At 44.1% G+C, this 72089-nt stretch overlaps 2 protein-coding genes across 3 annotated transcripts in view; both read right to left on the bottom strand.

Moving 5' to 3' along the window:
- Positions 1-34861: 34861 nt before the first annotated feature.
- On the bottom strand, positions 34862-58687 carry MELK (maternal embryonic leucine zipper kinase). Of its 2 annotated transcripts, XM_080371714.1 has the most exons (17): positions 58105-58687; positions 57528-57629; positions 57143-57228; positions 56561-56677; positions 55882-56025; positions 53892-53960; positions 52658-52750; positions 51415-51519; positions 48285-48353; positions 47637-47735; positions 46566-46652; positions 45156-45284; positions 41639-41846; positions 39629-39713; positions 39037-39202; positions 36876-36979; positions 34862-35792 (listed from the first exon to the last, which is right to left on the bottom strand). In XM_080371714.1, exons 1-17 carry the CDS (start codon positions 58460-58462, stop codon positions 35633-35635), a joined length of 2181 nt encoding a protein of 726 aa, XP_080227840.1. In that variant the 5' UTR covers positions 58463-58687; the 3' UTR covers positions 34862-35632. The 2 variants fall into 2 exon arrangements, with proteins under 2 accessions (XP_080227840.1, XP_080227841.1); XM_080371715.1 differs by lacking the exon at positions 48285-48353.
- Positions 58688-68904: 10217 nt separating this feature from the next.
- LOC308056157 (calpastatin-like) overlaps positions 68905-72089 on the bottom strand; it is a gene marked incomplete at its 5' end in the record, with an annotated part of 18051 nt that continues 14866 nt past the window's right edge. Inside the window, one exon of the mRNA XM_080371075.1 lies at positions 68905-70982. The remainder of the gene's footprint in view (positions 70983-72089) is intronic.

Raw genomic sequence — 72089 nt, 5'->3', positions numbered from 1 at the left:
ATGGGCAGCAGAGAAGTGCCAACTATTATGTATGACTGAGGTGTTCAGGTTTTAATTATGAAAGCCCAAACCAGTTAAAGCAGGTCTTCCAGCAATTGCTCTGATTTTTGCATCAGGTCCTGCTGAAGATCTCCCTGCATTCCCGTGAGACTGATGAGCTGCGGTGCTGGCACCACTCCCCTCCATCCAGGGGGATCTCTGGCCAGTCCTTGGAGGAGCCCGCTGCAGCAGGACAGGCTGGGGGAAGGCAATATGGCTTGCTGAAGGCATGTGGTGTGGACAGAGTAGTGTCATGCTAGCAAACACAGTCAGAATAATGAAGATGCGCTTCTGTGTACAAAATCCCTGTGGAGGTTAGCTACAGAGGTTAGCAGCAAGTGCTCCCACACAGCTGTTCCAGCGCAAAGTGCTGTGGAGCCCTGTACATCAGCACTGCCACAGCGTTCTGTTTCAGGTAGCTCAGCATCTCTGCATCACAGTGGCCGTAAGTCCTATTTGCACCATCCACCCAGACAACCTGGAGAGCATGCCACCACACCAGGGTGCAGCAGCATCGTTCTTGGTTCATACAACAAGGCTCATACAAGTCCAAGCTGCACCTACCATACACTCCACCCCACCCCCACCCCCCTCCACTGCCCATGCCCTTCTAAAATCTCAGCAAAATGCATGAAACTGTAAAGTATTCAAATGTGAGAAGAGTGAAGTCTTGTGAAGTCTGTTAGACACCGTAGGATCGCTTACCAAAGCCCTCTGTGCAAGGGGTGTGCACACAAAGGTAAAAATGAGATATCTCAAGGAGCAGAGGCAGAAGCAGTACTGGCTGACTTCCACTTAGCAGGTTCATATGCTCTAAAACTTGGAATTACGTAAAGAACACCCCTGGGCTTCTACTGTAAATTACAGAGTATCTAGGTATCTCTAGTATCCTTCAGAATTAAGTTTTTACTTGACTTCTGCTGAACTTCCCATAAAGTCAATTTGCCTGTACAATGGATTTTGCCACTTGCAGTGTTGGAGAGTTTGTTGTTGTCACTTTATTTAGTTGGAAACACCATTAATTGATGCATATTACTGTTTACCCAGATTAATATTGCTACATCGGTCAGTTGTATTACTTGAACATGTACTTGAACAACTACCTAGTGCTAGCACAAGGTTCACCCTTGGGTGTGAATACAGGGGAACAGAACAGGAACAGACCTCCAAGAAGTTGCTTTCTGTTCTTGCAGAGACCATGACAAGGTTCTTTAAAACTGTGGAAAGTAAATTGCAGGTGAGCCATGTTCCTGGAGTCAGCATGCTGCATTGCATCACGAGCCTTTGAAAAAGGCCAGTGATGTTGCTTTCAAGAACAGTTCAAGCAAGAATTTTTATGGTGTAAGTGGAAATATTAGCCTAGCCATGTTAAAAATTGTCCCCTTGGTCAAAAAATGTTAGTGGCCACTAGAAAGAAAAAAAGCAATACTGCTGCATGTTCTGGGCAAGTTCTCTAGCAGATAGGGAGAAGAGAGTCATTAATCCTGTTTAAATTTGCAGAAGTCATGTACACTTGCACACATAAAATATAACGACTTGTGGTTTTCTTTAATGAACCAGGAAGCAAAACATTGGAAATGATCATTCACTAGTAAAAGAGTAACTAACTGCTGTTGGCATACATTGGGCTTCTGATCTTCTCAGAAAAATAACAGATTCACATGTTCAATTGTTAATTATTGAACAGAAATTGTGTAAAATTATGCAGGTTTTGGATTTATTTTAAGGAAAACTTTAATTTTATTCTAAGAAAATTCTATTTTTTTCTGAGCTGTGTAATATTTTCTAGGCAGAGGTTTATATTCTACATAATTTGTACCCCAAAGTTATCTATTGGACCCAGTAAAATAGTATATGTAATGTCCTGTCTACCCAGTCATAGCTAATTTAAGAGTCCTTATTTAGATACTCAGCAGATGCAGAGGGTGAGAGAGCAAGACAGTTCCTGATTTTCAGGGTCTAACAGAAGAACTGCCTTGCCCAGGGTCACCCAAGCTTGCAGCAGGGCTAGAAACCATGACGTCTGCAACCCCAGGTCACAGTCTCTGTCCAGCCTCTTCGTTTTGCACTTGCAGCCGTGGCATGTTTCGCCATGGATGGATGCTGTGAAAACATCAAAGCGTAAAACAACTTCGCCACAGAGACATTTGGCAAAGAATGAAAAGTAAGAAATCAGGTGATGGCGGGGAGCACCAGAATGGCAGGGCAGCGGATAGGTAGTTTCAAGGTGCAGAGCAAGTGCAGAGCAGCAGTGGCGGTTGGTGGTGGAGGAACACGAGGAGTTCCTGTGCCCCAGGATAGCCCAGGGCTGAGTGTCCCTGTGAGGGGAGCTCTGCCACCTGGGTGCTCACGTGTACCTGGTGTGCTCCAGCCTTTCACACCAGTGCATCCTTGCAGGGGGCTCAAGGCCTGCCAAGCTCCAGAGCATCCGTGCTGCAGTCAGGGTGTTCCCGGCAGCAGGCCAGGCAGGTGTGCCCAACTTCTGCCTGCCTGGGCACTGGCACTCAAAACGCAGGGATCAGAATTCCTGAAAACCCCACTGCAACTGCGACCTAACCTCTGCCAAATTGTCTCACTACCAACTTCAAAACTTGCTAAGCAAGGAGGACCCTCCAGACCCTCCACCCAGCATGTTGTCCTGGAGTTATTCCAGCACAAAAGACCAACTTTTTGCACTCACAGTGCTCCTTGTCAGCTGTGAGTGTTTTGAGCATGCCAGACCTCACCAGCAACAGCAGGGCTGAGGCTGTCTGACATCGCACCTGTGCAGCGCAGAGAGGTTGGACAGCCTGGAGAGCTGACAGTGCAGCTGTCCCTGCTTCAGGAGTTTGGTGAAGGTGACGGCAACCCTCCTGTACTGATGGAAGGAGAAGCCCATGGAGAGACTATCACAAAAACTGGGGACTGGAGCAACAGAGGTAGAGCACACAGTAATGGGAAACATTCCCAGAGCTCAAACTGATGTGCCCTGCCTCCATAGACCACTTCAGAATGACGTGGTAGGATGGGGAGGCAAAAGGGGAGCAGATTTGCTGCTGAGGCTGTCTGATGCTTCTCTCCTGGCAGAAGAGCCACTGTGGGGTAGAGCCACTCTGTGCCTAAGCAGTGGTCACAGATTGGCAGGGACCTGTCACCTGCCTACTCTGCGACAAAGACTGTGTCCCTGTGTTCCCAGGTAGTTTTCTTATTTCCCAGAGTGAGGTGGATTTAGCCACACAGCTAGTAAAACCCTGAAATGCACATGCCAAGCTTGGGCACAAGCCACCCTCGTTGGTGCTGCTGCCACCATTCCCCTTCATCTCAGCGTCTCCTGCGAAGCTGCTGGTGTGGCAGCACCTTGCTCCTGGCTGGACCCCACAGTGCTCCCACTGCTGTCCCTGCCATCCCTCCCAGCTCTGAGGAAATACAGGTTCTCACCTGCATGTGGCTAGCCATGCTTGTTTGTGCAGATTTTCAAAAGAGGCTTTGTTTCTGCACAAAACATTTCCACAGGTATATGGAAGAAACCCGGCACTTTCCATTACCAACTGTTACTGTGGCTGCTTTAGTGTTTTGGGGTTGTTTTTTGGTTTATGGCACAGATAGCTCTGTACCTTGCATCTTTCAACTTTTCAGTGTTTAGATCTGCAGTTTAAGTGCCTTTCTCTTAATATCTTTTCCCATTTGATTATTGTCCTTACCATCACACCTGGAAGAAGGTAAAAGGGGACCATGCAGACCAAGAAGGAAAGCATCTGAGGTGGCAGCCCTTGCAGCTACAAACACTTCAATATTTCATGTTTCAGCATCTGTTTTGAAAGCCTCATAGTAATAAGGGACTGGAAATATACATATAGATGTGTGCGTACGTACGCATTTTTACCCTCTAATGACTGTAATTAAGGTTATTCCTAGCACTTGCAAACCAAAGAGTTCCTTTTTCAATTCAGATTTGTTTGCCACTGGCGTCTTCCCAGTCTTCTGTGGGAAAACCATCCCAATGCTTGCACAGTGCAACATCTGAACTGTGCAGACAGGCCTACTTTGTCCCAGAAAACCTGAGCAAACCTGTGGGTTGTGAGAACATTCTTTGTCCTCCTCAAGCGAAAACCATAAATCTTCAGCCTTTTCTGTGAAGCAGAGCCATCTCTTTCTGGTCATCTTCATTAGTAAGAGCCTGAAATGGCCACCACTGAAATTAAAACAATTTTCTACTAAGTTTAAGGAGTTCTGGATACTTGAGCAGCTCTTCTTGGCTGCGTTGTGTAAAAACATCAGCAAAACAAAACATGCATGTAGTATCAATTTCTTTACAAAAAGCTTCAACAGACCCCAGGGGAGGCAATCCAAGTCATCAGCTCTGAACACACTAATACTGTTTTGGACATGTTTTTGAGCCCCACCAGGTCATTGCCTTGGTGGAAAAGCCTAAGAAAAATCACCAAAATGCCTCAGGGAGGTTTAGTTGCGCCTATACGAGGTTTTCACAGTGAGCCTGAGTGGGGTCTGACCTGTACATGGAAGTAGTGGCTCTCAGGGGAGCAAAGGTCTGAGTGTGGCTTTAGCTGTGACCCCTCCTCTGCAGGATGGGGACCCCCAAGACCCCGGCCAGGGCGGCACTTGGGGGTGACTGGCAAGGGGGTCCACAGCAGGGCACTCCCCAGAGGTGCGGTGGCCGGGAGATGCAGAGCAGTCCCCTCTGACAGGTAGCTGATTGGATTAAGAGTCCTGCCTGACAGCGTGTCTGCTCATCAGCCTCCCCGTCCTGCCTGCTAATAAATCTGGCATCAGGGACCATTCTGCTTGATGATCTCTCCTTGGGGAGTTTTTAAGGCTTCGGTCTGCGAAAACTACTTGGAGTCTATTAAAATTGCAAGTCTGCTGTTGTCATGTCGTCCTGGAGAATCATGGGAGGTGCCTGTCACCCAGGTGGAGGTAGCTATTACATATTCAAGTGAAAAAATAGCCCCTGCTTTGGGAAGACAGGCATGCCCACCAGCAAAGGGAATGCAAGGACCCTTGCTCATCTCCCAACCTGTAACGTTAAGGGATGAGCCTGAGGAAAGGATAAATGATGCCATATAGCAGGTGCTGTGCCATAGCTCTGCCGCTGAACACACACGCATTGCCTTCGCTGAAAGGATTAAGCAAAAGGGTAACTATCATCCCTGGGCTTTCCACCCTCAGCCTGGCCCTGCTGCTTCTGCTTCTCAGACATGCACACTGCCAGCTGGTTTTCTGGGCTGCAAGGATGCAGCGGTGGCCTGCCCCAGCCCGTGATGGGCACTGCCTCGGCTACAGCTTCATAATTCAACCATGCCAGAGTTTGCATTGCTCTGCTTGTAGGACAGGCTTCTGCTCCGATACATCTGCTTACAATAGCATCAGCATAATACATCTACAGCAGATCAGTAAAAGACACTGCCTGAGTAAGTTAGAAGACAGCAGCTGTGGAATCTTTAATGTCTGTACAGAAGATGTATAAATAAATTACACTTTTCATTCTTTTTGTGGATTCACTTTTGGACAGCTAAGGGGAAGCAGCCTGACAAGGGCTGAATGCAGCAAGACAATGAAAAATCTTCCAGGTTGTTAAGCTGTGGCTTTTGACATCACCGCCACACAAAAGGACCATAAGAACCAATATTCTTTGTTGTTTAAGATGAAAGTCAACATGCCAAGTTGCTGCAAAATATTACTGTGAGATTTTAGCTTTTGTTTTCACTGGGCAGCTTGCAGAGACAAAGTCTGAATCTGTTTCAGGCTCACGAGAACCTTCCACCATCCTGGTATTGATGACACACCAGAAACACTCAGTCTGTTTGAATTCTGGTGCGTTCATAATGCACTTGTAAATGGCTCAGAAGGAATGAAATGCATGTCTGATTAACTAGATTAGATCATATAAACACCAAATAATTTATAATGATGGACAAACAGTCTCAGCAGCTAGAGAGACCTATTCTTCTCAAAGTAAAGATCCCTCTGTTACTTCCCCATACCAAGCCACCCTAACAGAAAGTGCCTCAAAAACACAATGAGAGATCTGGAGTTGTGCCTGGGTGCTGACCCTGCATGTGTGCTTTCACGCACAGACCTTGCAGTCTGTAGTCCCCTTGAAGGCAAGTTTGTAAGCTGGGACTCTGGAGGTGCTAATCATTGGGTGGTGACCCAGGAGGAAGGGAAGTTTGAGTTTCTGTACTCTTTGGCGCACCTGAGTCGTGCCTGTGGCTAAGAGGATAAGGAAAAAAGGAAGCAGTAGAGACATTTTCTGTATCTCTGGTGGATCTCTCCATGCTGTAGGCTTGGGACAACTGGGTTTCTTCTACTGGTAGGCCTGCTGCTGCTCTGCTGTAGGTTTTTTCTTAACAGTTTCATTTTTGGCAGGTAGAAAGTGCAAGCCCCTCCCTCGCTGCCCCCCCGCAAGATGTCAATAACAGCCCTGCACACTGCAGTTTAAAATGTTGTGGATGCCCATGACAACCAATTGCTCCACATCAGAGACATCTGCACTCTGGAGTCCTTGGTGTGCTAAGCAAAATCTCTCTTTCTCTTAGTTTACTACAATGGCAGAGAGAGAAGTGCCAGAAAGTCTCGTTGTTGATGAGTTTTAGCAGTTCTGGAATAGCAACAGAGAACAACAAATACATGTAAGCTTTCTGTGTACCATTTTGCAGTGTTCCTCCTCAAATGCATCAGATGCTTAGGCTAAAAATCAAAAGGCCAAGGGCTGTCTGTCATTGCATTATTACAAATTTTCAGCGGTTCAAGTTTCATCAGTTTTCATCAGGAGCATGCTGAGCTCAGCTCCCTTGCAGTGCACGTGCAAGGCTTCTGTGCACATTGTGCATAGCTCAGCCTGAACTTAGAATTCAGGTCCCTTTGCATGTTGGACCCTGTAGTTGCCTTGTGATTGTGACAACTGTGACCACTAAGAGGAAGTGTTCACCACCAATGTTATTTCAACCTTAAAATTAACACCTATTCATAACCATTGTAGGATTTTGTAGGCATCCTTACACACAGCAGTACTAAAGTAAATGCCAAGTGGGAAAAAAGCACAAATTCTGTCATGAAGTCATTTTTTTCACTGATTGGCAGAAGTGGAAAACATAATCATGGAAGATATCACATTTTGATTCAAAACCTTGACTGAGACGTGGACAAGCTGGCCACAACTTGCGTACTCCCTGTTTTCCCCATTTACTTTAAATATATATATATATATATTTCTGTGTCCTGGGATATGGAAAATGGTGGGATCCTAGAAGCCCACAGTACTGTAGCGGTGGTGGAGGCTGCAAGCTGCAGTGATTTGGGAACTCAAGTAGTGACCTCTGCTTGTAAAGCATGCCTTGACTGAGGTGGTGAGTGAACACCGGTCAGTGGAGTCAGGGTGGCCAGAGACACATCAGCAGCACATACAGGAGCTAACTGCAGCTTGCTCATGAGATTGCATCTCACCAAGTGTAAGCACAACAGCTTCATCTGGTCAGCAACAGTGGCCTTTAAAATGGTGGAATGTACAAATTAATCACAATATTTAGAAGACAGCATTCAGCTAATCCATCACAGCCTTTTGATTTCACGTACTACAATTGGCTTTCTGAGAAGAGTTAGAGCTAGTACAAAATCAAATCGCTGCATGACTGCAGAGCTGGTTGTAGCCGTACTGTGTGGTACTTTGGTAACTCTTTCAAAGGAATTGCCTTTCAGGGATATTTGTTCTGCTCTTTGGTGTCATGATATTATATACCACCCCTATTATTTGGCGTAAGAACAGCGCAGTTAGTATTCCACACCCAGATCACCTCTGAATTTTAGTAAAAAAAACAAAGCAAATTCCCAACATCTTTTGTTATTTTCCAGTAAGAGCTTGGCATTTGGGAAGGGTAACCTGGTGGCAACTAAACCTGCCCCAAAGACTGAGGTTTTTACTCATGGCCCAAGCTCTTTTTGGGGATGAAAATACACGTTACCGTTACTGCCGTGCTGGCATTGGCAGTGCAAACATATAATGTCTAAAGGGTCATTACATAGATAGCTGTCTGCTAAGCAACCACTTTTAAGGACACTAATTCCTCTAACAAATTAGCATGGAGACAGTAATAACTTTCAGGGACTAGTGCCATAGACTGGGCTTGAGCACGTTGCCCAGGGGTTAAGTGGTTTATTTCTTTTTACTGCTCCCCGGAACTATTCAGCCCCACATTCTTGGGAATAATTAAATGTAGAGTCAAAACAAAGTGTTCCCTGTGAACATAATCTCCAGGTCTATGACTTCCCTCCCGTTACACATGCGAGCCTCTGCCACCAAGCTGTGAGGGCTTCACCCACCTGGGGCATTTGTTCTCCCTCTCCTTCCATTGCAGCAGATAGTATCTTGGTGCGGCAACCAGAAGCCGTCTATCAAATGCCCACCCCTGCATGGAAGGCATGCGGGCTTTCAGGGGGGTTTCCAGCATACCCTGGTGCCTTCAGACTAAAGCAGCTTTTCTGTTACTCTGCTTTGGCCATGCAAGGACGCTTCTTCTCACAGGTATGTCATAGCTTAGCCCCAGCAAACTATGTGGACTGGAGGAGAGGAAGAGTAATTGGACTGACTGCTGCCAGTCCTGTCCCTGCAGGTGTTCTGTCCTGCCAAATCAGCTGTAGGAATCATGTGCCATGCTCTGGGTAAGGGTGAGGTCTGCAGATTCTCAGGGCTCACCACCAATTACATGAGGCTGCGAGTTTGCTGCTGTGGTCCATTATACAGTTAAAAGAAATCTCAGCCCTATCGATCATTAGTTCTATAAGAACATGCCATTCTCACCGCGGTCTCCTCAACGATCAAACGGGTATCCTCAAGGTCTCTACAGTTCTCTGCATGCCAACAGCTAACAGAGGCAGCAGATGGTGCAGCAGACCCTGAGCTCTGCTCTGAGAGCTCCTGGACCTTCTGGGAACAAGGTTGAGGATATTTGAGGGATGCCTGGGGACCACCTGAGAAACTCAAGGGTGCCTGCTGCTGTCAGGCAGGGACGAGATAAGGGGGGGCCACAGGGCTGTGGGCCTAAGGGAGCTCTATTAGTTTCTGAAGAGCTGGCCTTGAGCCAGGGTGCTGGGAGCCTGTGTGCAGCTGCCCCTGATTAGGGATGTTCCATCACCCTTCTGCTGGTGGTTGGGAGAGGCTTGTGTAAGAGCCAGACCCAGAGCACAGCTCTGACAGGCAGCAGCTTGTGCAAAGGAGTGTAAAGAAGGGGTCTTCAGCAGAATTCATACTAGCATAACCTGTTTCAGATATGGTAGCAATGCACCACAGGGCAGTTTCCCCATCAGATGCTGGCCAAGTTGCCCCAGTCAGGGCAGAGGCTTTGATGCAGGTGGAGATTCAGATGCTGGATGCAGCCCTCCTGGTCCCAGGCTGCAGGGAGAGCCTGGAGCTTGCTCTGGGGCCAGGAGCAATGTCCTTCTGTCCTGCAGGAGGTATGCCATCTTGGCAGACCTGTGCTGCCAAATGGTGGAGTTATGGGAGCTATGAGCGGGCTGCCCTGCATCACAAGGAGATAAACAGCGTCTGCTCTAAGACAAAACACCTTGAAGATCCTCAGTTCCCACCTGCAATAGAAGATCAGGCAGTGTCTACCCCCACTCAAAGATCAGTGAAACCTCTGAACAAGGGGAAGGATGGAGGTTTCTGGCACCAAGAGGAAAGTTCGTGCCCCACCTAACAGTATACAACTGCAAAACACGTTTACCACTCTCCAGGCTGAAGAGGAGCCAGATGTGCTTTCAAACAAAGGATCTGGACCACCTAACCCTAAACTGTGCAACACCACCGGGAAGAAGCAGTGAGTGACAGTGGTGGGTGACTCCCTGCTTTTTGGGACAGAAGCAGTCTTGATCTATCATTTAAAGAGCTTTGCTGCCTGCCATGGGGCCTGGATCTAAGGTGTTGTGAAGGGATTGCCAAAACTCGTTTGACCCTCTGGCTATTACCCCACAATATTCTTCCATGTGGCCACCAAAGACTGCCAGGAGCAACCTAGACAGTATCAAAAATGACTACACAGCTCTAGGGGAGGTAGTCAAGGACATAGGGGCCCAGGTGATGATATACCATCTGGTGGTGAGGTACCAGGGAGGGGAAGGGCTGTCTGAGGGGCATTAATAGGACAAATCAGTAATCGGCTGTGGAACTGGTGCTGGTGACAACGTTTTGGGTTCTGTGATCCTGGGACGTTATTTACAAGCCAATATCTATTGGGGAGAGATGGGATCCACCCCAAAAATGCCTTTGCCAGTAGGAAGCCTGACCTGGTAAGGAAGGCTTGTAACTAGAGTTGATGGGGGAGTGAGAGAATAACCAGCAGCTCTGTGAGGGAGTGATAGACTTGGCTGATGAGAAAAGATCATGGGTTGATGTGACAGGAACAGAACACAAACCAAATGGAGCTCACGCTGGGTCACCTCCATCACTTGCATGTAAACAATGAAGTGCCTACAAGGCACTGCTATGGAGAAACACCTCAACCCCCTTCTGGGAAATTAGCATGCTGGGGTGCCTCTCTAAATTGCAGGTGCTGTAATGCTTGTGGTATGGGTAATAAACCTAGTAACAAACTGCCCAGTGCTTTACATTGCGGCAAGGAGATGCCAGATAACCCTCGAAGGAAACACCCTGTTCCCTCTGGCTTCAGCTTATTTCATTACAGAAGCCCCACACAAGTGGACAACAGCCTGTACTGGCAAACCCCCACCAGTTCTGAAATTCCGTTCCCGTTTCCTATCAAATGCAGTCACATGAAGAGCAAGACAAACAGGGCAGCATTTATTTATGCAGAAATCTTGTAAGCTCTTGATCTGTAATGTAACTTTCTACACCAGATGTCTTAATTGTATGTTCAAGATATGTGTGAAGCTGCAGGGTTCTGATCTTGCTGGGGTCACAGAGGCATGGTGGGATAGGTCCCATGACCTGAATGTTGCAATGGAGGAACACAGGGTCTTCAGGAAGGACAAACTGTGAAGATGAGCAGAGGTTGCCAATTATGTGAGAGACCAGCTGGAGCTCTGCCTGAGGAGCTGTGGGAAAATCACCTTGAGGGGGGGAATTAGAGAAAATTGGGTCCTAACAGATGCTTAGTATTATAGAAAGCTTTTTTAGGGTAAAATACAGCTATCACCTTCACGATGGTTGGCATGCACGGAATCTACATCACCACAGTTCCCTAAGCAGCACATCCTGCCAGCTCAGCCGATGCTGTTAGCCGTGGCAGAGGATGGAGCAGAGTGGAGACACTGCGGCCACGCTCTGTTGTGCTCCCTGCAGGAATGGGAACTCGATGGCACCATACAGCTGATCAGCTGCACAGCAGTTGTAGCACAAAGAATCCATGAGATATCTGTGGCTGAGCCTACCACTGTGGAGAAATTACTTTCCTGAGATGAAATAATCTCATACTAAGGCACACCTCCATCTCAAAGTTACCTGCCTCCAAGGTACTAGTAGACCTCATTGGGCGCACTGTAACAGCTAGTAACAATATGTATGACTAGAATCACTCAAGCTCCACCTAAATGTGATGGAAATGGACTAGTTCTGGGCTGAAATAAGTCCAAAGGGGGGAAATCATCTGAATTCCCAGATTACCCAACTCTGATTCAGTGTTCGCAATGTTAGGTCAAGCTGACTCACTCTCTAAAGTTGTTACGAAGGGACTTCTAACCAAGGTAGTCAGCCTTGGGGAGCATGAGAATAGATAGTGAAAAAGAACACCATTATCTAAGTTACGCAGAAAGAAGCCTTCAAGTGAGGAAAGTTCTGTCTACAAGAGGAGACAGGCTGATAAGGTGTTGCAATCCACAGACATCAACAGAAAATTAGTTAAAAATAGGACAAAGATAATAGTGGTAGTGGGACATCACGACCTCCAACTCAAATAGCCCCCCAAAAGAGGGTAAAACCCAGCTTGAGGAGCATACATAGTTAGTAGAGAACTTCAGTAGTGCTGAGATGTGTTCTAATTTGCATTAGAAACGAGAAACTTGTAACCAATCCTGTGTATGATAAATGAATATGCAAGGTACTTTGAAGTATAAAAAGTGGACAGATGAGAGAAGTTAGAGAAGACTCCATCATAACTTCTGGGGTCAGTCGATGGGCTGAACCTGTCTTCTACCCCGTAGGGACGACTGCTGGGTAAAAATTTTGACTTACACATGCTAAATAACTCACACTAGCTGTTATTAGTGATTATAATTTACTTTATGTAGTTTGGCTGTATATCATTTCAAGCAGACAGCCTCTATCACTGGCAATCATTAATCTTAATTTGCCATGATTTTATATTAATAAAGAGTGTTATTCCATAAACTGTTAGTGTGAGTCCTTTTTGGGCACTAGCAGTGCCAGCAGTGGGTAACACATTTGAACAAAGTGGGCAGACCCACCGGGGGGTCCCCTAATGTTGCTGGCATGTTTCCCCGAACGAGTCAGTCGAATCGCCCTCCGATCCAGCGGGACCGTTCAGTGAAGGGTCCCTATAACGGGACACTGACGGACTGGTCGGGCACAAGGGTCTCAGCTTTCCTGGGGTGCTAACAGACAGATCAAACACCTGGGGTTGAGAGGATTTACATACACACATACACCCCGACATCCCCCCGCCCCCACCTTCATGTGACAGAGGCTTACTGAGAGTTTATAGGTTAGGATTAAAGAGAAGACAGGTACAGAGGACATTATAGTGGGTGTCCACAACAAGCCATGTGGCCAGGAAGGACAAGCTGATGAGACCCTCTACAGACAGATGAGAGCAACCTTGCATTTGCAGGCCCTGGCCCTCAACACAGAAGGATATAAGCCATTCAGAAGCTTCCCGGACAGAAGGAAGAACAATTATTTCTTCCTCCAGGTGACAGAGGAACCAACAAGGACCTCTGCTGGACCACTTGCCCAGAGAGGTTGTAAAGCCTCCACCTTTGGATCTTTTCAAGACCAAACTGGATCCTGAGTAACCTGCTCCATTCTCATCGCTGACCCTGCCTTGAACAGAATGTTGGATGTCTGGTGGGTTGACCTTGGCTGGCTGCCAGGTGCCCACCAAGCTGCTCTGTCACTTCCCCTCCTCAAATGGACAGGGGAGAGAAAACAAGGTGAAAGGTCGAGGTAGGGACGAGGGGAGATCACTCAACAATTACAGTCATGGGCAAAACAGACTCCTCTTGGGAAAAATTAATTGAATTTATTGCCAATATGAATCACAACAGAATAGTGATTAATAAGAGCAACCTCAAAACACGTTACCCCAACCCCTTCCATCTTCCCAGCCTCAGCTTCACTCCTGACTTCACTGCCTCCTCCCACTGAGCAGTGCTGGGGACAGGAAATAGGGATTGCAGTCAGTTCATCACATGTTGTCTTTGCTGCTCCTTGCTCCTCACACTCTTCTCTTGCTCCAGCGTGAGGTCCCATCCCTGGAAGACAGTCCTCCATGAACTTGTCCAACATGGATCCTTTCCATGGGTACAGTCCTTCAGGAACAGACTGGCCAGTGTGGATCCCCCACAGGGACACATGTCCTGCCAGGAGCCTGCTCCAGCACAGGCTTCCCATGGGTCACAGCCTCCTTTGGGTATCCCTCTGCTCTCACTTGGGGGCCTCCACGGGCTGCAGGTGGATATTTGCTCTACTGTGGACCTCCATAGACTAAGGAGGACAGCCTGCTTCACTAGGGGCTTCCCCACAGTCTGCCAGGGAATGTCTGCTCTGGTACCTGGAGCACCTCCTGCACCGGCCTTGGGATCTGCAGAGTTGTTTCTCCCACACAGTCTCACTCCTTTCTCCAACTGCAGTTGCTGTTGCATAGTTTTTCACCCTTTCTTGAATATGCTATTCCAGAGGCACTACCACCATTTCTGAGGGGCTTGGCATTGGCCAGTGGGGGTTCCATCTTGGAGCTGGCAGGTGTTGGCTCTGTCAGACATGGGGGAAGCTTCTGGCATCTTCCAGAAGCCGCATATGTAGCCCCCGCAGTACCAAAACTTTGCAATGTAAACCCAATAAAACTAGAAAACTTCTGAGGTCCCTTCTGACCTGAACCATCCTGGGAAATAGATCGGTTCTGAAGAACCTTCCACAGGAACATGGGCATATCGATAGCTGTCATGCTACTTGGCTGAACACACAGGGCAACACTGACACGTGAGACTGAAGGACGCTACTTACCAGACTAAGGTTTGTTGCAGTGAAGGACTATTTCCCTACAAGAATGGAAGCATGCTGGAGGTCCATTTGGTTTCATTCCTGGATTAATTTCCTACCATTATAGGCAGAGATAGCATCCACATGGTGAAAAGAGCACCACACTTGCTTCTACAGTCAGAGGTACTAGACTCTGGGCTTCTTAGAGGTTCTGTGTCACTGTGAAGATCTATAATACCTGCATACCCTCTCCTGACCTTGCTTCTAGAGAAACATCTAAAGATGTAGCTTAGGAACAACCACAAACACTCCTGTCCAAGCAGCTGTTGGTGGGAGCTGCAAGAGACTGTTCCTGACCACAGTTCCCAAATACACCTCCCATGCCTCTCACACATCTGTCAGAGAGACACAATGGAGCCAAGAGGACACATCTTTCCTTACATCTGCATCCTATAGCATATCTGCTGGTGCACAGACTGGGGTAGGAGCAGCAGGCAAGGCCGTTATGCCCATGAGCATTCCCTGGCTGTCCTGGCTCTGGTGTAGCGGGGTGTAGCTGCCAAAAGGCAGCTCTGCTGGCCCATTACACCCAAGCTGGTCTGGACATGTGCAAATGTGCCACTAACATTTTGTGTCATCAGCACAAGTCACTTTGCTAGTTTCTAATGGGTGTCAGATGCAAGTCTAGTTACTGTTTTTAATTACTAAATACATAACACCTTCAGATGGAAACAGGCATTCTTGAAAGACTGAAAATGAACTGTTTCACAGCTAAGCACACAACAGCTGCATGACAGCAATCTGAGCAGAAGATGTAGGTAAAACTTCTGCATTTTTTTTCTCTGTGAAGACCTTCATGATACCATGTGGTGGCTTATTACCACAGGAGCACTTTCTGAAAAGCCTGGCCAGGATGGACACAGTGATGTCTGTAACCTGCTCTCCTCTTGCTGGGAATGGCACAGGCTGAGCAGCCAGCAGTGGGTGGCTGATTGGGATCTGCTGCCTTTGTCATGTGCTGTCACAGTAGGTTGTGCAGACCATGTGTCCTGTGGCATGTCCTGGTGAGTGATAACAGTGTATGCCTTTGACAGCAGCACTGTGCATAGGGCTTGTGTGCACCTTTCCCTTTTTTTGTGGCTACACCGAGCTGCAGGTCCAGTGCAGTGCACAGCAAGCTGCAAACAATCCATGCATCTGCCAGCAGCGCCAGAGACTTGGTGTCTTGCTGTCATTCCATAATGCTAAGACGCTGCTGGCCTGGGACAGGGATCCATGTTTGCTAATCTGACCTTGCATAGCCTATATCCTGAAAGGAACAGAGCCCTACACAGCAGGCAGGTTTGCAAAATTTATTTCCAAAGCCAGTGTTTTGGGGGAGAAGGAAAGGTGTTTTCATCTTTTGGTGCTACTGTGTGCAAGTTTGAGGGAAGAAACTTGTCATTGTGTTGGGTTGCTGGTTTTGCTGCATATGGACATTGATTTTTGCAAAAGTTTCAACTTCCTTCAAACCCACTGGCATCTCTGGCATTTTAATGGAAGAGTGTGTAGTGACCAAAGTCAGGACATGAATGGTAGATGCCACAGCTGAGCGCAGGGTGCCCTGCTAGACCGAAGCTTCAGACAAGAAAAATGCCCCTTCATGCTTGACCTGCCCAAGCCAGCTGAGGAGGTTGTTGTGTTAAAGGGGATGGAGTAATTCATCAGGAAATATCCCCCGCCCCTGCCTTCCCACTTTCCTCACCGAGGTGGGAGGTTAGGTGTGGCTAGGTTTAAATTCTAAGTGATGTCCAATTTACCACTATCAGTCCAGTCGCATTTAATATGTGTATTAAACTACTACAGGCCTGGATACACTGATAGCGGCCTGCACTGCCAGTCCAGCCGCACTTGTGAACTAGCACGGCCATACTCCAGGGTTTGGTCGCGTTCCATGAGAAACTGTGACAATCAGCTACTTAACAGGGCAGTTTTATTTGTGCAACAGATACACAGGTTCTTGGATTGCTGGTGATAGTGACTGTTTGCAAAAAGGCACATGCAAATGAGATGTTATAAAGTATGAAACGTGTGGAAAAGTTACAACGATACAGCCTCACTACAAATGTTAAAAAGTGATTCTCTAGAGACATTTCTAAGTGTTCCGAAGAAGTGCTTAATTTCAGTCTCACCCAAGGCGTCCCAAGGAGGGGAGAAGCAAGGCTCAGCCCCTCGGCCAGTCCCAGGAGTCCGTCTCAGTGGCGTCTTCCCTTAACTTGTACTCGGTGGTGTTTTCCCCACTTGTCCCCTCATTCATCGACTTTTTATGTTTCTCTTTACTCTCAGGTGGAGCCTGAGTGACTCCAGTCATACATTCCTTCATTATGATGGGTGTAAAGTTCCCTTGCTTTCATTTAAAGGCACAGTTCATTCTAAATTTACTGCACATGCTCCCTGAGTGGGGATTCACTCTCTTCAGGGGGGCCATTTGAGTAGGAGGTTGTGATCTCCCACTGCCACAATTATTTCACCTTAGCATCCTTGAGTCTTATCACTTCAGTAGTTTGTTTTCTTTTAGTGGTTAACGCGTCCTGGTCAGAAGGCTCTGAAGTGCTGAGGGGGCCTAGTTCAGGACCTTCTCTCACAGATCATGAGGTTTTGCTTGGTCTTTGCCACAGCTGTTGGCCCAGCAACAGACACCTTCTCATATATTTTGCAGCCACTATGCAGCTTATGGGCTGTGTGGTACCATCGTGTGCCCAGCCCTGCAGGGACCACAGCAGAACCTGGCCGTGGCGGCTCCGCTCCGCTCCACCTTCCACTGCCCCTCCAGGACAGCAGGCTGTGTGCCTTGGGGAACCGTGGTGATGGAGATCCTGTGCATGCCAACCATCCTGAAGGCGATAGCTGTATTTTACTCTAAAAAGCTTTCTGTAATACTATGCTTCTATTAGGACCCAATTTTTCTCTGATTTCCCCCTCAATGTGATTTTCCCACAGAGGTGATGCTGATGTTTGCTGTTGATGGCTGTGCTCAGTTACCATAGCTGCTGTCAGGGGACGTGATGGGGGTGGCACAGCACAAGGCGATCACACAGAGAATGCACAGACGGAGCTCATGAGCCACAGTGCAGTCCAGCCCCTGTAACTCATGGGAGCAGGAAGCAAAAGGTGTCCGATTCCATACCGTTCCCCTCCCTGGAGTAATGAATTCCAGCATTAAAAGGAATCCTGAATAGTATCAAGCGAACCTGAGACCTGGAGCGAGGAAGGCCCTGCCTCTGTCCGTTGCTTCTCTGAGCTTGGGACTAGAAGCAGGGAAGAGCTACAACCAGCCTAAGACACACAGAGAAAGGGGAGACGTGTGTCCCAAATACATCAGTGCACACTCGTGCTGGCCTGCTTGCTGCCAAGGGTCCCTCTCCTGGAGAACCAAGCATGTCCAGCCGCCGCAGAGGCAGAACAAAGTGGAAAATTGCTGCTCTCAGCTCATATGGTAAAGCCTTTTTTGTCTCTGCAGGGGGTAAGCCTGGGCTGGGGCAGGGGAGAGGCGAGGGAAAGGCTTAGAGGGAAAGGGGGTCTCCTGGATATGTCAGATGCACTGTTGTGCACTGGAAACAACTTGGGGTGCTTAGTGTTGGACTGCAATTTCCAGTCTTTAGCACTGAGGTTACACAGGTGACTCAGGGCTTAGCTCACAGTACTAGGCAAATAGTTTCTGAGATTTATGTCTGAAAAGGAATAAGCACAAGTGTTCCTTCACTTGCTATAATGCTGATTGGGAACAGATCTCCCCTTTTGTTTCCTCACCTATGCTGAAATTCAAATTGTAGCTGGAATAGAAAGATGATAGATTTTCTTTACAAATTCCCTTGGGAATGGAGAAGAACTCTCCCATGACTTTTTCAGTGCATGTATTGGCAGGTTTTTCCCAAGGAGAAAGCATTGAAAGTCTGTCCCATCAATGCTGCCAGAGACCTCGTGGCTGTCAGCTTGTCCTCACCCTGTTTCCCTCCATCCTCAGCTTTTCTCGTAGGATGCTCAGGGCTCTCCTCCTGCCCAGGAGGCTGGTCAGACACAGGAGACTGCTGGCTCTCCTGCCATGGGCTGTGCCATGCCACAATGTCAGCCTTGTTGTGTCCTGTACAACCTTTCAGCTCCCCTCCCAAATAAACAATTTATCCCCATTTACTCTTTCCACACTGGTCCCTGTTTTGCTGATTTTACACCCTATTATGGTAATTTTGGTCCAAATGCCACCACAACTCCATTTTGATCTCTTTTCCTGGAGGGGTGATCCCGCTGCCTCCCCTGGACCTTCCATCACACCTGCTGTTTTTTGCCTTGCTAGTTTAGCCCCTGGAGCAGGGAGCCCCTGGAGCAGGCCAACCTTTCCCCCTTTCATCGCCCGCAAATTCCAGTGGTTTCTTGCCTAGTTTAGTCCCAGGCAGAGGCTGGCAATTTGTGCATGTGCCTTCATATTTCAACCCTCCTCTCAACGAAGTCAGTGCTGTTTTAGATTTTAGCTGGGATGGGGGTGGTGACAGTGGGCTGTGTTCAAAACCAAGTTCCCTAAGTGCAGTGCAGGGTGCTCATGCATTTGCGCATCCGGACCGTAGTCCTCAGCAGGGAATTCAAAACCAGACCCAAAACTCGCAGAGGCAGGCATATGGCAGCTCAGGCTGCATGGGAGAAGGGGCGTATGGGAGAAAGTTACAAGACCCATAACCAGATGTTTGTCATTTAACATAAATATTTATGTTTTACAAATATAGAATCTGGTAATTATTTAGGTAGAAAAAGACCTTTAATATCATTATATGATATTATAATATCAGATATATGTATTTATATGAATATTTGTATGTTAATATCTGTGTGTGTGTTTTCCAGCACACAGACAATACACATTCTCCTGTTGTTAACATTATTTTGCTAATCAACGGTCTATGCTGTCCTTGTTTATACAACAATATTTTCTAATGCACTCCTTGCTGGCTAAAAATCCCTGGGGCCAGCACTGCATGCTGTCCCTCCCACCCCCCACCCCACCCCTCAGTCTGCCTTGGGCAGAGGTAAGTCACCCACAGAGCAGCTCTTAGAAGGGCACCTCAGCATCCACCGGACAGCTGTGGAGAGAGCCCAGACCCAGGTGACAACTGGGAAAAAGGCTTCTCAGTGCTTAGATCTGTCTGGGAAAGATTTCACCATTCATGAGAGATGCTGAGGTTGTTCTTCTGGGATGCTGATGGGAGAAGAGGGCTCACAGCAAACAGGGATGCTGTGCAAATATCTTCTGGGAGACTAAACTGCAGACAGCCTCCATCCTCCCAGAACCTCTCTCTGTTCCTGTTCCTGAGCCACCTCTGTTCCCTGCCTCCCTCCTGATCTGACTCCAGGCTGGAGGCAGCACCAGTGACCCGCTCTCCTTCCGCCACCGCCTGCCTGAGGAGCAGGACACATCTTCCGCACTGGCAGGGGTCCCGAGCACCAGAGGCACATGCTGAGGCTCCTGGGGTCTAGCTGCCCCATGCAGCTCCTCCCCCGTGGTCCAGTGCAAACCCTCCGTGCCAGGAAGCTGCTGGCCTCTGGGGTGCTACCTACCGCCTGCAGGTCTGGCACTTTTATCATGCACACTAAGAGGAGACATAATCAATTCCCCAGTTGGCACTTTGCACTGAATACCCACTTTTTCAGTCTGATAGCAGGACTAAATTAGTTATTTAGCAATGAGACCCTAATTTAAAGTGAGCAACTGCCCTGACAAGGATCATTGTTCAAGGCTGTCCCCCCTTTGCTTTCAGATGAGAGGCCCACCAATCCCTGGAAGGTGATAAATAGACAATTAGAAAATAGATATATTTTGTTAGTTCTACAAAGCTCCCTGGTGCTGTCAGGCTCACAATAAAGGGGGCTCCGGTAAATTGGTGGGCAATGAAAGCCAGCTGTACGGTCATCACTCCTACAGACACAAAGCCATATGTGGCCATTTACAGGACATCCCTGAGAATAGATGGAGCCAATAAGACCAGAGGGAACTAAAAATACTTGACAAAGTTGGCTGCTCTTCATTTAACAAGAATAAAATATCTAATGGAGTGTAATGGAAGCCATCAATCACCCCTGCATAAAGCACTGCTTTAATACTCTACTTTTAACTATTAATGCAAGTTTTTATTCATCTGTAATAAGTCAGAAATGAGTATCTCCCATGTGCAGCACGGCAATGTTGTGCAAGGGCTAACAAATGGTGTGGGCCCAGCAGCACCATCACAAAGCAAATCCAGACCTAAAAACTGTGTGTGTGTGTGCGTGCACATGTGTGCGTGTGCGCACGCATGTGTGCATGTAGGGGGGCTGTGTGGGTGTGGGTGGGTGGGTGCGTGTGTGTAGAACACAAACAAAGAGGACTGAAGGCGAGAGCAACCACCTCTTCAAAGATAATGAGAGATCTGTGAGCCCTGCCTAGGAAATATTCCATTTAGGCTTTGAGCAAGGTCCTGTTTCTTCTTTCCACTTACCAGGCTCTTTCTGGGCAAGGAGACAGGAGTAGGTGTCAGGGGAAGTCCTTCAGTTACTTGCTTATTAGGGGAAAGTGTTTGAAGTGCTTCTCCTGGAGGCAAGAATCAAAAAGTCGGAAGTTCCTAGCGATTCTGCGAGCAGGACCACGGCACAGAGCTGAGCACTGGACCTGTGCAACATCATGCAAATGTCAAGTGTGAGATGGGGCCAGGTCACACCACAGCACTTGCCTTCAAGGCATTCATGGCACATGTATACCACTATGTAGTGCATACCACTATGTGTAGTAAACACAACCATTTTAAGAATCTACTTCTTAATGTAAGCCACCTGCCAACCAAACGCCCAATTTCATCTAAACAAACCCAAAAGATTTTGCCTGGTGTTAACACTGCTATAAAATCGGAATGATCTCTCCATCTCTCGTTTGTGTGCCAGAGGCAGGCAAACAAAGCTGCTACAATGTGTGGAAACTGGTATTTATTAACCATGGAGCCATGGCCCCCTCACGAGATAAAACCATGCATCAGCAAGTCAGAAAGCGCTGGCCGTAAACATGAATGTTCAGACTCACCCCCCCATCAAGTCGGGGTCTTTGCCTGCATTTAAAGATGGCATATGCTGCAAGGTAACTGTCTGCTCTCTCTTCCTATTTTTAGCTGCTTTCACAGGACAAGAATTGTAATTTATTTTGCAGAACACCAAATGTCACATCCTATGAGTACTTTGTTGTACAAAATGCAATATAGTAGCGGCAGAAAAGTGACCTTCCATAATGGAAGTGTCCTATAGAACTAATAGAAAATGATAACCAATAGGTTTTACCAGATAATTATATCCCTCTTCTAGAACAGTTTTAAAAGCAAGGACATCTCTCTCCATAACACTGTGCAGTGCAGGCTTGTTTGATGCGGGCATTTTTTTCCCCAATCTCTATTTTGTTAGAACCAAATTTGTTTAATCTCTGGCCATGTCTAAGAAAGTTCACATTGGTGTTGTCAGGGGTTCAGCTGCAAGGCTTAAGCATTTGACTCTGATCAACTAGACCATCCTTTCTGTGCGTACCACAGTCTTACAAGATCTATGCAGTCTTCCAAATCTAGTGTAACTGATTTAGAATCTAGCATGTTTTATTTTCATGGGAATTCCTGACTGGGTAACAAGTACGGACTTCTTTGTATATAGCTACAGCCACATGCAAACACAGACTTTTTACCTCTCCTGCCTCTGCAGGATGCCATCCTGAACCATAACCTCTTTTGTGATGTCTTTTTAGTCTTTTTTTGAAAGATTTTAGCAGCTGCATCTGGTAACAACATTGACTGAAGTATGCTCCTCCTGATGCATGATTATGTCAGAGCAGACTAATAATTTATTCTGCAGGAATGTACAAAACAGCTTTAGGGGGGGAAAAACCCCACTGTTTAATACACATCCACTGTGCAGTCCCACTACATCTTACTTAAACAGCAAACATGCCCTCATGTTGCAACAGAATGAGGACAGAAACACGAACATGCTCATGGCATCGTGACTGAAATAGGCACTCTTGTTTCAACAAGCTTAGCCAGGAGATAGAAACAAATTCCCATCCAGACCTCACTGAAAATGTTTGAACAGCTTCCAAATAAAGGCCATAATAAAAAACACCACACGTGCCAACAGTTTTTTTCCTGCATAAAAGATGTGTGTGTCCGCGAGCACAAGACATGGAACACCTCGAGTTTTCTGCTCCAGATTTTGAGGTTTTTCATGATACCTGTTAGTACTTTGTTTTGGAGGAAAAAGCATTGTTTTCATAAAGCTACAAAGTATAGTGCAAATATACTTTCTGTCAGCAGTCTCAGTTACCCACAAGCTGCCCCATTCCTGTCTGAATCAAAGTTTTTACATTGCCCTGTAATATACCTTGTGTATACCAGTCATGTTATTGCCTCTGTTGTATAAAAAGGTAAAAGTTTCCCTAAATTGCACTTTCTGTGAAAATCCAGGGCAGGATCCCAGAATGCTGGAGGCTGGAAGGGACTCCTGGAGATGGCCCGGTCCAACTGCTTGCTCAAGCGGAGTCACCTAGAGCTGGTGAGCAGAACTATGGCCAGTTTTGGTCATCCTCAAGGATGGAGACTTCACAGCCTCCCTGGCCCAGTGCTAGGTCACCCTCACAGTGAAAAAGTGTTTGCTGATGATGTTCAGGAGGAACCTCCTGCGTGTGTGCCTGCTGCCTCTGGTTCTGTCACTGGGCACCACTGGGAAGAGGCTGGCTCCCTCACCTTCATTCCTCCCATTATGTATCTATACATATGGATAAGATCCCCTGTGAGCCTTCTTTTCTCCAGGCTGAACAGTCCTAGCTGCCTCAGCCTGTTCTTGTAGGAGAGATGTCCCTGTCCCTTCATCACCTCTGTGGTTCTGGGAGGCACAGCACTAGGCACAACACTCCAGATGTGTCTCACCAGCACTGCAGAGAGACGAAGGCTCACCTCCCCCAACCTTCTGGACAATGTCCAGGATGTCACTGGCCTTCTTTTCTGGCTTATGGTCACCTTTGTGTTCACCAGGAACCCCAGGGCTATTTCTGTCATCTGCTTTCCAGCTGGGTCATCCTTTTTGGGGGCAGCACTTGACATTTCCCTGTGTTGAGCTTCATGAGGTTCCTCCCTGCCTATTTGTCCAGCTTGTTGATATCTAGACAGAGTAAAAAAAAAAAAATATATCTCTGGAGAAGGAGTTCATAATTGGAACTTGTGTTTGTAGCAGCCAGCTACACAGAGATGGTCTTACCTGAGGTGCAGCGCTTGTAAGGATAGGATGAGAAGCATCAATTTGTCAGAGACACCCACCGGGCATGTACCAGCATGTGCCCATATGGACAGTATATGGCCAGTGCCTTGTCACAGTCTCTCACTGTGCCTACTTGATATATGCTTTATGTATACGCGCTCTGCCCTCCGTCAGTGCTGGATGGCAACCGAGCCGGCCCAGTTCCATGGGAAAGAGTTATGCAGGGATGGGAGGTGCTGGTGCCATCATCTGTGTGGGGAGCCAAGGCTGCGGGGTTGAGCAGAGTCTCTCTCGCCACCAAGGAAGAGCATGAACCTCTTCTGGCACGTGTGTACTATCAGCAGGGCGCGAAGCAGGCAGCTTCAGCATTTTGCTATGCTTTACACCCAGAGAGATGCCAGGTCTTTGTGTTTCCCAACAACTAACGTGTCTGGAGACGTGGTCTACCCCAAACGGACCTTGAGTGGGGTCACCATCCACAGACCTGGCTCAAACCATCTCTGCTTTGCTTGCTTCAGGGCTGAAACCTGGGACAGTTCCTGGTGCCAAGAAATGCTAAGAGGGCTGGTCTTTCAGGAGTGGTCCGATAGAAGCCCATACCACCCCCAGCTAACATCAAAGGAACAGAGAAATATTTCTAAAAATAAATAGAAGTTATGCTGCAGGAGAAGAGTTTGCAAAGGACGTAGGAGCTGCATTATTTGTGGGGTCCTGGCAGAGATACAACTTCTGGAAGCAAGAGACCATTGCAGACCATTTGCACAGGGGACAGACTTTTTAGCAGAGCCTGTAGAGATAGGACAAAGGGGAATGGCTTTAGAATGAAAGATTTAGATTAGATATTAGGAAGAAACTCTTCACTGTGAGGGTGGCAAGGCACTGGAAGAGGTTGCCCAGAGAAGCTGTGGGTGCCCCCTCCCTGGAATTGTTCAAGGCCAGGTTGGATGGGGCTTTGAGCAACCTGGTCTAGTGGATGGTGTCCCTGCCCATGGACTAGATGATCTTTAAAGTCCCTTCCACCCCAAACCATTCTGTGATTCTGTGATCTGCATGGAGAAAACCTGCAACTTCTGCTCTTCTGGAAACCATGGGGTTTTGCAGTCCTGTCCCAGCAACCTCCAGTCAACGCATAGGAGGGAAATAGACTCAGGGAAGATGCCCAACTCCATGCAAAGGGCAAGATGGGTGGCGAGTGTGAGAATTTCGCACAACAGTCAGTGCTGCAGAAGGCTTCCTGCAGCACTGGGAGAGAGACACCTCTGAATGGAAAGGGAATGGAAGGTGAAAGGAGGGAAAAAAGATACAATGTAGACAGAAGAAAAAGTCTGAAAGGGAATCTCGGGCATGTGTCATCCTGCTCACAGGAGAGCTCAGTGTCAGGGTCCTGAGGGCACTTGCAGCTCTGAACAGCCCCTTTGAAGCCCACCCCAAACCCTGCCTGTGGTGCAGGACCCAATCCCAGACCCCCAGGCCATGAGCCCCTGTCCCAGTGAGTGCTATTGCCTGGTCCTGCACCCTCAGTCTTGGGAGAAATCACAAGCCATGGGCTGGTGGGAGGTGTTAGAAAAGAGCCAGGTGTGCTTCTAGGAGAACCACAGCTAGCAGAGCGGTGGAGAAAGGGAAGTCATCCGTCATCCCCCTGCACACCATGGTGGTCCCCAGGTGACCAGGAGCATTTCCAGCCTTGACCTTCCCCAGGTGCTGCTCAATGGGGAGAAGGCCACAAAGGAGGACAGGCATGTCTCACACCTCCAAGGCATGGTCTGCTTGGCCAGGAAGAGGCAGAGCACACAGAGATGTTGGTTTGCTGTTACTGAAAGTGTAAAAACCTACAGAAAATTTAAATCCATTGTAACTCCAAATGTGACATCCTGGTTTGCTCTTTTCAGCAGAGGGCTCAACACTGAGGCTAGAGAAGCTGCATCCAAAGCAATATTCAGATTGCTTGTTGCAGAAAATACAACATACTGCTCAGCGTCCTTTGGGGGAAAGGTCTGGCACACTGCTGTTAAATGGAGTTCTACTAATTATTTACAAGGCATATCCTCAAAGATTCATTCTATGATTAAATTAACATAAAATGTATTAATACATGAAAATCACCGAACAGGATGTATTTGCAAGGGATTCTTTTTATTTATTTATTTTGTTTACATTTGATAGGACATAATGAGGCCATCTTGGTGCTAATTGTGTCTCTGCTAGAGACATGATTCAAGAGCACAGCCTACCACTGTTGAATGAAATTGCCCAGAAAAGTAATTGCTTTTCAGGATGAGCTTGTGCTCATTTATATGATTATGATTTGTTGATTAACATTCTTTTCTTTCTTTCTGTTCTGTGCATAGTAAGCAGGATCTTCTCCTTTTGTAACTTTATCATTTTAATAAACCTTGGTGTGCCAGCAGCAACCCAGAGATCATCGTGACCTGCCCATGACCACCTGAGCCCTACTTAATCAATTTAATTAATTTACCTTACACAATCCTTGATATCAAGTTTAATAAATTCCATTTGATATACCAGAAACTTACTAGCCATTCTTGTTACATTTGGGGGGGGGGGGGGGGGGTTGGGGGTGGTTGTTGGGGTGGGCAGTAAAATCTCTTGAGTTTGTCTTTTTGAGAAGAAATTAGCTTTTTCTCTAAGGCCATTGCTAAGTGAAACCATATACATGATAAGCAGTTAGAATAACTTCTCTAAGCAAAGGAAAAAAAATAAGAGCAGCCACACAGGTCTGTTCAGCCCATCTGGCTGTGACCAGCATGGCATGTCCAAGGAAGAGTATAGCAAGATGGCTTTAAGATTTTATTTGAATATTCTCCACTAAGTAATGATTTACAGCTCATCAGCCTCGGTCACCTCATTTTTATCAAGGCATCCAACTCAGGAACATGAGAAGGGGATAGGGGTACCCCACCAATCCTAGAGTTTATAAACTGTTTGCAGAAAAATCATAGGGAAAAAAAAAAAAAAGAAAAAAAAAGGAAGAGAAGTTGATTATACAGCTTAAAATATGGTCAAAATTGCAAAGTTGCAGCACACTGGGAAAAAAACACACACAGAGGGACACGAGACTTGAAAGCAACCCAAATGACGGAGGTACTGCCCCTGGCAGCCCATGACACATTGGCGTCCGAGGTGTCACAGCAGCACCTCCAAGGTGGAGACCTGCCATGGAGGTCACAGCCATCGCTGGAGCCAGCGCAGGTCTGCAAGGCGCTCTGTTGCAGAAAGGATTTCTTCAAAATGTTAGGGTGGTTTGACTTGTTTTTTGGTGTTTGGGTTCTTTTCAAATCATCTGCTGTAGGTACATTTAAATTATTTCTCTCCCCTGCTACTGTGTCAGCTCCTTTCTGAGGGAGATCTGTCTGGAAGTCAAGATATGCATTTTGCTTCAGGTTGAACAAAACGTCTCCCCTGACCCTGAAAACAAAGTCAAGAAGAACGATGTTCTGCTTCCACCCAGAATGATCTGTGGTGGCTCCCGGCTAGCTTTTCATGGGGAAGGGAGACCAGCAGACAAAGCACTCATCAGCTGCGTGGAGCTGCTCCTGCCCCAGGGAGGACGTGCTCAGTCTGCAGTAGGACACAGGGAAAAACCCTGCCAAGGAGCAAGTGCAGGAACTGGAGGAGCCTAGTAACCTGCAGACTTGCTCACCTCTGCTTGCCATGTTGCTTTCTCACACCCCCCACCCCACCAGAGCCGGAGTGACCAGCATGTAGGCAACACCCCTGGCTGCTGCATCCCCAGGCTCAGCAGGGACAGGAGCAAGCTCCGTGTTAATAACCATGCATCTGAGCCCCATCCTCACGCTAGCTCTTGGCAGCTCTGCCCATTGCAGCCCATGCACTGGCATGGCTGGGTGGCCGTGGGCTGACAGCATTCGGGTACCAGGATTCCGGGGCTGGCGATACTGCAATCACTCGGCACCTTGAGCGCGTTTGCAGCTCCTTTCCCCCGCCTCCCAATTCACGGCCCAGAGACCCCTCATGGTGTGAACAGGCAGGTGCTGAGCCCACACCAGACCATGCATGCAGCATTAGCCCGAAGTGCAGCTGCTGCCGGAGGGGCTGCCAGCCCCTTCTTCAGTGCTCTGCCCAGCAGCAGCGCCTTTTCTCCCCAGCCCCAGGGACCCTCACCAGCCTGGGGGCTCCAGCAGCAGCACAAGCACTTTCCATCCAAGCAATGAGGGAGAGCATGGCATCGTGCATGGCACTGGTGAGCAGAAAAACAGCAACCTGCTCCCAGCTGCAGGGCATCCCCTTCCCCAGTTGCCCTCCCTGAAACACCTGTCATCCCCCAAGAAAGAAGGAAACCCACAAAACACCCTCTCCAGCACAAGTTCCCATGAAGAGGCTTTTGTCTCTAAAACTGATTATGTCTGTGTAGTGGCGCTCTTTTGCTTTTTGCTTTAAGGTTTCATTACGTAGGTCTGTACTGAAGAGGATTTTATCTAAGCAGCCCAGATCCTAACGCTAAACTTCTGTTTTATCCCACAAGTTAAACAAAACTGAAAATCTATTACTACACAATTAATTAAAAATGAATGAGTTTCTAACTGCTGAGCTTTTAATTAAAAAAGAACCTGTATCACCCTGAACATTTGTATTAGGAAGATGTAAAGTATCACTGCACAGTGATACTGAAAGACTTTGGAAGATGTGACTGCAGATCCCCAAGTTTCAAAATGAAGATGCTGCTACCAGCAGCAGCAAGTGACTTTACTGTTCCCCATTTGGGAGCTTTGCTTTATCTTAGCTAAATTTCCCCTTGCTAGCACTCAAGGCCAGCACATTCCGCAGCTCAGTTTTACATTTTCACAGCTGGCCTGTGAAGCTGAAACCCTGCAAATGACTGCTGGAGCATGGCTGGATATATTTTCCACTACTTCCTCCTTTCCCAGATAGCTACAGGTTTTCAGGAAAGTCAGTTTTGATGGGGAATTTCAAATTCGAAATGAAAACTTGATTGTCACAATGGCTAGCACCATTTTGCAAGGCAAATCCTTATCATCTTTCACCCTGAGAAAAAGTATATTGCTTTTTCTTCTGTTGCAGGGGCATATTTACCCAATTGTGGCAGTTTCTGTGCTTGCTGCTGTACTCCTCCTCAAGTTCATGAAACTCCTCAGAACTTTACTGCTGTTTTCTGAGCCCTGGGAACTCCCTGCCCTGCACTGAGAGGCAACTTCTCTGAGACCCAACATGGGACTTCCTCCCTCTGGCCAGACCTTCACAGGGACACCTGGTTCCTGCACTCCAGGCAAAGGCCTGATGTAGGCCAAGAGAGGTCCCAGTATTGGAGATCCCAAACCTGCTGCTGTACCTCAGCTTGTCAGTTCCACTAGCGCTCCCCTCCCACTCATGTGAGCAAGCTGCATCCTGTCCTGGGATAGACAGTACTGTTCACACATGGTTTATGAGTATGGTGGCACATGGTACCACAAAATAAAGCTTTAATACTGGCTGGCATCAGCTGTGTGACATGGAAATTGTCTCCTCTAGCAAATCTTGGGGTATTTGGTTTTCTGTTTACAGCTTCTTATGACATAATTCTTCTGTGGGATTGTAATGTCTTCTGATGATCTGAATGTTCAACCTCATCTTGCTATTAAAGACAACAGTCTGTCTCAGACAGAAATTTGTCTTCCTACCAGAAGATAAAACTGAGATTTTTGCCCAAGAAATGGAGGTCATTCTCTCACTTTGTTTGTATTGTCTTCAGGAAAGGTGGCAAGAACTTCAGAAGACTCGAGCCTGGACCAAGGATATGGACAAGGGAGAAGCAGCAGAAGACCCAGAGGGCATATAGGATGTAAAGAGTACCTGAGGAAGGGATGCCAAGAGCATACCCTCCGTGGGGAGGCTTTGGGTACAAGGCAAAGGTGCTCAGAGCTGCCATGGACTGGGAAGGTCAAAGACTTCTGGAGGAAAGAGAACTGGTGGCGTAGGTGGGGAGGAGGAAGAAGGTCATATAAGTAAGAAAGGTCTTAAGGTTGCAGGGCAGGATGCGTGCAGATAGGGTAGGATGTGTAGGAAATAGTGCTGGGGATAGAGAGAGGCAGACTGTATACTTTCCAGGGCTGTGATGAATGAAGATACCCCAAACCGCAAGAGCTAATGCTGAGGACAAGGCTTTGCAGGTGTGTGTCTCAGACATTGAAAACCAAGGTAACCCTGTGTGAAGCAGGGGCAGACATCTTCCCTTGGAGGTGTCAGGCTGGGATGAGGCAGGAGTTGCCCCTTGGTCCTTCCTCTCTGTCTCTTGGGGAAGCCCAAGTTGAATAAGAACATGGGTGATGCAAAAGGCAAACTACTTGATTGCTTTTTGAGTGGTTGTTGTGTAAAGATTTATTTTATGTCATGATGACCCAAGGCAGTCAGCAGGAAGGGCTAAAGAAGAGCTGCTTGCTCAAGCACGATTATTGCTCCTCTGCTATGGAAACACAACAAAATCTGCCCATTATGCTCAGTAAGGCAGTTTTTTCCTTCCCTTTCCTTCTGCAGAAAGAAGTTCCTTGAATTAACATCATCTCGAAATACAAACACACTTTATTTTCCCAACACTTGAATAGGCTTATTGTTTCCACCATTTATATTTAACATTAAAGTTTAATCATGAAGTTGTTAACCATAAAAAACTATTAAATGAGTACAGAACATTAAAAAAATTAGTAAGTGTTTCAGAATGAGCACTTGACAAGAAAATTTATGCATAGAAACAATAGAGAGTTACAATTAAGACCTCTAGGGAACTGAGAATGATTTGTCCAGCCATTACACAGTCATTTCAATTTAAATTAAAATTGTAACTATTTTCTAGTCTACTAAAAATATGTGGTGTCACATTAAGAGTTTTAATGGAGCTTTCTCTAGGGAATGCAGAAAAGCTAGTTAGGAGCACATAAATAACTATATATTGGAAACTGTATAAATTCCCTGCCAAAAACCTAATATGATAAAACCAAAAATGACAGTGGATTATTCTATTTTCTCTAAAGAAGTGCAGCCCTTATATTAAACCAAAGAATGCTCACAGCATGTCTGAGTCTACATGGTTTTGCCAGAGCTGACTGACAAAAATAAATAAATGTCTGCCCGATATATTTTTTTAACTTGACAAAACCCTGTGTGAATTATGCTGTGTACAGTGTTCACAAACTATGACAGTGTTATCTAACAGTAAAATCCTTCTTATACTAGAAACGTAGAATCATTTAGGTTGGAAAAGACCTTTAAGGTCATCAAGTCAAACTATTAACCCAGCACCGCCAAGCCCATCACTAAACCACATCACTAAGCACCACATCTACACATCTTTTAAATACTTCCAGGGACGGTGACTCCCCAACCTGCTATCTATCCAGTCTCCCTGACTCTGGGGAAACTGGCTTAGTCTAAGTTTTAACCACTGCAAAAACATTTTCAGAAATAGGGTTTTTTCGTTGCTTGATGGAAGTCTACTTAAACACAAAGATCTGACCAAACAAAATGTGCCCATGCACCAAGTCCAAAGGAGCTTTCGTGTGGACCTGGGTGGCTTTTGCAGTTCAGAAGGTACTTGAGATCTGGGAGCGCCATGCCGCTGTGCTGGAAGTGAAAGCCAAGTTGGATTAAGAATAGGACAATATCTTTTGTCTGCTTTGGTCACTGGCACCATACTTGGATTTGAGAGAAACACAACGAATCTGGAGCTTGTCTCATCTGACCCCAGTGCTCCAGGTGGCACTCAGGGACAGAACAAGTCCCGTCCCTTGAGCTGCTCCTCTGAGTAGGCCCAGAGAGAGGTGCTGCCTGCCTTTGCTCCCCAAAAGAAGGATCTCCCTCCCACTCCTGTGCCCAAAACCTGAAGGAATCCATCCAGTTCTCTGTATAAGTGCCTCTACACCTATCAGTCCAAGCTTATATACTGAGCATGACATTTTGTAGACTGTCCCTCTGGCCAGTTGTGGTCAGATGTCCTGGCCATGTCCCCTCCAGATTTTTTGTGCCCCCCCCCCCCCCCCCAGCAACTGCTCATTGGCAGGGCCCCAGAAACTGAAAAGTCCTTGGCTTTGTATAAACATTACCTAGCAACAGCTAAACATCGGTATGTTATCAACATTATTGTCATCCTAAATCCAAAACACAGCACTGCACCAGCTACCAGGAAGAAAACTAACTCTATCCCAGCCAAAAGCAGGACAATAATGAATATAAATTTAGACTCTCAAAGAGGTTCATAGCAAACGGAATGAAGTTGTACCACTGTGCAACTGGTGTAGCATACCGGTTGATTTCAAGACTTACTGATACACATAACTTTACACAGCCTGACTGCCTGTAAGAGGAGTAGTCTGAACACAGAGAAGCAAGACAAACCTTCTGGTCCTGTGTTTCTCTGTGCAGAGGCTTCCACCAGCTCCTCGTTATTCAACAGCTCCTTTATTTGTTAACCCTTGTTCTTGCCCCGCTTTGCATTCCACCTAAGATCAGCTGAAACAGACTTCCAGCAATCTCAGTTAAAAAAATTAATAAAAAAAATTACTGACACAATTTTTATGTCATATATGTCAATTTTTAAGCATAGCAGCAGTTTGGTTTCAAAAAAAGCACAAATGAATCTTGCTTCTTGCCCATTCTCCAATTCCTATCACCAGATGTCATTCATTCACAGCAAGAATATTACAAAAATAAGTCAGGATGGTGGCCTATGAAGAAGAACCTTACTTCACACATCAGAGCTTGTAAGAGAACTCGAATTATCTCCCAGTTGTTTTTAGCTTAAAAAGAAGGAAGGAACAAAACTTCTTAATTACTGTTTGTCCTTTCATGAATTCAGTCTTGCCACTACAGCGAGGAAATAGTTACTCACACAGAATGTGCTTCTGAACTGTGGCCAGTTCAGGTAACTCAGGATAATTCTGTAGACATTCCTGAAATTAAAACTCAGGGAATGCAAAAGAAAGTGAATGTTTCAATTCTTCAGCCCTTGGGCTTTGCAGTTGTGACTGGGGATATAAAACATACATCATGCTATACATCAGCTAGATTGTTATCAATATGCCTCCTTCAGTCGGCCCTTCCACCTTCTACCCTTATTTCAATTCAGACTAAGTTCCAGGCAGAAGCCAAATTCTGGGGGAAAAGTTTGTATTCAAACAACAAGCAAGCAAGCAAAAACCAGCTTGCATGATACTGCAGCCCCCCAGATACATATCAGCTACAGCCCTTGGCTGCACTGTCCGCATTTTTAGATGTTTTCCAGCTGATATTTAGCAAACTTAAATTTCAACATCCAAAAAGCGAACAGGAATCTAATATTGTAGCTAGAGGAGTCTGGTACAGGAAGTATTTAGGTGCCGTTATGAAGCTTTAAGCCCTAATTTGTTAGAACAATAGGGTTATCAATGCAAACCCTTAATTCAAGTGGGGGTCACATACTGTTTTAAGATCCTGTGTTATGTGTGCATCACCATCTACATTTCTGTATTAGTTGTTAAGGGATGTCAAGAGTGTGGCTGCTGCCTCCAGCAGGGACACAGCTCTGTGCCCTGCAGCACGCCTGCCCAGCCCCTGGGCCTCTGAGCCCTCATGGGTCCCTTGCTTACGGGCTGGTCGAGCTCTGTGCTCGCTACAACCACACAGCACTTGTACCCTCGTCTCACAGGCACCCCACACTTGTGGGTTACCCCAAAACCAGCACGGACCCTCCACCCACCTGACACCCCTGCCCAGACCTGGGACCTCCTTTTCACACACTGGTCCAGCTTCACATCTGCAGGTGCATATACCCCCCACCCGCTCCCAGTGTGGGGAGGACACAGGCACTCACCCTGCCAGCAGCCAGCACTGGGCTGGGACACACACACACACATCACCCCACCAGTGGGCACCATCCCACTGAACCCACACACACCATGGGCCCCTGGGCTGCCAGCTTCGCCAGCTGCAAAAGCCTGGGTGTGCTGCATCTTCTTGAAAGCCTGTCTGCTGCTGTGACTCGCCAGGCTTGTTTGCTGTCTTTCTGTCTGTCAGGCTTTGTTTTTCATTTCTGACTTCCCCCTTTACCTTTAGTATCCAATTTGACAAGGTCCTCAACCAGATAACCCTTCCAAAACAAGAATTACCATGTTCCACTCACCCTTATCAATTAAGTGACTGACCAGGGGTCTGGTTGTCGTTAGCACCTCTCATACCATCTGTCAGTCACATTTTTGTTATTGTGTGTTCTTGCTCACATCGTCCCTCTTTTCTTATTATCCCCTTCCACATCTGGAAGGTTTTTGACCAGAACTGTTTCACGGAGCAGGAGCTTTCCCCTTCCACCTACCTTTGCAAACTTTCCTACTTTGTCTTGAAATTCACTAAAAACGTCCCTATCGCTTTACATGTCTAAAAAGAAGAGACAACTTGGCATTAGAAAAAAAACACAAAACAATAGACACTTCTACTTCGGTCAGTAACCACTTCAACAAAAAAATCCCTCTAGTTACTGCATTCAGGGTCATGGATAGTAAGCAGACAGTTTTAATTAGTAGCCATATCTTATGTCTGTTACTGGAAGCTTCTAACAACACTCAACTATATCCAACTACCCAACCCTTTGATAAGTGAGCCTCAGGCTTTAGTTAAGGGGCAATAACATGAGGTTTACTTACAGCACATGCCACACTGTAGCACACTGCCAACTTGTTTCAATATTACCAGGTATCTTTGCATAGAGAGAGGCTTCAATGTATGTCTTCCCACTGCTTCTCCTTGGCTTTATCCTGGTGTGGTTGTGTGCTACAGGGCAGACAACACAAGTGCTTGGGAGACACATACCTTGTTCTAAGCTGATACCTGTCCTGGTTTCAGCTGGGATGGAGTTAATTTTCTTCTTAGTAGTTGGTACGCTGCTGTGTTTTGGCTCTGATGTGAGAACAGCGTTGACAGGACAGTGACGGTTTTAGTTGTTGCTGGGTGATGTTTCTACTAAATCAAGGACTTCTCGGTTCCTTGGGTCCTGCCAGCCAGAGGGCTGGGGGGGCACGGGACATGGGGAGGGGACACAGCCAGGACAGGTGACCCAAGCCAGCCGGAGAGGGATTCCATACCGTGGGACGTCATGCCGAGTATATACACCGGGGGAAGGAGAAGGAAGGGGGGACATTTGGCATTATGGCGTTTGTCTCCCCGAGTACCCGTTACGTGATGGAGCCCGGCTGCCCTGGGATGGCTGAGCCTGCCTGCCCGTGGGGCGTGGGGAAGGAATTCCCTGCTTGCTTTTGCTTTACCTATTAAATTGTTCTTATCTCATCTCAGCCCTTGAGTTTTACATTCCTTTCCAATCCTCCTTCCACTCCTCTACGGGGGGGGGGGGGGGGGGGGGGGGGGGGGGTGCGGGGCAGGCGCGGGGAAGGGAGTGAGCAAGCAGCTGCATGGTGCTGGATTGCTGGCCCCAACTCATGTGTGTACTTATTAGTTCCATATATTTCTCATGCCCAAGTTCTGCACTGTTAAAGGTGTGCTCTGAACTGCATGTAGACAGTCAGGTAAACAAATGCCTTCTCCCTTCACAACAGTTCAAAGGTGCTATTGTTCTTGACACAGTGATCTCATGAGCACTTAACACAAGAGCATCAGAAAGTACATACACTTTTTAAGTGTCACCAAGGCTTAGTAATGAGATGCAGTTATGTTTTATATGGGATCATAGTTTAAATCCTAACAATCTTGACTTCAGAGTTATTAAAGACAGTCCCATTTTGTACAACGTGGAGTATGTAGTGTAACTCTTGGTAACACAGCTGTGACTAAGTTAATAATCTCAATAAATCCTACTTAAGCAGAGACAAGAAGAGAATTATGCAAATGACTTTCTGTACCACATGTACTTGATAACTGTACAAAATAAACTTCAGCACACAAACACCAATACTTTAATCCATGTACATGTAAAATATGCAGAAGACAGGTAAAAACTTACATAACATCTCCATTGATGTAAAACTTTTATTTACAGAACGTTTATTACAAGTTAAAACCAAGGAAGATTAGTTTTGCAGCATTCATAGCTGTATTTGGAAAATCTTTTACTCTTCTGATCAGACCTTTCTAAAATATTTGACTAAAACCTCGGTGCAAACCTGCTACTTTCTCAGTACATACATCAGCCCATCACAGTTGGCAGCTAGATAAGATGTCTTCCAATAGTCTCTTGTAGACACAGGCATCACCTTTAAGCCGTTGTTGCCGGAGACCTGTTACTCCAAGTTTACTCAGTATGCATACTTCTAACTCAAACTTGACAGACAGTGTTTCACATTTCAGGCAATAACTGTACAAAACAAAGAGAACAATTATTGAACTGTTTAATGGTCAGTAATTGATTTATATATATAAAATAGAAGTAATTTAATGTTTTGTAATTCAGTTTTGAGTTAAAGGCACTTGACAGAAATTACCCCATTGCTATTCAGAATATTGGGAAACAACCCAGAATTTAGTGGACTAAAAGCTGTGAATATTTTAGCCCTAGAACACTCTTACACTCAAGTACCCATGTGTAGCACCAACAGCCTACCCAGCCACAGGCACCACCCCCAGCCACAGTTCCCCATTCTCAGAGCTGGAAGGATGGAGATGTTCTCACATTCATTACAGCTCAGCTGGTGTGAAAAGTGGAAAAACTGAATGCAAAGTTTAAATCATTAAAATTGGAGAAGGTTCTTCTGTACAATTCAGTATCCTTCCAGACTTTGAGCTTGGAAATGTACCACAGGTTGAAGTATACTCTGACAATCTACAATGCCTCCCATTTAATTGGTCAAGAACTTTAGATAAATGTGCTCAAGAATATGCATTTTCTTTCATGCACTGGGAAATTAGAAAACTGACATAAAGCTTTGATCAGAACTAGGAACCAATCCTACTCTCAGTAACTTAGTCCAGTTAGTAAATTCTACAAATTAAAGTAATCCACATAATGCATGTGGATTCCGTGCAGTTTTGAAAATATATGAATCTTTTTGCTAAATGCTTATGTCTTAACTGCCAAAAAGAAGGATTAAAAGGTGTCCAACATGTCACAAAATTGTCCAGTTCGGTCATGTGACTGCACCCTAACCAACCTTTTGTATTTACAGTTTCACAAGAGAGACAAAACTCAGCTCAGCCTAAGGGTTACCTAACTATTATCAATTCATCTCTATCAACGAGCTCTCTTAGAGCTCATTTAACACTGTTCTGCATTGTGTGTACAAGTTTTATTGCATACATTCATTTAGTGGCCTGTACACTTTACAGAAAGTTACTGCAATTTACAATGCAGGGCTCAGAAAGTAAGTTTACATACTCTGCTTTATCAAGGATTGGAATACTGACTAGACAAATACAAGCTGAAGTCATATTTTACACTTACCCCTTTTGAACATATTCCACATGATTCTTTGTAAGTGCAATGATTATTTCACTCAACAGTTGGTCTGGATTCAGTAGCTGAGTGGTGGTAACATTACTGTATGCCTAAAAGTAGTCAGCTCATTAAAAAAAATAATTGTTCTTCTAAAACTGAAGACATCATGAAAAATTTTCATCAAGAACAGCTAAAATGCTTCAGTTTCCCAATATTATCATAATCAACACATTGTCATAACAGGAACACTAAACAACAACTGCTGGACAATTAATATTAAAGCATGCCCAATCATAAAATCCAAAGTAGCAGTGATGGGCCAGGACAGCACAGAGGCAAGAGAAATCTTGCATGTAGCCAGAGGCGATTCCTGGAAAGGACTGCAGAAGGCAGCCTCACAGCTGTGCTTGGAGCACCCTACAGCATGCTCCACCTCTAGAAAATTGCCTACAGTGTGTTGCCCGGCTGTGAGTCAGCACTTTGATGCCACAGAACACACGTGACACCATGTGTCTTGTGCTAGATGCTAGCTAGGTGCTAAAGCATCACTCTGCTTAAAGAAAAAAGGTAACTATTTCTAAGTTTACTGTTATAGAGGTTTTGTATGACACCTAATATTGGGTGAGTCTGTTCCATCTAGTAAAAGTCTTCTTGAACAGCTTTCAGACATCCCTGTGTAATGGGAGAAAGTGTATGCCAACTGTATAATATGCCACAAATGCTCTATGTGGCTTCTGAAGTCACAGAAGCAGGTGAGAAGACAAGACCATAAAATAGCTTAAATGAATGTGGGTTGAGGATCCAAAGTCAAAGATTGGTTCTTACAGATCTTTTTCAGCCTAAAGCATATGCAGCTCCTTGCAACAACTGCTGTAACACTGAGATAAAGTTCTGTCTTCCCCTATCGTGCTCCAGTGTACCTAGACATGCATCAGTAATTTTGCATACACTGTGGACAAGGGAGACTGATGCAGAAGGATAAAAGCTTTTTGAGACAGAAGATCTAGCTTTTGTTTCCAATTGCTTAGGTTCCTGGATTACTTGCAGTCTGGACTCCTGTCTGATGAGTTGGTCAGGTTTGGAGCTCAACATACGTCCTGAACTTGTAAGACTGTGAAAACCTTTCCCCTGACAAAAGCCCCTGAGAAAAGCTTCCAACTGGAATACAGGAGCTGAATTCCATTTACACTGGCTGCAAAACACAGAGTGGTCCTTTTACTGACAGACAGCTCTTACTGTACAGTAGGTGTCCTAACAGCCACAGCTCCAGCAGCCCGTCAGCTGAAGGTATACATCACTTATTTCTATGGAACCACTTATGCTTTATAACAGCCTTGTCTCTTTCATGTTGATCGTGTCTTTCCAACGTGTTACCTACAGATTCAAGTATAAATTCCTTCTTGTGTAACTGTTAAAGTATTATTTAGTTGCTTCTGAGCCATGCATACAATTCTGTTCACTACACTGGTATTATATTATGCCAATGCCATTTTATGAGTATTCCACAAAGCTAATACCAATCTCACTCTACTCTGGCAAGTTAAAAATTATTAATGTAATTTTTAAGTGCTGTGCCACGCATTGAGGAACTGCTACTTAGACAAAAATAAGTAGCCAACTGGCTCAGATGCAGTGACATCAAAACAATGCTGACAGTGTTCAGAATTTTCATAAGGTGTAGTTATTTAGGCTTTAAGTTTAATCTCAGGTTCTCTTGACAACTAAAGACTATCATGGAACAGACATATCACTCCTGGACCACAGAAACCTAAGCCAGGAATGTTATCAAAGTAATATATATATTTAATTTTTTTTAGTGTGAGAGCTAGCAGTATCTCCATACAAATAACAAGATCAAAAATTTTCATCTAGGGTTTCTTAAACCAATCTGCTTCCCTCACATTTGGTTTAGATGGGATATGAAAAGCAATAACCAAACTCCTCCCTTGATCTGCTGGTGACTTGTCTGAGCCCAGATTAACATGACATCTCTTGGTGATAACTGGGACATTATCATGTTAACAGAGATGCAGTAAGAGCAACTGCCCCTCACTATAGAATGCAGGCAAGTCAGATCACAGAAGTTTTCACAGAGCATTTCTAAGCGTGTTTGACATTTTCAATAATTATACTTCTTTCCATGTTAGACTTTTTCCAGAAACCATACCTTCACTTTCCTCGGGCAATCTCTAGTGAATAGTTTCTTTTTGTTTGGTGTAAGCATATTGGTCATTCTATCTAGGCCTCTTTCAAGATTTTCAAGTAGTTTGGCTTTCCTCTTCTTTTGTCTGGTAACCATCTGAGTTAAGTCAGGATCCAACTCCCCTGAACACCTGTTACATGAACAAATTAACCTGTTATTTTTCCTCAGTGAGAAATTAGTCATTTCAGGTACATCACTAAAATATTAACAGACCTGACAGAATGGAGAAAACCAAAGCAAGTGCAGCGCTTTATGAGAGTTTCTGTTGGGAATTCAGTTGAGATTTAAACGCAGGAATGTAAACTGCAGCTCTATGGAGAACTAGAATAAGGAAATTATGAAAAATAGGAATATATTCTGAAAAGTTAAGTCACATAGTTTTAAAACTTCTCTGCCTTCACTGTTTTCTAGTGAATGTAGAAAGAGGTTTTAGCAAGTTTTCTACCAAAAGAATGAAAACAACATCTTGCTGTTGTAACAAGGCTTCCTAGGCAGTACATGGGTTAAGGTTGTCCTGCTCCAAGTCAGAAATGCACACAAATAACTGGACGTTTACCTTCTTTCTGTAAGAGCCTCAGCTGCTGACAATTTGTCTGTGTTTGTGGGTTTCTTAGTTGCGGTGACTTCAGGGAGTGGATTCTCTGAAAGAAAGCATCCAAGCCAAAGCAGGTATGTTTTTGCATAACTGATTTTCTTTTCTTCAGCAAGGATTTCTCATTATTAGCAATTTATTTCTAAAACCAGCCCTCTTTTCTATCTTAGGTCTGTATCTTCAGAATGAAAAAATAAGTTTTTAATATAATAACAATACTACCCCTACGCTGCAAATTAAAACTGTGACTGATTTCCCCAGGGCTCTACAAATCAAGCCTTAGAGCAGCCAATCCAGTTCAATATTAGAAATTTGGAAAGGAAAAGGATTAGATTTGCATTCTTGCTTTGCCACTGGTCTCAGAATAAATACTGAGCAATTTACTGTGTTGAATAGTTGCGTTACTCACCAAGCCATTTCCCTTGTATGAAGGGTGTAAATTTATATAGCTATGTTTAATAAGACACACTATACAATAGCCTAAAAAGTTCTATTACCCACACATTGACAGAGGTCTGTGGAGCATAGTTTGAATGTGCACAAGCAAACACCAAGTGAGACAGCCAGAAAATGAGTTGTTACAATTAAACCCAACTTTAACACTTGAAACTTCAGCTCCCTACAGAACTGCACCTGGCCCTAAACAATGACGACTTCAAAATTTCCAGTGGATACTTCCACATTTTTTTCCTCTATGAAAGCATTAATACTACTCTTCCTGAATCAAAAATCTTTCAATGAAACAAAAAATTAGCTTTTAGTTGTTCAATCCTCGGAAATATCTCACTAACATGAGCTGAAACAGTGTTCCTGCATTTCCTATTTCATAAAGAGGACCTACTTTTGCTTTTTAAACTTACCACAAAGTCTAACTTCACAGGTCTGCAAAGTACCATATACAATCTTAAGACAAAAAACAGACTCATATAAACAACTAGTCTTTATAGTGCACTTCATTAAATCCTTTACAAAGGATGTCATTGAACAACAGTATGCCCAAGATACCTTTAGCTTGAATCAGCCTGCAAAGACTGAACTGCTACCAAACAATGTCCCTCAGTACCTGGAACGACAGGCTGAGGGAGCTGGGGTTGTTCAGCCTGGAGAAAGCTCCAGGGACACCTTATAGGAGCCTTCTAGTACCTAAAGCAGTCAGCAGTAAAACTGGAGAGGTACTTCTTACCAGGCCATGTACTGATAGGACAAGGGGGGATGGCTATAAACAGAGACGGTAGATTTAGATAAGTTATTAGGAAGAAATTCCTCACTGTAAGAGTGGCAAGGCATGGGAAGAGGTTGCCCAGAGAAGCTGTGGATGCCCCATACCTGGAAGCCTTCAAGGCCAGATTGGACAGGGCTGTGAGCAATCTGGTCTAGTGGGAATTATCCCTACTCACGGCAGCCGGGTGGGAACTAGATGTCTTTAAGGTCCCTTCCAACCCAAACCATTCTGTGATTTTTACTGCCACACTAGATTGTTACTGTGAAAGTGCCCATATGCTACCATGAGAAATTCAAAAGTTAGATTTCTCTTAGAGGCAGCAATAATAGCACACTTGACTAAAAGCATATCTTTATTTTCACTTGAGGTAGTAACAAAGAAAAAACAGTGTTGAGTAAATTGTGTTCAACCTTCATGGAAAAGTGGAACCAGATACAAGTTTTAGGAACACAGCACTGGACTCCGTGTCATATGTGCCAAAAGGCATGTACACGCAATACTGTAAGTAGCAATGACTTCAGTAATTAATGTACAGTTAACATGCCCTTTTAACTCATAATTTAAAATTACCTCTTGCAGCACCTTACCAGATTGTACTAGAATGACCAGGCTTGCCAGTACAGCAAAAAAAAAAGTTAAGTCTTCCAGAAACAGATGTCTCAGATACACAAATATCATGTTCATATTTGAATTTACAATAATTCCTAAGCAACATATGTGTTCTAAGTTTTCATTAGTTACAATCAACATACCTTTGAAGGCAGATGCCTGGACAGGTGTGGTTTGTACTTGTGTCTCAATTTGACTCTTTGCAGGAAATTCAAAGGGCATTTCATTTCTTAAAGCTGACTCTGGACTAACATTCTCTTTGTTTTTATGCTTCTCTGGTGCCCCTTTTCTTGTCACTGAAGTTGATGTTGTGAATTCTGTATCATCCAGTTGAGCATCATGCCTTGAATGCTACAAGAGATGTAACAAAAAAAAGACATCCTTTGCTGTATTCTGATCACATTCAGAAATGTTACAGACAAGGAAATTCTAGAACTGAAGCAGGTTAAAAATACAATACGATGCTTGCCTTTTGAGCTAAATAGTTAAAAACTCTTCAATACTATATTTTGATATCTCTAATTTGCTATATATCGCCATAATTTGCTAATAAACATCTCATGTAATTTGCTATTTATTTATATTTCCTTCTAAATTCTTCAGCTTGCACATTTAAGACTAGTCCTCCCCAGCTCATCTAAACACAGCTAAAATTTTTCATTTAGTTTATCTGTATAATTTTAATTGCTTCATTGGATTTTCTTGTTCAATACAGACAGGCTGAAACTCTTTAAAAACTTGCCAAGCTCTAGCATAGATCCAAGATCTTGTTTGCTGTACCTTAACTGTTTTTCCATCAGTTTTAAAACTCTCATTGCCTCATTTACTTATTCCCTAGATGCTGGTTTTATGCAAATCAAATGTCAAAGCTCAAGTTCTCATCAAATGAATCATGACTTACAGCTAGAGAAAGCCATAATTTATGTTCAGCTATATATTTAAAGCATTTCTTCACCCAGTTTATAACTCCCCTTGGCCAGGGTCCACCAAACATTTAAATATGTAATAAGTTTTATGTACAATTAGAATAAGATTTTTTGGATTAAGAACAGTGGGGGTTTTTTTAAGGATCTAGTATTCGTTCTTCAAGCACCTGCTTTGTTCTGCAAGTATTTAGAACAATTTCTTCTAATGCAGATTCTTCAAACAGTGAAGCTGAATTAGAAAACTCCAAATACATGTGGCATTTCACTGCAGTCTGGCCTATCTTCATATCTAACATTTTTTTCAGACTGAAAAGAAAAATTCAGTTGAGACTTCACTGCACAATTAAAAGTAAGACTTTGTCAGAAAAGTGTCACTGAGATCTAAATCTTATTTCTTTCTAAGTTTCTAATTATGGCTAACAGCTAATGGAAGTTACCATGCTGGTGACCTAAGTTTTATCATATGACTAATCATTTGTATCAAAAGCAGATGTGAAATTATTCTTGAAGCACCATTATCAAGTCATCTGTCATGACCTGTGTCAAGAAAAGAAGCAATTCACAAGAGATATCTGCCTTTGATTTTGAAATTTAGACCATAACCTCTTTTTACTGAAAGCCAAATAAGCTGGAAAGAACCCAAGAAAAGAATGCAGTAAAGTCTGAAAGGGAGGCTGGATAAAGGTAAACAAGTTACATCCAAAACGTATGATTATGCAATCTTCAGGAGTACTTGAACTAACATTCAGCACCCTCCATCTAATTGCTAACCGTGAAAAAAAGTTGTAATTTATTAAATCACAGGGTTCATAACTTCAGCCCAGATTGTATGCAGTCTGAGCCATGAAGGTTAGTAATCAGATGTATATCACAGTATCCCAAGTTTTGAACACCTTTTGTTATTGTCAAGAAACCCTCTGCAAGAGCCCATTTCATACAATTTGGTGAAATTGCATACAGTTATTTTGAAATCATGAGTTCATTTTAGGAAGCTAAGTTCTGCTGGTAGCTAAGTTTCTTGGCCCATGATCAAGGATATTGCAATGATCAGATCTCTCATGACTACTGGAATAGAAACAGAGCTTCCTAGTATGCCATCTGATCTGCTATGATGACTTACTAAAAAGCCCTTACCAGAGGGCTGCTAGCTACAGCCAGGAAGCTAACAGGCTGATACTGCATTTGAACTCACATTCCATTACAATACAAATGCCTGAATACAATTTGTCAGCTGCTGTGTTCCAGATGAAACTCATGCCATGGTGAATTTTTTTTAATATCCTATCCTTCCACATGAAGCTGCTTGAAATAAGGCAGTATTATGTACAAACTTGTGCCACTAAATTCAGAAACTGGCTAAGCTGAATGTTCTGTTTGCTTGCTCGTCTTCACATTAGACCAGCTCTAGCCAGAGAGCTTTGCCAGTTGGGTATTTCAGCAAATTCAGTTGATGTTCACTCACAGTATCTACATGCAGGTAAGTTATGTGTCCTGAGTGCTGTAGGGTGACTAAGGGATTGTTGTGTTGTGTAGACATGATTTTCAATCACATACAAAGGCATAATGCAAATGTTAAATAGTAGCATTAGCCAGATAAATTTATCTAGGACTCCACTAGACATGAAGTAATTCATAGCATCAGCACTACTGAACCTAGAGATCCTCCACCTTATCACAGTGTAGAACACTAACCCACCACAATCATGGAAATCACATTATGCACATTCAGCAACACTTATGATTCATGATATGAAATCCAGCACCGGCAATCTTAGAATTCTCCTCACCTGTATTTCAAAGCAGTTGTATGAGTGAACTGAAATGATTTACATGCAATTGAGTCAAACATAAGAAAATATTTGAGTGCTTGCCTCTATGCAGAGAACAGCACATTCAGATAGCTAGTTAACAGTTTTACACAGATATCTACAGTTCAAGGGGGAATGGCTAACAGGAAGGTGTGCAGTTTTACTGAATGCTTTTGAGTTTGTCAAACAGACAAGTATCATTGACATCACATGTAGCTGCCTATTATATATGACATTGCAAGGAATTTAGCAACTTTAGACAAGTTCTGAAATACTCCATTTGCACTTTGCTACCAAAGCAGACAAACAGAAATTACTCTAAGATACACAAAACCACCTGAGAATCAAATTCATCAGAAAAACATCAGCAACGTGTTTGCTTTACTCAAAATTAGGAGCCCTCTCTGGGAGTGGGTATTTCTGCTTTGACCACTGGCTTATGTAGTGTCCATGTCATCTCAAAGTAGGCTGCCCAGGTGGCATGCCAGGATGTTTAAGAAGACTTTCCTTGCTAATCCATGTTAAATGCAACCAGCTAGGTACAAAAATACTTAAGAGACAAACATGAAAGAGCACAGCAAGGAGTTGGGCATCACACAGAAAGATCTGGAATGATCATGTAGGCCAGACAATGGGCAATTTTAGTACGTTTACATGAGTAGCCAAGGGGAGATTCTGCATCATGCTTATAAAGCACCATGTTGTCCCAGACAGTTATTCTAGTAATGTCAATTCATAGAAGCAGCCCAACTTGCTAAAACATGTTAATAAGGAGACTGAACTGTTTAATGACCAAGACTATGGCTGACTGCACTCATGCTCTCTTACTGATTTTTAGGGCACTAGCCTGTTTTCCCAGGCAGAGTTTTTTTAATGCAGAGCAGCATTTTAATCAGTATGTCATCCTGTTGACTTTCAAAACTTACCTTGAAGCCTACTGGTTGCATTGTACTGGCATGCCCCATTAGATATGGAGCCCTTAAGCGAATAGGCTTGCCACGAGCCTTCTTGGATTGAAGCAAGAGATACGTTGCGGACATTTCGTCATATTTCCACTGTGGGAGGGACGACGGGGACAAAAAAAAGAGTGTTTTAATCTCCTCAGTGAAAACATTGTAAGTACAAAGCAAGCTCGACCTTTGGAAAATTTCTACATTTCAGGTTTTTCTACCTGATGTGCATCCCTGACGTTTGATCACCCTAAATGTAATTTCAGACTTCAATTGAATCACAGTTTGAGATCAAGAAATGAATGGCAAAGCTATGAATTTGCTTTAGCCAATATTTCAACCAAAGTCTCGATTTTTTGGAAGTCATCTGCTCTCTCCCCGCCCCCCATTCCTCCTCAAGTGGCACCAGCTTTTTGCATGACTTTCAGCAACTCTGCTTCTGTGAGGAACAGGGGTACAATGCTTGACAGGTTTGCAGCATAGTACGGTTAGTCTGAAATAGCTATAAGGGATTGTAAGTCCTCCAGTAAAGGACTATGCAAACTCCACAAACCCATTTGGAAGGACTTTTCCCCATATAGACAGATTACTCAGATTATTTCCTAGAACTGAAGAACAAGTAGCATTAGCTCTACAAATCCATCTTAAGTATTGCAAGCATTTAAAAAAATCTGTTTCTACTACAGGTACATGGAAAACCTAAAAGTTTTTTTCCAAAGCAAAGAACTGTCAATGCTATTATGTAGAAAGAAGCAAAAAAAAAAAATCAATTTCAAGGGAGAATTTTCAGACTCAGGTCAAAACATGACATGTACTCCAGCTTTAAGTCTCTTCTATAGCCTGCAACGTCATTGCTAACATTTGTACAGTTCTTGCAGTGGTAGCCCATTCAACTTCTGTCATTTGTATTCAAAACTGACAAACACATTCACTTCTGTAAAAACTGTAAACAGTAACTCCAAAAAGATGATTTTTATAGTCTGGGTGATGCTCTGATATTTTTCTCTTAACTCTATTTTTCCCCTCAATTACTGAGCCATTTCAAAGCAAAGAGTTAACCCAGCAAATGGCATCTGTTGTTCAACTATAAATTTTTGTAAGTCTATTTTGACTTTAAGAGATTCAGAAGGTTTTTTTAGCATGGTGGGAAGTTACGGTAAGGTTGAGGAAACATCAAAAGCACAATTAAAGGAGAAAAATAAAAAACCCCAACGAATTCAAACTTCAGAACTATAGATATAAGGTATAGCTAGAATCTGGAGTTCTGCAAGGGCTCCTTAAATCTGAAAAGTATTAAGAAGCGTCATACTTGAGACTAGTCTGATAATACAGTAAGTTTATTTACTGTATTAGTGTTCAATTAAAGTACTGATGCATACTTCTTACCTCTGATATTAAATCCAATATAGTCTCCTTGCTTTGTTTATAAAACACAGAAAGCTCTGCTATACACTCTTCATCAAGTTGTACCAGCTGCAAGAACATAATGGATATTGAAGCATGAGGCTCTCAAGTTGTCTCATATCATATATTGTTTCATAATAGTGAAATGCAGTGTGCAGAGTCAATAACAAACCATGATTTAAAATTTTAGACTTGTGTTTTACATGGTTAGAACCACGTTGTAGGGAGCAGACCAAGAAAGTCATACAACTTCAACAACTTCCCAGTCTGGCCACTTCTTGGCGAGAGCCTGTGAATTCAAAGAAGAAAGCCTGACAAGGTGATTTTTTTTTACTAGAACGGAAGCTACACTTCCATCTCTCCATAAATATTCAGTTACCAGACATGCACTTCTCCTCCAGAGCCAGTTAGAACTGATGCTGCAGGCCCGCCAACGCTGCTGTTTAGCTAGTGAAATAGTGACATCAGGTGGCCAATGGGAAGCATTGGCTGCAAACGTGCAGGAACTTCTCAGTACTTACTGCCGGACAGCTAGGTTACTTCATTTCCCCCCCCCGCCCCCGCATACTACCTTAGTATCTATCACTACTCTTACACAAGAGTAGTGATAGAGAGACAGGCCAAATATACCTTCAGTGAGGTCAAATTGACATTAGCAATTTTCAGTGAGGACTAAATACAAGATAAACCATAACCATGTCTACCACACTCTCCAGAACATTTGCCTTTTGCACTTTAGAGCATTGACCAAGCAGCCTGGAGAATAAACAGGTCATCCACGTGCGGAAATATTTCACATTTTTATGAGAAGTCAGTTATTTTGCTAATTGGTCATCAGCTGCAGAATACAACAAAAAGACATTTGGAATTCTTCCTCAAGAGAAACAGAGGAAAGAACACCAACTTGACAGCAAGAAGAATCAGAAACAAACCATGGCCATCTCAAAGGTCATCTTTAGAGAAATGTCTTCACACCCTCATAGTATAAGGACATTAGTATGCCAGTAAAGATGACATTAAATACTCTAGTGTTCATCCAACAAGTGCACTTACTGGGTAGTCAGTTTGCCACTTAACAGCGCGAGAATAACCTTCCATGAGCCAGGGGTGATGTAACAGGTGCTTAACCGTAATGCGCTTCTTTGGGTCCACCTAGTGGGGAATAAAACCGCAGCTGAAATCCTTGGGACGAGCTGACAACAATTTGCGTTCTACTCAGAATGTTAGGGTGGTTACAAGCCAAAGTGGAAACCAACGCTGTTTCATAGCTTTGCCAAAAGGATGGTCAAACAAGTGAGCTGCAAAGAGCAGTTCCAGAATCTACTGTTACAATAATTGTTCCAGGAATGTTTAGCATTGGCTAGATGGCCTAAGTGTGGCCCAAATGCATGTACAGTACATTTAGCTTCATTTATTTTTATTATTCATTAGCTGTTGTTTCTATAGCAAAATTAAAAACACCCAAATGCAGGCTGCTTGAAGACTTTGTTTAATCACCTAAACTTTGCTTTAATTTCTATACCCAATCCTTCTTCTCAAAGAATTTTCAGCAGAAGAAAAATTATTCTTTTCTTAAAAAGAATTCTAAGAATTAAAGTCCTTGTTTAAACATTGCATAGCTTTTAAGTATTTCATTGATGCAGTGTTCTGACCTGTACAACAGTACTTTATAGGCCTATTGAATAGAAGCAACACCTATACCTGAAGCATCTGGTTAAGTAGCAGCATACTGCTAGGAGAGAGCCATTCTGGAATATTGTATTCTCCGTTCTGCAGAAAAGAGGATTTAGAACAAACCTTGAACAGCCAGCTCAACAGGAATTGCTAAAATACTTGGACGATAGTAACATCTGTATTCAGTCAAAAAGAACAGCAGGCACATGCAAACTTAGCTTTAAGAATGACTCAACTAAATTTAATGGTAGTAATAAACCCCAGCTGTATTAGTAAGGAAAATGCCATGCCTAGACTATCAGCTGCAGTTTTCACCCACCCAGCTTGTGTGACATTTCCATCTTGGTCCACTTGGGCAGCTAACCCGCTCCTTAGCGGCAGCACTGTTTCCTCATATCAACTCAATACTGAGGTTTCAGAAATAAACATGTTGGAGTATGAATGTCAAGAGTAGCACTTTGAAATGTGAATGTGCCTTGAAATCCCTCCTTTGTAGAACAAAAATAAACCATTATCAACATTAAGCTATTCTTTTTCTTTTTCCTTTCTTACATGTTACATCTAGTACCAGAGTTTTGATCTCTGTTCATACTGCAGACAGCAAAAAGGTTACAGATCTAACAGATAAATTTTTCAATTAAGTTATTTACTTTTAAAATTTTTGATTAGAATAAAATGGAAAACAGCTTTCAGACTTGAGATACAGCAACAGTAGCTAAAAACCAAACCAGATTCACCATCAAGGATCATTTACTTCTCCATGGAGGGAAAAAAAAAAAAATCAGTAAAGATCCATTGTGAAATAACATCACTATTCCTTCTGCCATGGAAGACTTCCTTCTACGAACAAACGCTTCCATAACAAAACAGTTGGTATTATATGCAACACATGTTTAAGCAGAGTATGTATAGCTTTCCCATCACAGGTTACAGCACTGAAGTTCCATCTTTACAGACACCGCTAATGAGATATTTATAAATAGTTTCGGAGTAAAGCTGCATTGTGAAACAGGCTATAAACTAAGCCAAGTAATGTAACACATGTAATCTGCATTTTATTTTTATATATTGCTACAAGACAAGGAAAAAAAAATTAGCACCTCCTTGACTGAGGGCAGGGCTAGAAGGAAAAAATAGGTTGCAATAGCTACAAAATGCATTAAGATCACTAGAAATAAGTTTGGAGGGTTTTTGGTTTGGGTTGGGGGTTTTGTTGTTGTGCTTTTTGTGGAGTTTGGGTTTTTATGGGTTTTTTTGGTTTTTTTTTTTTTTTTTTTTTACAAAAGTCACATCGCATGCTTGATTTTTCATTCAAAAAGTAAAAGCATTTATTCAAGTATTCCCAAATGAATAGATGTGGAACATTCTGGGCAAGTCATATGATCCTAATTAGATTCAAGCAGCAGATTATTACATTGACTTGGAACAATAGTTCTGAGTCAAGATTACAATAAGTTTCAGGACCTATAATGTGTGAAATTGAATTCCACAATAGTGTGTAAGTGTCCTCATTTCAAGCAATTTTCAGTTCACAACCACATAAAATTGAAACAAATTTAAAGTGGAAATTGCAAGCCTGCATCTTGACACCCGTGATGTTACTGGTCTTCAACTCCATCCAGATGGAGCTGTAAAACCTGGTTGTCTCAGTTCACTCAAAGTTTCACTGGCCAACATTCTGTCAGTCATATAGCTCAGCTGTTATTTCCTGTGCATGTCAGTCAGCTGTAACTATGCAGAAATCATTTTTGATGATCTTAAGATCTCCATTCCACATCTAAGCTCTCTGCTCAAGTTGCAACTACTGACAAGTTTAGGGGCATTAATACCTTACACAGTTAGATCATTTACCAGGTTCTGCATCTTGGTGTGATGACCAGCATAAAGGATTTTCTGTCATCCTACAAAAGATGCATATAAATGGGCAAGTTCTCAATGTATACTAACTATATGGATAAACAACACAGTTCACACCACAAGAAGAGAGGGAAAAGTAGCTCAAGTCTGACTGATGACCTGTAACATCAATTTTACTGATAACTTGCCAATGCTTGCTAACATTATCTGGACAACATTTTAGTCTCATTGTTTAGTTTCAGGTAGCCAGTAGTTTCAGAGGAGCAAGGAGTCGGACTCAATGATCTTTATGGGTCCTTTCCAAGGTGAGAGATCCTGTGATTATGCAAGTAGGAAAGCCATACCATTTTAATGGTGACTCATGTGAATATAAAAATAAAAAAAAAGGTAGTAGTGGTACTTAAGTCTTTACAACAAATTAAACTAAGCTCACTGCAGATCTCCTGTCAAGGTATTCAAGTCAATTCCAATTTCAGACTGAAAAGCTCTGTCATTTGAGGAAATAACCCTGCACTTTATAGAGCTCTGACTGTTCTGCACCCCTGCATAGACCAGCTGTAGCCCTTCAACACCTTGAGGAGGTTTTTGGGGGTTTTATTTGACATATCAGACTCTGGGCGAGAGAAGGAAAAAGAGGTAGAGGAAGGAAAAGCCCTTAATGCAACACAGCAGCTCCTCACCCCACTCGCTTACTGGAAGCTTTATTGACATAAGTTTTATGGCAGCTTGGAAGTGGTTGGTACAGGTGTGTGTATGAAGAGGAACACCAGCCATTTAGCTGCACAAGTCAAACAGAACCAATTACTGAATGACATGACTTAATATTTATTCAACTTTTTCTGTTATTATGGTGTCTTACATTTCCTTTTCTTTTTGGAGGAGGAAAGCATAATAGCAGACGCAGAATCCAGCTTTTTCTAGAAATGAGAACAGCTAACATTTCAAAACATTCCTTTTGGTAAATCAAGTGACAGACTTGCAATTCCATTCCATACAACAGTGAGAAGCCAGATAAAGGCTCAGATAAAAACCTCCAGTCCACCAGCAAGAAAATGTTTCTCCTGAAACTCAATTTCCTATCATATTACAGGACCAAGCTAGAGTACTGCAAAGGCCCACCAAAGAGGGCAACAATACCCAAAATAGCAGTAGGAAAAGTAGCAAAGCATAATAAAATTCTGCAGATATGCCTTTTCACTCCAGGCGTAGCTCACCAAGTTCTGCCATCAGAAAAGATAAGGCCTCTCATAATGCTTAGCAATATCTGTTCCCAGTGTATTCTAGCACCAGCAATACCTACCAGTACCCTCCTGTAGACAGACATGGTGGTATTATCACCAGCATCAAAGGGGTGAACGCCACACAGTAGAGTATACAGCAGTACTCCCATGCTCCAAACATCTACCTAAAAAAAAATATAGAGGTGAGTGGCAAAAGAAGTTTTAGGGCTTAGATCACTTTGGCAAAGCCCACATACAACTCATGAAAATTAGGCTCCTTTATTCTGGACAGAACTCTTTCTATGCCAAGTGAAAGCATACAGCCCAAATTCAATTTTTAATTCACTCAAGCTAGAGCACTCGTTAAACCAATATCCTCTCCTTTGGTTGCCAAATTGCTGCATTACCTTCAACCTACAAGGATTTCACTGGCAAAAATGAAATAAGCCTCATCACAAGGGATTTTATATGGTAATGTATTACTGATTACAAGAGCTCTCACCACAGTTACAATCAAATTTAAAGCCCTACTGCTTCTTCTCTGGATAGGCATGACAAGGTCATGTGCCTTGTACCACCTCGTACTGGTATTTCCATTTAGACCATAAAGAAAAAGGAGGCTTGGAAAGCACTGGACTTCACAGAATTCAAAACTAAAAGACAGCAGGAGTTAAAGGCCAAGGACAGTGGCGTGAAGGTATGCAAAAGGAAAAAAAAACCTGATGTCATTTAACAGCAGAGCTGTTTAGGAAGTTTGAGGGGGATTGTAGTTACAGCATTTTGGATCGATTGAGAAAGGCATGTCCTGGTGTTCTGGACATGGAATCCAAGCTGAATAAACACATTCTTTCTTCTCTCAAATTTTATTACATTATGCGGTACAAAGAACAGGTTTTCCTACATGAATTTCAAGCTAAAGACAGGCCTGGTAAAGCATACAAGATACTGAGACCACACAAAGACCTGCAACAAGAGCTGAATAAACCAAAAGAACAAATTGTTGCTTGAAAGAACGTGCAGTAGAAGGGAGGAGTTCAAGTTACTGTGTTGTAGGGCACTAAAACATGGAGCAGCAAATGGAGACAGCAAAAGATTAGTCAGAGACAAAATAGCCAGCTACATGATCCATGGCCAAGGGCACCACGTGCTGTTTCAGGCTGTGACCATTGAGGTTAGTTGCATAGCTTCCGAGAACTACCTAAGGTGATATTACCAAGCAGTATTCGAGAGCAAAACCAAGTCAGCCTATATGAACTTCACCCTCTTTAAATACATGAAGTTGGAGGTGGGGGACATGGGGATGACCCTAACTGTTCTACTTACCTCTGAGCCAATATATGCTTTGCCCTGAATCACCTCTGGTGCTGCATAAGCTGGGCTTCCACAGCGTGTGTGCAGGGGTTTATCAAGGCCACCCTAGAATAACAAAAAAAAAAAATCACACAGAAGCATTGGCTTTAACGCAGCTTAAGTCTTCTTTGGCATATTAGAGGCCTCAGAGGATTCATTTTCCTCTGCTGCGCATATACATTCAACTTATATTTTGCTTTGGTGCAATAAGAGCTTCACTAGGTAAAAATTGTGTGAGGCCATGAGTATCCTCTAAACATTTAGATCCCAAGCTGTTCATTCATCCATTATCCTAAGTGGTCTTTCCACAGCTCCTTCTCCAATAAGAATACTTCCCTTTGAGACTGCAAAGGGAGATGGAACTTTGGAAGAAGTGATCAAAGAACTACTGGCAGGAGGCTAGCTTGTTATTTATAGCGATATTTAATGCAATAACTTTGTGAAGAACCACTAAAAATGCTTTCTTATTAGAACCATGTTAGTACTTTGCCTGGGCTTTGTCCTAATATCAGAATAAGGTGACATTATACCATCAATATGATGGTCTAATTGTCTTTATCACCTGTAAGATGTTCCTTCTAACCTGAGTCAAATAAAATGATCTGAAGACAAGTAGCTGACATTCGATCAGTAAGACTTTCTTCCCATTAGTTTTCTTTTTAACAGCGACTACCTCGCATATTAAAAGCTGACAAATATAAAGGGCTCTCAGGAACTAATTTTAAAACCATGAAACAACTCAGCACAAGCATATGGAACCAGAGGATTTTTAAATGGAACTGGAATAAACTATTTGATTCTATCCATGATATCCACACACATACAAGTCTTTTCAAAAGAAGACATACCCACTGAAACTTATTAGGGAAAAAATGCACACCAGAATAAGCTTTGTATTACAGGCCTTTATATGTGACAGCAGATCACATACATATAGGACGATCTCTGCCTTCGATTTTGGTAAAAGATATAAAAGTATAAGAAGAAAACAACCCAACAGTCTAGTCATAACATGCAGTTACCTGCTCTCTCATGCATTTAAGGCCTTACCAAGTAATTAGCCATCAGATGACAGCTTGGATGCAAACAGCCTGAATTTAGGGTCTGTGGGCAAGTCTCTGCATTACACTCTGAAGTCAGATATCATTTTGTATGTGTGTGCAGCAGCTGATTTAGCTCTGCTCTGGAAAGCAACCAATACTCTTACCTTTGGTTTTGCACAAAGTCCAAAGTCTGTCAGCTTCAAATTATGTTCCTCATCAACGAGTACATTTTCCTGATAAAAGAAAATGGTCATGAATGCTTCTATAACCTAAGTGTCCAAGAAATTAGGCTTTCCCTCCCCTTACTTTTTCTTATCATTAGCAGCTAGAATCTACCGAAAGCTCTCCTCTGGAGCTTTTGAATGGTTGCAGATGAGGACATCCCATACTCCAGATGGGGAATACTGCGACGAGCGAGGGGAAGCGAGCAGCCGACTCAATGTGAGTGATAAAGCAAGCTTCCATTTATTACGGCGCGACTATGTCTTATATACAGTTCCAGTTAATTATATGCCTACAAATCATCTGCTAATTGGCTAAGCTCTAAAGGATTACATTTTTATACATCCTCCTATTCGCGGTTACAGCGGGCTCGGGTTACACCTTGTTCTTCATGCTTACTCCCTTAAAGTTGTTTTTCTGTTTTTGTACAAGGTCAGCACAATCTTATCTCTCTTCTCTCTTTCGTAATCCTGGTAACTTTCCACTGCAGCTGGGCTTCTTAGTGTTTTTTTTTCTCTCTGCGGCCTAGTTTGGTTCACTCAGACCTTAGCCAGACTTATGTCAAAAAGTCGTATCACACAGTCCTTCCATAGTACCGTGGCCGTTCTCTTTCATCCATTCTGCAACAGAATACTAATTCCTATCTGCTGAGAGGGGCCTGGGAAGGGCAGGAGGGATGTCAGACGGCAAGCTGAGCAAGAGGCAGCAGTCTGTCCTGGCAGAAGAGGTGGCCATCAATATCAAGGCCTGTATGAGAAGAAGCACAGCTAGGAGACTGGAAGTTACTCCTAGTCCTCTGCTTAGCACAGCTATTATAGAGTGCCTAGTTTCTGTCCCCCAGTACAGTAAAGACAAACTGAGGTAAGCTCAGTGGGCGGCTATCCGTCTGCTCAGGGTGCTGGAGCACTTGCACAACGAGGAGAGGCTGAGGGAGACATGTTTGTTCAGCCTTTAGATGAGAAAGCTTCAGTGGAAACTTATAATAACTACGAGGGCAGGAAGATTCTCTTCACAGCAGCAGCAGGATAATCACAGACAACAGGCATGCAAGAGACACAGAGGGGATATCAGGAAAAGCCCTTCTCCTTATAAGGGCAGTGAAGAGCAGAACAGATTGCCCAGAGAGATTGCACTGTCTCATCCTTGGGACAGGTCAAAGATGTGACTGGATAAAGACCCAGGAAGCTTGGTCTGACACTGCTTTAGCAGGAGGTTCAAGCAGAAGCCTCTAGAAGTCATTTCCCACCCAAGTTATTACATGACCCTATGAATCTGCTGGCTCTCCAGCTACAAGCCAACTCCTTCCACAAACCTTTGGAGACAAAGGTTTCATGAGCTGCATAGGAAAATGCTGGTGCACTAAGAATTTGCTTTTCTCAGAGCACCCCTAAAAATGCTAATTCCTAACCCCTTCAAGCAGAAATGCACTCAAGTCTTCCATTCCCTAAACCTATGCTTAAAGTCTGCAATGACAGCAAAGCTACAGGATGGGTCCCATAACATGCATCTCCCCCACCATCCTCTGTCTAGCCATGCTTGTTTAAACCATCAGTGTCACTTTTCCCTTTGGGGATGAAACCAGAATCATTTTGTAAGAGAGCAGCACCATGAAGACTCTCCAGATACAAGCTGGAATAACAGGGATAGAAAAACACCTAAGGAACATTTAAAGTCAGATCCATGTTTCTGCTCCACTCCCAGCTAGGGCATGTTGTTCTGCTCTTTCAGAGAAAGTTCCTTTCTCAGGTATAGCCGCATCCAGCTCAGCTGAGGAATGCACTAGCATGTAGAAACAATGCTCTTTTAGAAGACATTTGCTAGATAAAGAGCTCTAAGCACAAGAGAAAGGAAAGGCATAACTTACTCCAGCTCCCAAAGAAATAAAAGTAGGTAATTATTATTTATGCAAATCTGATTCCTATTCATACTTACTGGTTTGATATCCCTGTGGGCATATCCCTGACTGTGAACATAAGCAATTGCTGAAACAATCTGCCGAAAAAATGCTCTACTTCTCTCTTCGGAAAGACGGCATTTGGAGGTTATGTAATTATATAGCTCTCCTCCAGAACAGTACTGCATGAAGACAGGAAGAAAAGAATGTATTTAGAACACAGCAATGAAATCAAAACAACAGCAGCACTGGACAGCAACTAGAGGATGCTATTCCACTCCCTCTGCTTTATTGCAGTAGTGCCCAAGCATGCCCTGGGTCAGCACTGCAGCACACCAAACATACTGAAAAGTCAGACTGTTGCCTGACATGTTGCAACAGATGCATCATGTTAACATCACAGGCAATACAAATTGCCAAGGAGGTGACAAACACACAGGAGTTCTGGGGTCCTGTGTGTCCTGCTGGTGCTATTTTAAAACAGCTGAAGTGCAAGGTAGGAATTAGAGTTATTCTACTCACTGTAGAACAGCGAGGAGCAGCTTTTAGAAGAAAAGAAACCATGGAACACGTTACAAGCTTAATTTTTAAACTAAAGTATCTTGAACATGGTCATCATTGAGATGTAACCATTCTTAAAAAGTTATTTAAGTTGTTGTCATCTATACTACAGCTAAACCCAGGAACCTTCACCACTGTAGAAACACCACTTCTTACCTCTAAGACCAGGAATATATTCTTTGATGTCTCTATCACATGATACAACCGGCAAATATGCTGGTGACTTAAGTTTTTCATGGCATCAATTTCTAGTTTGATGGAAGACAAGCTATCCTAGAAGACCACAATAGCAAGCTATGAAATTACCAACTCTTTTGACAGCCTTTACTTCACAGTAAACATCAGACTACTGCTCAACACAGTTTTGCAGCACGTAGCTGAGAGCATACAGCTCAACTGCTCAAATTCAATGCAGCAACAGCTCTGCCATTACCCCCCTGCAATTCTGGTGTACCGATCAGCAAAACCAGAGGTAGATGTAAAATAGTTAGTATTCTCATCAGCATTCTCTTTGAATTCCTGTCATAATCTTTAGCTTCCTCAACTTCACAGCCAGCAAGCGTTGCACTCCCCATAAAAGGGTGCAAGATATTTGGTCTTGTGTTACAATTCTTTCCAGTCTACAGCATTCATCAATAGTCAACAGGACAAGCAAGCACTTTGACCTGCTGCATCCCTGTGTTCCTGCCACAAGAACAACAGGAGATTCTGCCAACTTTTAAGTATCTTTCAGCTTACCCCTAGAGCAAGTTTGTCCATGATCTTTATTGCAACTTTTTCACCAGTGAGGAGGTGTCGCGCAAGTTTTACCTTTGCGAACCCACCTAGAATTAAAAGAAAAACCAAAAAAAACCAAGAGATGTTTACAGCTCAGAGTGATGACATGCTTTCTTGCCTGTAATATCACAGTTATGCTGGACTACATAGCATGCACAGTGTACAGTGTCTTCATTCGAGGAAGAAGTGATCACTGCCACCAACTTCCCACTGCATTTTCAGAATTCCATCCCCCAAAACGCATACAACAGCCTATAGATTTTGCAGTAAGGTATTCTAGAAAGGCTCAGAGAAACACTGAAGCAGTTAAACAGATTGCACACAGGCATTCACAGATTATGCTTACCAGATCCAATTGTTTCATATAAATCGTAGTACTGGAGAACTTCCTGATAGTCAGCTGAAGCCATTCTGGGACGAAAACGGGCAGTGCAATTCTTTTCAGCACCTGCAAGGAGAAAGCGTAGCCAGTGTCCACACGTCTCCACTCAGAGCAGACCCACAGGAACCGAAAGCACAGCTGTTGCAGCTCCGGTGCTGCACAACCAGCAATAAAGTCACCGGGCAAGTAAGCCCGGACGCCCGCAGGCTGAGGGCACAAGGCGCTGGCCTCTTTCAGGGGCTCCTCGCTAACGTCGGGCAGCGAGAGCGGGCGGCTGCTCTGCAGAAGCAGCAGCAACGGCTCCGCCACAGCCTCCTCCGCAGGGCAGCGACCGGGACCCCCGAGGATGCTGCAGCGGCCGCTTTCTCCCGCGGGCTGCGCCTGGGTGGCAGCGCAGGGAAGAGGCAGCAGGGAGCACTGCGCTCACGACGACATCAGCACAGCTCCGCTGCGGGCCGGAGTCCCCTCGAGACCTGCCCCCAGAGCACCGACGAGGCGCCAGCCAGCTGGGACGAAAACCTGTGGCAAGAGCAGCACTCACTGAGCCGGCTGCTGCCGTTTAAATCTCGCTGGCACGGCGGCCCGCCTCCGGCCGGGGCGGCCCAACGGCCAATCACCGCGCAGGGCGTCACCGGAGAGGCGGGAGCGCGCAGTGCATGACGGGAGGGAGGTGGGGCGGGGCGGAGCTGGGCGGGCGGGCGCCGCCATGGCGGGAGAGTCTCCGCTGCCGTCTCGTTGCCCACGGCCCGGTCCCGACAGAGACGGGAGCCAGCGCGCGCTCCCGTCGGGAAGGCTGCCGCCTCCTCTAGCCCGCGGGGAGCGGCGCGGGACGGGCGCCGCCGGGTCTGCCGCCGCCGCGCACAAGGTGGCCGCTCCGGGGAGACTACGCTTCCCAGCATGCTCCGCGGCCCCTCCGTGCCGTGCGGCCCGGCCCCCGGCCCGGGACCGCCCTGCCTCGGGCACCGCGGGGCGCGGGCATCTCCCGGCTGCTGCTCTGCTTTGCAGCAGCCCGGGGCAGGGGGGGAGGCCGTCAGAGATGCAGGCTTTGCTCTGGTACGGCGGGCATAACGCGTCACAAGCAAATAAAGGGGGGGATATCCCCCCAGCTTTGGTGTAGCATCTTACTTCTATAGAAGGTAATATATACTTCTATAGAGGTAATGAGCACCTCCCTGGCTGGGGATCTTGGCCATGGGGCTGGCAGGGAGACTGGCATGAACCAGTGCATCAGCCATCACAGGGGGTGGCACAGTAACTGGTTCTCCTCTGGAACCCTCTCTGACGTATTAAAGCTGTCCAGAGCAAAGAGAAAGACCCACGTTTCCAAGAGTAAGGTTCAGGTCCCTCCAGAATAAAAAAAAAGAAGGTGTTTCAGGGAGAGACAGTAGGGCTGTTCCCTTTGGGCAAAGCAAATGTGTTTTGCTTTCCTGGAGCTGTCTCTTCCAGGTGGGGTGTCACCTTGTGTATCAGCCAATGAGCAGCTCCTTGCCTCCCGGTTACTACAGTCTCCTGTTACAAAACCCATGGATTAATTTCAATGTCGTGTTCTCAGCCATTCCCTGCGGGACTCACACACTAAAGATAAGGAATGATCAGGTTGGCGTGCAGCTCATCACTGATGCGGACTAAACCAAGGCAGGATACCATGGTGCTGAGGGTTAACCCCGGGCAGGCTGCAAAGCTACACACAGCTGCTTGTTTGGGTGGGGGAAGAAAAAAGGGAGAGTAAAAGCGAGCACCTTGGTGAGGTGGGGGAAGAAAAAAGGGAGAGTAAAAGCGAGCACCTTGGTGAGGTGGGGGAAGAAAAAAGGGAGAGTAAAAGCGAGCACCTTGGTGACTCAAGATGAAAACTGTTTCATCATATGCAAAGAGGAAGTGGAAGAGGACAGACTATAACAAATACTCGTTTTTATTTCACTTGGGTGAATAAATAAAAACAAAGCAAGCAATCTGAAGGCAAGGGGCAAGCACCTACCACCACGTGAGGGAGATTTATGCCCAACCAGCTGCCAAGCAAAAGTGGGATAACCTCTAGAACCTTCAACTTACCCATTAGTGATGTGGATGAAGGCACTGGGCGCACCCTCAGCAAGTTTGATGATGATACAAAATGGGGAGAAGTGGCTGCCATGGCATGCAGAATCAGACTCCAAAGTCTTACAAGACTGCATTATAGCTATGTTTATTCAGCGCTGGGCAGCACCGGGGGTAGTCCCACCAGTTGTGCACGCTAAGGGCAACAACTTGCCTCAATGTATATAATCAAATGCTGCATATACGTAAGAGTTCCAAATACACCTATACTTATTCATAACCTAGCCCCAATTCATATTAAAATTAGCTCCAATAAGTAATTTCCAAAAGTCCCTCCCAGCTGCCCTTGCCTCTTGGTGGGGGTCTTGGGGATGAAGGCTTGGTAGTCTCCCTCACTCTGAACTTTTTAGTATGTCTGAATCAGACACACTAGACAGCTGCACTGCTCTTCAGCCAGACCTGGCCAGGCTGGGTGGTTGGGTGCAGAGGAACCTCATGAAGGTCAGCCAAGGCAAGTGTGCAGTCCCACACCTGGGGAGGAGCAGCCCTGTGCACCAGCACAAGCTGGGGCTGACGGGCTTGGAGGCAGCTCTGCAGAGAAGGGCCTGGGAGTGCTGGTGGGCAGCAAGATGCCCATGGGCCACCAGTGTGATCTTGGTGCCAGCTCTCTCTTGCTCTCAGTTGTTCCTGCCACTCGCTGTGTGTTTCCCGTCCTGGCCAGGCCACCAGGCAGAATGTGAGGATACAGAGCTACTAGTGGAGAGGGAAATTGCAAGGACCTGGTGGCCCAAGGAGCCCACTGATGGGGTAGCGGTAATGAGCACCTCCCTGGCTGGGGATCTTGGCCATGGGGCTGGCAGGGAGACTGGCATGAACCAGTGCATCAGCCATCACAGGGGGTGGCACAGACTCGCACTGCTCAGGGTGCTGCGGCTGTGATCCCTCCAGATCCTGCTTGCAACTGCTGTGCTACTGGCTCTGGAGGGCAAGGAGGAGGAGGACCCCTGCCCTGGGAGACTGCTGGCTGTGCTGCTGGAGCTGTGTGCAGAGCTGATGTGTGATGCTCTGCACACTGGCACCACCTGAGCAGCCGGACCTGCCTCCTTGCCCTGCAGGACACACCGAACCCTGTGTCGTGGCCCCAAGGTGCCAGCTGCTCTGCTGGGCTGCAAAACCAAGAGGAAAGGTGCAGGAAAGATTTTGCTTGCCCTGCCCTCTCCAGGGACATCCCAGCCTGAATGGGTGCATGCTTTCTGCAACGCTTCCATTTCCTGGGGCAGGGGATGGGCGGCCGTGGCCCACAGCTCCAGTGGGTGTACTGCCTGTGAAGCCTGAAGCAGCAGCCAAGTGCTGTGTCAGGGCAGTGAGAGGAACGCTTGGGATGGCAACGCAGGAAGGAACCGGGCATCCTGCAGTCCAGAAACAGAGGCCTTGGCACAGCTGGCCTGCCCGTGTCTCCCTGCCATTGATAAGACGACTGTGGAACTTCACATGCGTTTGAGCTCTTCATCCCCCCCCTGCCTGGCCCTGCTGTCCACCGGTTCCCCAGGGGAGCTCTGTTGGGGGCCCCCCCACGCACCTCTGCAGAGCCTTGCCACCCCCCAGACAGCTGTAGGGGCCACATCAGGTCCTGCATGTACCCCTGGGAAGCCCTGCTGTCCACTAAGGCCCCCAGGCACTACCCCCCCCCCCCCAAGGCTCCCAGACATGACCCTGTGGAGCCTTGCTCTTCCCCAGACAGGACCCTGTGGATCCTTGCTGATCCGCAGACAGCTGGAGGGGCTCTGCTGGGCCACACACGGAGCCCCGAGTGTGACAGAACATTTCCCACCCTGGGCCACTCTGCACCTCAGGGATCCATGTTAGCCTTGGCCTCTGTGTAATGAATTGGGCAGTAAAGCATCTCTTGACCATACCAGCAAATCTTGCACAGCTGAAGGAGAGGAAACTGTGCTAGCTGTACCAGAAACAATCCTTTATCTGCACAATAACAACACCTGCTAGCCTTGGGGCAGTCCTTAGCTGGAATAGGACAATAGAAACTTGGAAACTGTTATGACTCCTTTTTTTTGTTATCAACCCTGTTTTGAACCTTTGCACCACTGTCAGCCCTTGAAACTAATGGCAGGCCACCAAAAAAGGAACATAAAAGTTTGGAAAGGCTAACTATTGCATACATGGCTCTCCTGCCAAACATGGTTTCTTTAACAAGGTTTCTTGAAAGCTGAGTGGAGGCCAGTGTTTTAATGTATTACCGTTAACATGAGAAATGCAATGGGAGGAGGCCAGAGCAAGCTGCGTCAGTAAAAAAGGTTCCTTAAAAGTGATTAACATAGAATAAATATAGTTTCATACAGGTTAGAATACAGCAACCTTTGTGATAAATTGTGTATTTAAATTCAGGAATTATTCTTTTTTACCCCCAGTGGCTTGGCAACCTTGTTACCATGGAGTGGTGGGATGATCTGTAGTTAAATGAAGGGTTTGCGACCTTTATGGTGTATGTGTCCATCAACGTTACCCATCCAGAACTGAGTGCTGTAAGCAGCCCCTACTGTATTTTTTGTAACTGCCTTCTAAATCCACTAATTAGTAAGGACAAACATGGAGCAGATTTGTGCTGGGAGCCACTTCTAAATTTCTGTTTGAGAGGATTATCTGATATGAATGCTGAAGGGTAGGAATATTGATTTAACTGTATGTAAACATTTTCAGGAATTTATGATGGAAATTAATGATTGCAGTGAAAGTGTATTTTTTTAAAAGACATTTAGGCTTCCAAAAATGTAAAGAAATTATTATATCTTATTTCACCAAATAGGGTCAGACCTGAAAACACTAAAACCTTTCCTAGCTTTAGCAGAGGTCTGATATAAGAAATTTTCTACCAAAGTGAGATGAACAATGCATCTGAGCAGTATTTAGCCATAGCGCTACAGTGGCATGGTAATACAGAAATTCACCTTTTTGTTGTTTTTTTTTTTAAAGATTTATTTTATGGCAACTGACTGCTCTGTCACCAAACCGTTGGAATGTGTGGGGGTCTTTTTGAAGTTATTTTTAAGTCTTACTAGCTTGACTGTTTTAAGAGTCATAGAATCATAGAATAGATCACTGAACAGTTTGGGTTGACCTTTTTTTCCTGGTTTCAGCTGGGATAGAGTTAATTTTCTTCTTAGCTGGTGCAGTGCTTGTTTTGGATTTGGTGTGAGAACAATGTTGATAGGACACCGATGTTTTTAGTTGTTGCTGGTGATGTTTATACTAAATCAAGGACTTCTCAGTTTCCTGAGCCCTGCCAGCCAGAGGGCTGGGGGGGCACAGGACATGGGGAAGGGACGCAGCCAGGACAGGTGACCCAAGGCAGCCAGAGAGGGATTCCATACCGTGGGATGTCATGCCGAGTATATACACTGGGGGAAGGAGAAGGAAGGGGGGACATTTGGCATTATGGCGTTTGTCTCCCCGAGTAACTTTTATGCTTGATGGAGCCCGGCTGCCCTGGGGATGGCTGAACACCTGCCTGCCCATGGGAAGCAGGGAAGAAATTCCCTGCTTTGCTTTTCTTGTGTGTGCAGCTTTTGCTTTACCTATTAAATTGTTTTCATCTCAACCCCTGAGTTTTACATTCCTTTCCCATTCTTTTCCCTGTCCCTCTGGGTGAGGAGGAGAGAGCGAGTGGCTGTGTGGTTGCCGGCCAGGATTAAACCATGACACCTTTAAAGGTCATCTAGTCTAATCCCCCTGCAATGAGCAGAGACATCTTCAACTACATCAACTGTTGAAGTTACTTCTAACTCATTTGGCTGTCTGTATTACATACTTTTTTTTGTTGGTTTTTTTTTTTTTTATATGCTCTGGAATAAAAAGGAAGATCTTTTGCTTTCTTTCAGTCCATGTGGATTGGACTGAAAAGTGAATGAATAGGGACCCAGTGGTCACTGAGAACAATATAGTAGTAGTACTTGTTTTTGCCTCCTGTTGGGAAAACTGTTTCTTAAGGAGATGTTTTAATGGCAGTGAATGCATTAAATTCATCACATCGTGTATCTACTCCTGTGGAAGCTCCAGCTCGAATTTTAGAAATGTTTGATAGTGTTTCTTATCAGAAGGTAAAATGCGTAATTGCTATTGATTTCAGTTGTACTGCTTGTACAATTGTATTTTACTGATTTCATCCCTACATATAAGACAACCCTGACACATGGTGTTAATGGTTTTATGACTGGAATAGTTTTTTGTCCAAAACATCTGAGTGGATTAAAGTGGCAGTTGCTTCCATTTTTAAAATGTTTCCTCTGTATCAATGTATTCTTAAACCATTTTTGGGGTTCTTAAACCATGGAACATTTTTCACTGGAGCATTATATGGTGCTGCCTTGTGTAGTAATTAAAAAAAAATAATTAAAACAAATATCGTAACTTACTCAATCAGTAATATTTTTAAGACCAGTGATCACCAAAAAACAACGTACTGTTTCAATATACACAAAACCTGACTTTTTTTAATCAGAGAGACATACAAAAGTGAAGTGTTATGTAGATCAGTGGCATGCTGAAAATCTTCTGAAACAAGCATCTTGCCAGCTAATGAGTGATTTTGTAGAAACTTTGTCACTTTTTTTTCAGGGATCCTGTATATTAAATATGCTGAAGCACTACCTGACTGATATGTTTAAAACTGAAGTCGTGCAGTACCTGCAAATGAAGATTTGTGGAACAGCATGACAACTGCAAGTATTCCTTATTGTCTTGGGTTTTTTTCCAATTTAATAACTTCTTGTGAATAACATGTCTCTGTAACATAGTACTGAAGACTGTGACCAGTACTATTGATTATGACATCAAAGAGAGATGACCAAAATATTTTTTTTTCCTTTCAGATTTGCCCTACAGTACTGACAAAAATGAACTAAAAGGGGAGGTGGGTTTTGCAGAAGAAGCCAAAAATCTGCCATTTAGTGGGGGTGACAGCATGGGACACAGATTTAGCTGTGTTCAGGTATCACCTGAGACATACCTTAGCTGTTTGATTACTCATTTATTCTTGCATTGCACTGCGGTTTGGACACTGTAGCCATGAGCAGCACTTGCAAGTCTAAATTTTCCACTTACGCTTAGTGTAGAACAAATACCTTTCTTACAGGAGGAGTAGTGAAGCTCATATTAATTTTGAAATTTTGAGTAGGAGCAAAATGTAGCCTTGTTGTTATCCTTTATATTCAGAATACAGGTCTGCCAAATAACTGTAACGTGAAAGTAACAGAAATGGGAAAGATGGATGTGGCTCAGGAGTATGTTGTGAAAAGTTGGAAGTAACCAAGCAGAAATGATACGTCAGGACTTGTAGAAACGTGAACTCTCAACCACAGTACCAAATACTAAGGGAATGGTAATTTGTCAGCTTTATCTATTGGTCTAAACAGCTTCCATTTCTGTTATTAATTCTTAGGTTAATGGATCAAGATCTGCATGGTGACATAAGAACTCAGGATCTTCCGCATATTATTCTATGTGTTGCCAAAAATCCACGTGGCTATCATCTAGCTTGGACATTTTTAAATGAAAATTGGGTGAAATTTAAGAAACATAAGTTGTTTTACTGCTCTCTCAACCCAATTGTACTTTAAAAACTCTACTTTCTACAAAAATAGACATTTTCTAAATATAAGTGATTCTTTTTGCCGGGTTTGAACTCCGTTCGAATTCCATAGCAAGCACTGTCACTGGCATGACAAGTTGGTACTTAACGAGGTCACAGCTTGCACAGGTAAGCCATTCAGATTCTGGTTTTAAAAAAAGAGTTGTAGTATAACTGAAAGGAAAATCTGGATTAAATCTTAACATGTTAAAAGCATGACCAGTTATGAGGCGTCAGGGCCTGCTGTTCCCTTGAAAAAAGACGATAGTGGTAATGAATTAGATTACTTGAGGGAGAGAATTAACTCAATGGCAAGGAGAAAGACGTTCATTCTTTAAGCAGTGGACTTTGCTGCAGAGTATGCATATTTGTCTGCCAAAGTGTTCATGGTTTACCTGCCTCTAGTAATATCTCCTACCCACTCTGCAAAGTACTGAGAAAAAATATAAAGATCAGGGTTTTTTCTCTGAGCAGACAGAAGAAAATTGCTGAAGAACAGTGAGAAATACACCACTGTTCTACGTCTTCTATTCTGGGAAAAATTCTCCATGCTCCTGGATGTCATGTATGATAATCATTTCTCCTACTTATTCCACAGTCTCTGTTGTTTGTAAAAAACTCAGACTGGTTAGTGTGTAGTTTTAATGGCAATGGCTCTGACAATTTCTTTTCATCTGACATGACAGCTCCTTCAACTGTGTTTTGTGTAATTTGATTTGAAATGTAATCTTCCTCAGCTGGTGAGATCCAGCCACTATGAAACCTTTATTAAAAACTGGTCTTGGGGTGGAGGGTGAGTGGGAAGAGGGGTGGAAGACCCAAGACCAGCTTTGAGATTCACAAATTTCTTGGTGGTCTTTCTGTGCAACTAAAAGACGTTGCTGTCTCTTCATCAAATGTTCTTTCACACTTTTCTCAACAGGTGAAAGAATTCTTCAGTTCTCTGGAGGAAAAAAGTGCATGACTTCGCTGTGTCCAGCAATGAAACCATTGAAGACAATAGAAATGGATGGATAGAAATTTTGAGACTGTCAAAACATGGTTGCAAAACAGCCACCTGTAAATTAAGGGACCTTGCTTATGGTTGTCAGAGGTAACTGAAAAGCACTGAAAAACTGTGAAAACTCAAGGATGGAGGGCAGCGCAATTAGTCCCTTTGGAAGGAGCTATAAGGCAGTCTGATGATGATGCTTGGTATTTTTCTCTCTCGTGGTTGTGTTTTGCTGGGAACAGAACTAGGCCATTCATTGCTCCCTTTCACCAAGCAACACCTCTACAAGGAACATGGAACAGTGCATGGAGGTGCAGGAGAGGCTGACTACTAGAAATCTGAAATACACTGCTTCTGGAAAAGCAGAAAGACAAAGGGAGACAAAGAACCAAGGTAAGCTTTCCACCTGCAAATGTTGAGCCTTCCTCTGCCTTTCCTGCAAAGATACAACTGGCAGCTCTTTTTAACCTCTAAGTGTAGTAAATCTCTGGAGCAATCTTACCATGTCTTTATTTTTATGTTTCCAGGAGAACAACTTTTTACAAACATGTACCTCAGATCAAGCACCACATCATTAAAAAAAAACAAAACCCACGTACCAACTGTAATTAAAATTGTGTCTGTCGAAGTAAATATGAGGACTGTGTCTCTACGTGCTGCACGTAGTCTGTCAGGGGGCTGCAGGCGGCTGTGGTGGCATGGGTGCTGCACAGGGGTGATGCCGAATCCCTGCTGCGCTTCTGCCCCCCCGCTGGGCCTGTAACACCAACCTCTCCCAGGAGTCCTGCCCGACCCTTTTTGCTGCAGACATCAATGCTCTGTCTGCACTGGACAGGTTCTTGCGCTTTTAGGTAACACTGAGGAAATGAGTACGTGTATCTTGGGGGGGGGGGGGGGGGGGGGGGGGGGGCGGCGGGAAGCAGGGAAGTGGGTGAATTTTACTTTAGATGGTTAAACATCAGTTTCTTTTGGCTAATTATCCCTTTTTCACCTAACTGAAACGCAGCTATTGTCACCTGTACTCACAGTCAGTCAGTCCTAATGGTCTTTATATCTTTCTGTACGGTAATTATAAGCATTGTGAGCTAACTGCTCTAAAGAGATAAATTACTATGTGTTTGGAAGGGGCAGTTACTTATAAAAGCTAAGATGAAATCTTGGAGGTGGATTTTTTTTTGTGGAGCGTTGTTTTTTTTAACAGGCGGTTGTGAATGACTGTCTCCACCTGCAGAAAACTTTTATTTCTGTACTAAACTTAAAAAGAAAAAATCCAACTGATTACCATACATGCTTAAATGCCCTTGATTTCTTTGCTGTTGCAACTATGCCCTTGCCATGATTCTATAGTGTTTATTTCTTCTGCAGTTATGAGTGGTCTCAGTTTCCTCACTGATATGCTGAAGCAGCCAGAAACTTTAACAAAGATAAAGATGTAGAGAAAAGTGCATGATCTGGAACTAACCATAAGCTTTTTCTTGTGCCTTGCTCTTCTCTCAGCTAGAAATTATATCTGCCCAAGCAATGGAAACCTACCTCACCGGAGTTCAGAAAGGCTGTTGGATTCTGCTATTGAGAGTGAAAAGCTCTGCCACAATGTTGTAGCAAACATCATTTTCTTTTGCTCACTGTATCCTTTCATATATGAGGGGCATCTTGTGCCTCAACTCATTAAGGGAAACAGGAATTCTGAGTTGGCTGTGCATCATGTGTACGTTTTCTGGTGTTATGGGTATTGTTTGCTTTAAAATGTCTTCAGATCTTGAAAACGGAATGCAGCAAAAAATGTGTTTACGTGATTCTAGATTAAGCACCTGTGTCATTTTGCACGTTCATTTCTTTTGCTGCAGTGAGCAGTAATTTGTGCTCCTGTTTTCTGCTTGAACTGCTTCATCTTCAGTTTCTCAACTTCAGGGAAAATTAAGTAGTATTCCTAGTATACCACAGCCCCCTTCTTGCTCCACACTCCATTTTTTTTTTTAATTATTATTATTTGAGGAAAGCACCAGTTAGCCAGAGTGCATCTAGATGCATTGCAGACCTCTTCAGCATAAAGGGAGCATCACAGACAGGGATGTTGGTGTGTCATTATCTCAACACAATAAATGTCATTGATGGAACTGTATGAGCTGATGCTAATGAACACTTCAGACTTGGTGCTGTGACGGCAGTGTGCTCACAAAACCAGAGGCACACCCAGAGAGAATCTGGATGAGTACAGGGATGCTGGGCAGGGTTCACCTGATTCATGAAAACACAGTGTTTCTTCTGATGCCTGAGAATGCCTGTTAATCATTTATGTATCATACTTCTCAATAGAAATTCTAACTGGATTTTTTCAGAAAAGTAATTGCTTCCTTTCTGAAAACTCTTGTGCTTATGTCTTAATTGTTTAGCTGCTTCCCTAAACAGTGGAAGTCCACAGGTTAAATTTGGTCCTAGTTAACTGCGATACAGCTTTGAAAACCAAAGGAAAGGGGGAAAAACTGTAGTTGGATCTTGATCAGATTGTGAGGGCCTTTATGAAGTATCACTGATGTATTTTGCAAGTGGTTTTTTTAAACACATTCAGTTTTAATATGACCTTTGGGGTTTTTTTTCATTATTTCTAGGGTTTCTTTTGTCTTACAGTAGCTATTCAGATAACAGCAATCATGAATGAAAAGTTATGATCATCATCATGCACTCATAAAAACTTTTATTAGTGTGAACAGAGGTTCTGAGTACAGACTACGGAATATAGTCAGAAGTCTAAATATCCCCAACTTAAATCTCCGGGCTGTCTCTGTCTGCAAGGCTACATACTAGAGTCAGATTTTGGCATCGGTACAAACACTGGTATGTCCTTCCTCAGCAAGCTAATGGTGAAGCAGTACTTGTCTAAGGATGTGCAAAAAGATGTTTCTGCAGGTTATGAAGACAGACAAAAATACACAGAGGCACTTGGCACACCTCTGTCGCAACAGCCCTGTCTGCAGCAGCCTAATGAGAGGTGCCTGCTCTTGCCTGTTCTCTTGCAGAGCAGGTTGAATGCGACATTGGTCCTCATGGCATTAATTTCTGCCCTGTTTTCTGTGTTCCCTTCTAGAGTGCCAGGAACAGAAGCAAAGATTAGAAACAGTGCAAAATAAAATAAGATAAAGTGCCTGTTGACCTGACCTTCTCAGATCTCTGCTAAGGCTCACATGCCTTCTTTATCTCCTCTTCCATGATTGTAACAGTGTGGTTATTACGCTAGGATTTGTATCTGTTCAGGCCAAGAGACTCCTACATTAACGATGTAACAGTACAGATAGGACTGGAAATAAAACAAACCCACTAAAATCCTTATCTGACTACTAGATGCCCTTGAAGCAGTTAATCCTCAGTTTTTCATTCTTTAGCTACCCACAGCTTGCCTATGGTGTTATCAGCAGGAACTGGCTTGAGAAAAGCTGCACAGCCAGGCTGAGGTGGGCTGACGGTAGCTAAAGCTTATTATATTCCAGAATACTTAATGTATTCATTCACTGCTATGTTAAAAATGCTAGCACATAAAAAATCTTGAGATTTACAGGCAGTATGTGATTATGTGCAAAAGTCTGAAGAATCTTATTAATTTTTTTTTAGATTTTAAAATTTTTTAGAAGTTTTTTTTGGCATTGCTATTGATTTATGAAATATTTTCTTGCAAATATAAAGCATTCTTTCTCTTTGAAAACTGAAGAAAATTACATGAAAATCAAAGTATATGAATATAATAAAATGAATGGCTATGGAAAAAGAAAAAAGCCATCTTAGTGTACTACTGGAGAAAAAAAAATATGAACAAAGTCCATCAAGTACCACTGTACAAAACCCACCCAGAAAAACCACATGCTTTTTGCATCAGCTTTTGTTCACCAAGAATAATTATCCACCAGCAGGAAGATGCCAAGATCCTGAAAGGAAGAGAAAGTAAAACAGTTAAGAGTGTTTATCTTCTTTAACTTGAAAAAAACCTCACAAAATACATCTGCAATCCTAAGTCTATAGTGACAGAAAGAAATCCTGAAATACCTAATACCACAAGGCATTTGCTATTGTTTGAAAGCAACACCGCAGTAAGGGTAGAAGCCCACTGCAGATGTAGGGTAACGATGCATCTCTGTCTTGTCCATTTGAAGCCAGCTGCCAAATCTTCACAGGGGATTTTGCTGCATATGGTTACTCATTGCCTCAGAGGAGCCAGGACCACCTCAGTAGTCGGAGAAGAGAGGCTCCTCTACAGGTTGTTTAGAATGACAGAACTTGGACCCTCCTGGCTGGCATGTGGGTGGACAGAGCCCAGCACTGGATGCGCTCTTGCCTCTCTCCACACCCCAGGAAACCCTCCAGCCTGAAGCACTTGGACCAAGCACCAAAGTGTAGTTACATGAATACTTCCATGATGATGACAAAAGACTTTAATTACTTACTCTGACATTAAGCATGTGATCGAGCTAAGTACAAAGAAGTACATGGTGGCAGTGGAACATGTGCACAGAACCAGGCTGTGTTTGTGCCAGGAAAGCTGAGAGCAGAACACTGAAACCTGCTATACCTGCCAGCTTAGCTGTGGGACTTTCTGTATCTGTTCTGGACGCTGTTCCAAAATTAGCCTGGTGCAGAAATAATGACATAAACTCACTGTCCTAAAGATAAAAACGATTGAGATGTGCTTGGTTTCATTGCTCTGTAAAAAGGGTCTTACTAGGGAAGCAGTATGTCATGCCTTGGAATCTTCCGTTACATTAACCTGAAAGAATTTACCTATGTGAAGCAATTCTTACAAACTGTACAAAGTGTGTGACAAAAAAAAAAAAAAAAAAAAGAAAAATAAAAGAAAAATAAAAGGCCCTTTCTGCTGCGATAGAGAGAGGGGCCGCTGCTTGATGCAAGCAAGATGTCGATTTATTGTACACAATCACAAGTTTATATATGTGTTCAGAAGCTGCGCTCTTTAAACAGATGGGTTCTTTAAGCTAAGCATTACATACTAGGCAATCCCTAATTGGTTAACTACAAACAAAGGACACTTTAAGTAAGTTTTTACAGTCATCAATTAACAGCAACCTGTTACTTTTCCTTGGCGCCATCTGTTCCTAATCTCCTTATTTTTTCTCGGCATGACTCACCCTGTTGGTTGTTACCTATCCACCCTCCTTGTCCTCCCAGGGTTTGTGGCCTACAAGCTCGAGCACGTTCCTTTCAGCTAACTGATTGGTACTTATGGCCCTGATTTCCAGGCCCTCCTGCATCTCCCCCTTCTTGGTTTTGAGCAATCCAAATCCCATTTGTTTTAAACATGCGTTCGGTCAAGTTACTCATTACTCATTGTAAGCATTGAAACAAACAAGGAACACATAATACTGAAACCAGCAATACTGTCAATACCATCAATGCTCCTTTGATTATATTTTGTAACCAGCCCCCTAACCCAAGGCCTGAAAGCCAGTCCATTAACCCGTTCTCAACCTTTATGGCCTGTACGTTTTTTCTCAACTCTGTGAGCTGCTTATGAATGGAGTTTGAGCGATCAGTCAAATTCATACAACACGTTCCTTAGCGCTCTTCACTATAGGCTACTCTCTACTGTTCGTGCTGTTTCCTTATCTTCTAGAGGTGAGATCACATTCCTCCTTTGTTTCTGTCTCATCCTAGTTTCTTCTCATACTCCCTTAAAGTTATTTACCTCTTTGCTGCAGGATCTCAGCTCCACATCACCAAAGCAAGGCCACAGCTGCGCATTATCAATGTCAAAACAACCCACTGTCTCTGTTCCGTACAATTTTACAATTTCTCCTTTTTGTTTTTGAACAGCTAGTACCAGGTTTATCATGTTCTGCAGGGCCCTTGCAAACAT

The sequence above is a fragment of the Falco punctatus genome, assembly GCF_963210335.1.
Source record: "Falco punctatus genome assembly, chromosome: Z".
Classification (NCBI taxonomy): Eukaryota; Metazoa; Chordata; class Aves; order Falconiformes; family Falconidae; genus Falco; species Falco punctatus.
The sequence above is the reverse complement of the archived record's forward strand: the minus strand, read 5'-3'. Positions and strand labels throughout refer to the sequence as shown.

Excerpts from the sequence above, each read along its gene's own strand:
- MELK (XM_080371714.1), bottom strand. The coding sequence starts at position 58,462 with ATGCTGGGAAGCGTAGTCTCCCCGGAGCGGCCACCTTGTGCGCGGCGG. Across the intron at positions 51,520-52,657 it reads AAGCATATATTGGCTCAGAG|GTAGATGTTTGGAGCATGGG; the intron begins GTAAGTAGAACA and ends ATTTTTTTTTAG. Across the intron at positions 39,714-41,638 it reads CCAGGCATCTGCCTTCAAAG|AGAATCCACTCCCTGAAGTC; the intron begins GTATGTTGATTG and ends GCTTTCTTTCAG.